Consider the following 72,089-nt stretch of genomic DNA (forward strand, 5'->3'; position numbering starts at 1 on the left):
CATCAGATTTTCACATAAGTCCTAAAAGTAGATAAAGAGAACCCAGTTAAACAAATGAGACAAAAATATTATACTGGTCATTTATTTATTGAGGAAAATGATCCAATATTACATATCTGTGAGTGGCAAAAGTATGTGAACCTTTGCTTTCAGTATCTGGTGTGACCCCCTTGTGCAGCAATAACTGCAACTAAATGTTTCTGGTAACTGTTGATCAGTCCTGCACACAGGCTTGGAGGAATTTAGCCCATTCCTCTGTACAGAACAGCTTCAGCTCTGGGATGTTGGTGGGTTTCCTCACATGAACTGCTCACTTCAGGTTCTTCCACAACATTTCAATTGGATTAAGGTCAGGACTTTGACTTGGCCATTCCAAAACATTAACTTTATTCTTCTTTAACTATTCTTTGGTTGAACGACTTGTGTGCTTAGGGTCGTTGTCTTGCTGCATGACCCACCTTCTCTTGAGATTCAGTTCATGGACAGATGTCCTGACATTTTCCTTTAGAATTCACTGTTATAATTCAGAATTCATTGTTCCATCAATGATGGCAAGCCGTCCTGGCCCAGATGCAGCAAAACAGGCTCAAACCATGATACTACCACCACCATGTTTCACAGTTGGGATAAGGTTCTTATGCTGGAATGCAGTGTTTTCCTTTCTCCAAACATAACACTTCTCATTTAAACCAAAAAGTTCTATTTTGGTCTCATCCGTCCACAAAACATTTTTTCCAATAGCCTTCTGGCTTGTCCATGTGATCTTTAGCAAACTGCAGATGAGCATAAATGCTGTTTTTGGAGAGCAGTGACTTTCTCCTTGCAACCCTGCCATGCACACCATTGTTGTTTGGTGTTCTCCTGATGGTGGACTCATGAACATTAACATTAGCCAATGTAAGAGAGGTCTTCAGTTGTTTAGAAGTTACCCTGGGGTCCTTTGTGATCTCACCGACTATTACACGTCTTGCTCTTGGAGTGATCTTTGTTGGTCAACCACTCCTGGGGAGGGTAACAATGGTCTTGAATTTCCTCCATTTGGACACAATCTGTCTGACTGTGGACTGGTGGAGTCCAAACTCTTTAGAGATGGTTTTGTAACCTTTTCCAGCCTGATGAGCATCAACAACGCTTTTTCTGAGGTCCTCAGAAATCTCCTTTGTTCATGCTATGATACACTTCCACAAACATGTGTTGTGAAGATCAGACTTTGACAGATCACTGTTCTTTAAATAAAACAGGGTGCCTACTCACACCTGATTGTCATCCCATTGATTTAAAACACCTGACTCTAATTTCACCTTCAAATTAACATCTAATCCGAGAGGTTCATATACTTTTGCCACTTACAGATATGTAATATTGGATAATTTTCCTCAATAAATAAATGATCAAGTATAATATTTTTGTCTCATTTGTTTAACTGAGTTCTCTTTGTCTACTTTTAGGACTTGTGTGAAAATCTGATGATGTTTTAGGTCATATTTATGCAGAAATATAGAAAATTCTAAAGGGTTCACAAACTTTCAAGCACCACTGTACGTGCTAACATCAAAATTGGCTTAGCATGGCAAAGGAGTAATTATATATATATATATCTATATATATATCCCTGTGATGACCTGGCGACTTGTCCAGGGTGTACCCCGCCTTTCGCCCGTAGTCAGCTAGGCTCCAGCTTGCCTGCGACCCTGTAGAAGGATAAAGCGGCTAGAGATAATGAGATGAGATATATATATATATATATATATATATATATATATATATATATTTTTTTTTTTTTTTTTCTTCCCCAGACTAAGGTAATTAGCTGATAGGTTAAATCAGGTGCTAACTAAAAAGTAAAACCCTGCTATGCGGTGATCCCCTGGCTTCAAATAATGCTGCTGAGTTTCTCTTGAGCAAGTGTAAGACGCTTCATGCGGTTCTGCATGTCAATGCGACATCTACTGATATCTGACTCTTCACGCAAGGCATCGGTGATGTTGGCACCATCCATTAAACCCAGCATCTCACTGCACAGCAGCTGAGCGGATTCCTTAAGCATGAAGTATCTGATCAGCATGGGCACTTGATCAGCCAAGCGCTGCACCACGATCTGTCAAGAGAGAGAAAAATATCTAACCCAAGCAATTTTTAGGTTTTAAGGTACATGTCTCTTAGATATGTATTTTTTTTATCTCTTGTACTTGCAAAACATTAAATATTTAGTAGATCAATTTTGCCCACAATGATGTACTACTAGCATAGTGCCAAATTCAGGGGCAAAAGCCAACATTTGAAAATAGAAAGCAAGGTAGTACAAAAGCATATTAACACAATAAGTCTTTGTGTGAACTTATTTTAACTACAAACCCCATTTCCAGAAAAGTTGGGCTATTTTCCAAAATGCAATAAAAATAAAAATCTGTGGTTTGTTAATTCACGTGAACTTTTATTTAATTGAAAAAAGCGTAAAAAAATCAACAGTTTTACAGACCAACATCATTGTATTTTGCAAATATAAACGAAGTTAGAATTTGATGTCTGCAATACACTCAAAAAAGGTTGGGACAGAGGCATTCTTCCAATTGTGTTACATCACCTTTCCTTTTAACAACACTTTTTAATTGTATGGGAACTGAGGATGCCGACTGTTGCAGTTTTGCAATTAGAATTTTTGTCCATTCTTGCTTGATACAAGACTTCAGCTGCTCAACAGTCCATGGTCACCGTTGTCTGATTCTTCTCTTCTTGATGTGCCATACATCCTCAATAGGTCACAGATCTGGACTGGTAGCAGATCAGTCAAGCACATGCACTCTGTATCTACGAAACCATGCTGTTGTGGCCTGTGCAGAATGAGACCTGGCCTTCTCATTCTCATCTCATTATCTCTAGCCGCTTTATCCTTCTACAGAGTCGCAGGCAAGCTGGAGCCTATCCCAGCTGACTATGGGCAAAAGGTGGGGTACACCCTGGACAAGTCGCCAGGTCATCACAGGGCTGACACATAGACACAGACAACCATTCACACTCACATTCACACCTACGGTCAATTTAGAGTCACCAGTTAACCTAACCTGCATGTCTTTGGACTGTGGGGGAAACCAGAGCACCCGGAGGAAACCCATGCGGACACGGGGAGAACATGCAAACTCCACACAGAAAGGCCCTCGCCGGCCCCAGGGCTCGAACCCAGGACCTTCTTGCTGTGAGGCGACAGCGCTAACCACTACACCACCGTGCTGCCCAGACCTGGCCTTGTCCTGCTAAAATAAGTATGGCTTCCCTGGGAAGAGACGTCGCCTTGATGGCAAATGTCTCTCTAAAATCCCAATATATGCCTCTGCATCAGTGGTACCTGCACACACATACAATTCACCCATGCCATGGGCACTGATGCACCCCCATACTATCACAGATGCCAGCTTTTGCACCTTTCTCTGATAACAATCTGGATGGTTGTGTTCACCTTTGGCATTGAGAACTTGACATCCAGTTTTCCTGAAAACAAGCTGAAATCCAGACTCATCTAACCATAGCACACGTTTCTACTGTCTTTCAGTCCATCTGAGATGAGTTCAGACCCAGAGGAATCAGCAGTATTTCTGCATAGAATTGATGAATAGCTTCCTCCTTGCATAATACAGTTTCAGGTTGCATTTCTGGATACAGCAATGGACTGTGTTAAGTGACAACAGTTTTCTGAAGTACTCCCGAGCCCATGAGGTTATATTTGTCACATTAGCATGACAATTTCTCAGGCAGTGCCAGCTCAGGGCTCGAAGGTCATGCACATTCAACAGTGGTTTCCAACCTTGCCCTTTGCGCACTGAAATGTCTCAGAATTCCTTAAATCTTTTCACAATATTATGTATTGTAGATTTTCAAAGACCTAAATTCTCTGCAATACTGCACTGAGAAATGTTCATTATGAATTGACTAACAATCCTTTCACAAATTTTGGCACAATCTATCTTTACTTGCAAAGACTGAGCCTTTGGTGTATGCTCCTTTTATACCCAATCATGCTACCAGCAGCTGTTACCAATTAACCTGCTTATTGTGGAATCTTTCAGAATAGTGTTACTTAAAGGTCCCATGGCATGAAATTTTCACTTTCTGAGGTTTTTAACGTTAAAATGAGTTCCTCTGACCTTCTTAAGTCACCCCAGTGGCTAGAAATTTCATAATGTGTAAACCAAACTATGCCCAACATTTGAGAATGGCGCATCAAAACGGCGAGTTGATAAGCTCTTCCCTTTACTACGTCAGCAAGGGAGATGATCCCCACACCCCCCCTCTGGATTCCCACCCACCGTATGGATTGCCCCACCCAGTTGTAGTGAGGAGACCATAGAGGACACAACAACATGGCATCACCTAAGTGAGCGAAACATGGAAATTGCGCTGTACATGGATGTGACAACACAGAAAAGAGTCTGTTTTTACTGCCGACGGGAGAGCCCCTGAAGACACAGTGGCTTAATTTTATTTACCTCAATAATACGCCGTCGAGTCTACCTAAGACGGTGTATGTTTGTCGGAAGCATTTTCCTGAGGAATGTTTCCACAACTTGGGACAGTATAGGGCAGGTTTTGCACATCAACTGTCACTGAAGCCTGGGTCCGTACCAAGCATCCCTGCCGCATCAGCCACAAACACCGAACAAGTAAGTGTATAACTGTTAAGTCGTTTTGCCGTGTTTTAAAATCGGTGCATTTGCAATAGCTACATTAGCTGTGCAGCTAACCGCTTCCTGCAGTTAGCCAGGTACTCTGCACTACCTCTGTTATAATAGCCAATCAAAACAGTTTTTACAAAGACACCCACATTCTTTTTTTAAGTCACTCGTTCATTTTATTTGTTTGTTTGTTCAGTAAAAACCCAAACATTTGTTGAATTTATTTTATTTCTTCGCGTCGCACCTTAATGACGTCAGCGTGCGGTATTTTTCCCTGATTCTGGGCCGGGGTGTCGTGAGTGGCAGAGCAGCTCCATCGCTGCGATCCATTGAAAGTTAGCCCTAGAGCCAATCTTTTGTCGGGAGCTGAGGTCGCGCGGGCGGCCCTCCAGCGGCACCGGCCGCCCGTGGAGGCAGCGGTTCTCCCAGGGGCGAGTTGGGGGGAGGAAACAGCAAAGTCCCCACTCCTCCATGGTAAAACTGCTCAGTTTTACCATGGGCGTCAGGCTGAAAAAACCCCGACAAAGTCTCAGTTTTACCATGGGCTCGAGTTGTACCATTTTTTTAGACAGGGCGGACGGACCAGGGCATTCACCCGTCTGGCCGTGCCCAACGAGGAGCGCTCTCGGCCGGCTTGGGAAGCAGACAGCAGCCCCTCCTGGAAGTGCAGTTTTACCATGGGCCTTAGGCGGAAAAAAATGACAAAGTCCCACTGCTCAGTTTTACCATGGGCCTCAGGCGGGAAAAAATGACAAAGTCCCAGTTTTACCATGGGCTCGAGTTGTACCATTTTTTTAGACAGGGCAGACGGACCAGGGCATTCGCCTGCCTGGCCGTGCCCGACGAGAAGTGCTCTCGGCCGGCTTGGGAGGCAGACGGCAGCCCCTCCCCCCATGACACACCCCCACCCTCTACCCTTCCCCACCTCCATGCTTCTCATTAGCAAAACGACGCACTGGGAAAAGCGCTGAAACGGGGCTTTCTTCCAGGAGGCTATATCTACGTTCCGAGGGTTCATTTCGAGAAAGGCTGCGGATATAACATCCGGAAGCCTCCACGATCCCGTTTAAAGCATCAACAAACCACCATGCCATGGGTCCTTTAAAACATCACATCCTTAGCTCACTTGGCAAGAGATGCCGAGTTGATGCTGAGCACCTGTGGTGGTACATGGTGTGTCTCCTCTCCGTGGTTATTTTTGTCTTTTTCATAAGGAAGGTAGGCTCCATTTCAGTTCTATGGTTTTATTTCGACTGTTACCTTTTGTTAGCTACTGATGCTACCTAAACTTGTCATCGTATCCCTGATTAGCTGGTGGTGTGAGCCTAGCTGGCTGTGTGTGTGTAGTGGCTTCGGTGCCTGGACAAGCAAACGGAAGGTAAAGTTGCGTCTGTTTGCATTCGGTCCATGCATTTGTTTCATGTAAATATTTGTAAGTTTACTGACTTCGCTTAATTTAATCACAGTATTGCCAGTGGCTTACAGTTGGAAGCTTGTGTGGGGGTAACAGCTCATGCAATTTGATGAGCAAATGGAAGGTAACGTCATGTCTGACTTTAGTCAAATTTAAACAATGTTTTCTTGTTGATTTTAATTTATTATTGAATGTATCACAGATTACTGATGGGGTGGACCCAGCTGGAATCTGACCTTCTATGAGTAAAATTTGTTTCTGTGTAGCTGTCCAGGTGGGAGGAATACATTGTCATCACCATTGGTGCTACAGCAACGGTAGATGGGGCACCACTGTTTTTTTTCCCTATTGAGTTTTAGTTAATTTTCTTTTTCTTTTATTTGTGTGTGTGTTTAATACTCTGGGCAATTAGGAAACTGAGCTTCGGTGATTTTGTGTGTCGTGACTAGGTATTAGGTTTGTGCATTTAAAGTGTGCAGCCTATGGGCTGGAGTCTCATCTTTTTAGTAGTATTTAGGTTACCGTTGGGGGAAACCAAATTAAGTATTTTCAGAGTAGTACGTGTGTGCAGGTGAGTGTGTTGTTACCATCTAACAAACTAGACTGTGCCCATGTGGCAGTAACCTTTTTTTTGGGGGGGTTGTGGGGTTTTTTTTGTGCCTTGTTGATTAATACGTTTGCTGTGTATTGTCTTTTGGTTTTCCTCTCATGAGTATTTATATTATTTGTACCATACATTATATTTTTGCTATTTGCACATTCCTGTTGCCAATAGGCACATTGTTACCTTACCATCTGCCTATGTGGCTGAGAGCCTAGTGCCCATGAGTAGTCCTGTTTTAAATTAAAAGAGAGAAATTAAAAGAAAATAACAGCTTTTTATATGACAGTTGTATTTCAGTTATTTATGTTGAACTGTTGTGGGGAAGTAAATCTAGGTGTCTTATTGCAGGGTTCTCTCACCCTTGAAACTGAGAGTAGCGTAGTTACTTTTGTAAATTTCATAGCTGTGGCCACATTTACTTTTTATGTTTGTCAGTTAAATAAAGGTTCATGTGTGTCAGTAAAGGTAGTGGAAGATGAAATCGCTGGAAGAGTTTATTTACAGCAGGCAAAAGTAGAGTAGTAAAACAGGCAAGGGTTATACAAGACACAAAGTGAGTATCGGAGGCAAAAGCAAAAGGCAGAATCCAAATATAGAAGCAGAGTCAAGAACCAGAGTAACTTAGACAGTACAAGGCTAGGTAATGTGAGACACTTGGTACAGCGCATATATTTCACAAAGTCTGTGTTTTTTCATTGTCCTTATATGCGTGGGCCATGATTGTCCTCTCATCCGGAACAGGTGCATAGTGATTAGTCCTTGCAGTGTGCACCACTTACTCAGAGCACAAATGCACGTGAATGTGAGTGACAGTTCAAGGTGCACCAAGTGTGAACATGTGCGGACATGACAGGACCCCCCCCCAAAAAAGAGGGAGCTCCAGGAGCTCAAACCCTCTTTGGTTGGCCCTGGGGATGGATGAAGTCCCCTTGGAGCTCTGGTCTGGCTTGGGAAGGATGTGGCACCAGAACCTAGGCTTAGGAAGAGGCTTGGGTCCTGGTTGGGCCTTGAATGGGAGCGTGGATGCAGTTGGAGGCTTTGGTTCTGGCTTGGACTTGGAAATGGACATGAAGATGGTCAGGGGCTCAGGCATAGACATGGGCTTGAGCATGGGCATAGACATAGGCTCAGTCATAGACATGGAATTGTGTGTGGGCATAGACATTGGTTCAAGCCTAGATATGGGCTTGAGCATGGCCATGGACCCTGGCGTCAGCATGGTCATGGACTCAAACATGGGCATGGACTTAGGAGTGGGCCTGGGCTTGAGCATTGGCATGGACCCTGGCATCAGCATGGGCATGGACTTGAACATGGGCATAGACTCAGGTATTGGCATGGGTATAGACTCATGTGTGGACCTGGGCTTGAGCATGGGCCTGGAACCTAGTGTCAACATAGGTGTGGACCTGGGATTAAGCATGGGCATGGACCCTGGTGTCAGCATGGGCATGGACTTGAACATGGGCATGGGCTCAGGTGTGGACCTGGGCTTGAGCATGGGCATGGACTTGGGCATCATCACAGGCAATGAGTTGAGCATGGGCATGGACTCAGGCATGGATGTGGGTTTGTTCTCTTGCTTAGACTCTGACTTTGGCATGGACTCATGCATGGACATGGGCTTGGACTCAGGTATGGACATAGCTTTGTCCTCAGACATGGGCTCAGAGACAGGCACAGGCTTTGGCATTGGCATTTCTGCTATATCTATTATATCAGCAAAATATTCTGTCAGTATTGGAGGTGGTTGGATGGATGTAATTGCTGGAAGAGTTTATTTCCGGCAGGCATGCAGACAATACAAAAACATGAGGCAAAAGCAGAGTAGCAAAACAGGCAAGGGTTGTACGAGACACAGAGAGTATCGCAGGCAAAAGCAAAAGGCAGAATCCAAATACAGAAGCAGAGTCAAGAACCAGAGTAGCTTAGAAAGTACAAGACTAGGTAACAAGAAATGCTTGGTACAATGCATATACTTTGCAAAGTCTGTGTGTTTTTGGAGTCCTTATATGCATGTGCTGTGATTGCCCTCTAATTCAGAACAAGTGCATAGTGATTAGTCCTTGCGGCGCATGCTGCTCACTCAGACCGCAAATGCACATGGATGTAAGTGACAGTTCAAGGTGCACTGTGCGCAGATGTGACAATGCCCATCCATTATCTGTAGCTGCTTATCCTGTTCTACAGGGTCGCAGGCAAGCTGGAGCTGATCAGATGTGACAATGTGAATTACCAAATCACAGATTTTTGTTTTTATTGCATTTTGGAATAAATCCAAACTTTTCTGGAAATGAGATTTGTAATTAAAAATGTCTTAATGGTAGAATTTTTAGATAACACATTTGATTAATGTATTATACATTTCCTAATGCTCAAGTATATCTACAATGCCTTGCAAAAGTATTCATCCCCCTTGGTGTTTGTCCTGTTTTGTCGCATTACAAGCTGGAATTGAAATGGATTTTTGGAGGGTTAGCACCATTTGATTTACACAACATGCCTACCACTTTAAAGGTTCACATTGTTTTTTATTGTGACACAAACAACAATTAAGATGAAAAAACAGAAATCTGGAGTGTGCATAAGTATTCACCCCTCAGTCAATACTTTGTAGCGCCACCTTTTGCTGCAATTACAGCTGCAAGTCTCTTGAGGTATGTCTTTAGCTTAGTACATCTAGCCACTGGGATTTTTGCCTACTCCTCAAGGTAAAACTGCTCCAACTCCAAGTTAGATGGGTTGCGTTGGTGTACAGCAATCTTTAAGTTATGCCACAGATTCTCAATTGGATTGAGGTCTGGGCTTTGATTAGGTCATTCCAAGACATTTAAATGTTTCCCGTTAAACCACTCTAGTGTAGCTTTAGCAGTCTGTTTAGGGTCATTGTCCTGTTGGACTGTGAACCTTCATCCCAGTCTGAAACCTCTGGCTGACTCAAACAGGTTTTCCTCCAGAATTGCCCTGTATTTAATGCCATCCATCTTTCCTTCAGTTCTGACCATCTTTCCTGTCCCTACATATGAAAAACATCCCCACAGCATGATGCTGCCACCACCATGCTTCATTGTAGGGATGGTGTTCTCAGGGTGTTGGGTTTGCACCACACATGGCATTTCCCATGATGGACAAAAAGTTCAATTTGTCTCATTTGACCAGAGAATGCTTTTCTATGTGTTTGGGGAGTCTGCCACATGCTGTTGGGTGAACTCCAAATGTGTTTTCTTCAGCAATGGCTTTTTTCTGGCCACTCTTCCATCAAGCCCCACTCTGTGGGGTGTACAGCTTAAAGTGGTCCTATGGACAGATACTCCCATATCCGCTGTGGATCTTTGCAGCTCCTTCAGTGTTATCTTTGGTGTCTTTGTTGCATCTCTGATTAATGCCCTCCTTGCCCCGTCTGTGAGTTTTGGTGGGCAGCCTTCTTGTCAGGTTTGTAGTGGTGCCATGTTCTTTCCATTTTGCTATAATGAATTTACTGGCACTCCCTGGGATATTCAAAGTTTGGGATATTTTTTAGAACTCAACCCTGATCTATACTTCTCCACAACTTTGTCTCTGGCCTGTTTGGAGTGCTCCTTGGCGCTCATGTTGCTTGCTTAGTACTGTTGCAGAGTCAGGGTCCTTCCAGAACAGGTTGATTTATACAGACATCATGTGACAGATCATGTGACACTTTGATTGCATGCAGGTGGATCTTAATCAACTAATTATGTGAGTTATGAAGTGAATTGGTTGGACCAGCTTTTATTTAGGGGTTTCATACGAAAGGGGGTGAATACTTATGCACATTCCAGATTTCTGTTTTTTCATCTTAATTATTGTTTGTGTCACAGTAAAAAACAATGTGCACCTTTAAAGTGGTAGGCATGTTGTGTAAATCAAATGGTGCTAAACCTCCAGAAATCTATTTTAATTCCAGCTTGTAATGTGACAAAACAGGACAAACACCAAGGGGGATGAATACTTTTGCAAGGCACTGTATAATAAAAAAATTATGAATGAATTCAGAATCAAATGTACTTTTGCATAGGTGTATATAGTTCATTAAACACTTATCTACTAAAATATACCTCGTAGTAAGCCCCCAGCATTTCAGGATATTTGTTTCTGCTGTCAAACCCAGCAAAGTTGTCTTTTGAAGCCTTTTGTTCCTTAGCAGAGCGAGTCTCATTCAAGGTCTTGAAGTAAATGCCATCTTGAGTGTAAACGAGTTGCTCCATCTCGAACTGCTCCAAGATCCTCTTCTCCACCTTTTCTTCCTGTTTTGACTGAATGTTGTCTATCTTGTTCTGGGATGTTGATTATAATTATGTGATTACAGGGCTTCACAGTGATTAGATTGAACTGTTTCAGAAATATTTCACACTTTCAGCATACAAATACTTTAAAAATATATAAAAATAATATTTACTGTTGCAACACACTGGAGGAAAGGGTAGTTGAGGAAGCAGGTTTTGGACACATCTGAAAACTGTTTCTGAATGGTTTCTGTAACATATAATAGAGTATGCAATCAAAGAAGTACTACATTCACCAATCCCTTGTTTTCTTGTGTCCCTTAAAATGTATGATACAACATACTGCATTTTTTCTTATTCACTTCAAGAGAGAAAAAAAAGAACTGTTGAGGCAACTTGCCATGGTATAAGAGTAATAAAACACTATGGTTTGTACTCTTATTGAAGACTTTTCACTAGCAGTGATAACAGTAGTTCTGCTTTGTGCCAGGCCACATCTCACCATCCCAATGTTGATTATTTCCCAGTGTTTTATTCCTTATGTAACATACAACATTGTGGTGAATTTCTGTAAACAGAACTATCTGATTTGATGTCATCTTCCCAGACAGAGACATTCAAAACTACATTGCATATCCAGTATAATTAATGAATCTTTGTGTACATGCCAAAAATGTTCACATATGTCCTATGAGCAATAGTACAGATACTATTCTAAATGTTATTTGATGTAAATCAGATATTCCTATCCCCAAATTTGTCCTTGAAAGCTTTTGTTGTAGTATTCTGTATATTAGTTATCTAAGCCACTGTATGATAAAACCATAATTTGGAAAAAGGATTTCTGGTTAACGAATTATCAGTTCATTTGTTATAGGTGATACCCTGTATCCATGTATCTTTCAGATAGATGCTGATAAATAAATACATTTAGAGTTGTTTATGCTATTGGTCTACTACACTTTTTGAAAGTTGAGGAATGAAAGTTGTAAAGATTAAGTGGTTAAACCCTACCTCTGATGACTCTGAGTGTGTCAATGGCTGGTCCTATTAGTTGGACCACAAGTTCCTGCACCTCCTTTTCAAACACTTTGTAGTCACTGAATCCAGGTAGCTCTCGTCCTCTGTGCTTCAGGTCATATTCATTTGCTACATCCTGGACCTTTTTGTGGACTGTATTGAATTTATAATTTGAACAAAAATCAACTTCTCTGTCAGTTCCAATAAATAGGCCTCCTTTACTTGGAGTTTCCACAAGGCTTATTTTAGCTGCTCTCAACCAATACTAGCCAATGTTAATATTTGTTCTGCATATAAACTGTGTACTCACATGATTCTTTTGTGTTGTCAAGATGGTCTTTCCATTTTTTGAATTCAGACCGAAGCAGTACAAACAAGTTGTCATTGTTGACCACTTCTCCAGATGCCAAGCGGTTGATCTTATCATTAAATTTTGCCAAAGTCTGAAATAACAAGCAACCATGAAAAGATTTAGGCAGACTGGCATAGTGCTCTGGATTAAAAAAAATAATAATAATTACACACATCAATAAAAAAGGTCTTCCTTTTCTGTGGGTCCAATGGTGGGCCAGCTTCATACTGACTCAGCTCTTTTCTCAAGCTCCACAGCTGCTTCTTTATCTCCTCTGAGATCAGAGGTAATGATTTCTAAAAAAAACCACAAAAATGAAAATGAATAAATAAATAAAATTAGATCAGAAAAACCACAATTAATGAGGTAATATTTTGTCACACAACCTTTAACAAATATACCCTTTGCATTTGCCATGGAGCTTTAGTGATTCCAGGTCTACATTTTTCCACAAAAAAACTGATTTTTATTATAGCTCTGACTGTAGAATCATGCAGTATCACATGTTCATGTATGGACTCCCCCTCCCCCCATATTTGAACTCCATTTGGGCTGATAATTTTATGTCCATAACACATCAGCAGTGATTTAGATGGTACATGTGAACAGTCATGGATGTAATGAACATGAATGAGGTAAATTAGTCACTCTATAATCCTCGCTATAGATATTAGATTTTAGCCCTACCATCTAATATAATGACCAGCTGTCACAGGGATTGCTTTTGTGTCATATAGCATCCCTCTGGAGTACTCAACCTTTCTGTGGCAATTTCACTGACTGCCTTTTCTGATTTTCTGAATATAATGCCAAACTGTTCTTATTTACACTGAAACATAATAAATACTAGTATAAAATGTGTCAAAGAATAGAAACATACTTTGATGTGCTCAACCAGGTCTTGAGTCAGTTTGGTGGCAAGACACTGAATAGTTGCTTTCTCCTCATACAACAGGCAACTGGCAATAAAAAATTACAGTAAATTCCCAGTTATCACAAGTTGGTCAAATGTCATAAATAACAAAGTATTCCTTTATACCTGAAGAATTCATGACGTCTGAAGAATTCCCTCTCTTCTCGAGTGGCTTCCAACAGAGAGATCTTATCATCAATTTGCTTTTGTCCACGGCATTTAACAACGACATATCCTTTGCTTAAAGGAATGACTTGATTTTGGACTATATCCAATACATTCTTCTCTGTTCCCTTGTCTATAAGGTCTGGCTTTGTAAGAATAGCTGTTAGTAAATAAAGAAGCAAGTAAGTAAATAAATAAATAAATAAAAATTTTAGTCTTAGTCATTTCATGAAAATTGTAATTATTACAGAGCTCCCCAAGTAGAGTAAAGCTCCATATTTAAGAGAATATGGTAATGCATCAACCTGATTTTTGATGGCTTTCGCGACCGTACAATGTCCAGTATATACAAACAACATACGTGTACTACCACAGGGTACCTTATCGTAAGTGCAAGGCAATGTATCTCAAACACTTGACCACTAGACAGTTAAATGTGTGCATTTATTTACATCAGATAGATGGATTTTTATCCAGCGCTTATTTTTAATTTGTTTTTAAAAAATTATGTTGGACTCTTTACTAACACATTTTATGGAAAATATGCATGAGTGATAGTTTCAGTTTTTCTTCACAAATTTGAGACCTTGTGGCTTTGGCAGGATTCCCCAACATGCGTGTGCATCCAGGTCACTAACAATATTAGTTTTGAGGGGGTTTTTGCTACTTGTTGTTTTTGTACTTATATGCTTGGTACGAAAATACTTCTAGTGTCTTGCTTTCTTACAATCACAAAGGTACACCAGAATAAAAGTCCATAATCATTGCAGAATTTCTTGAGGAAAAGTCACAATGAAATGGTGAGTTATCACATCTTATCCTTTCAAACTGCAATGCGAGAATTCTCAATACCTGTGAATGAATTAAGCTTGATGAAGCTTAACTTTCACGTCTTGTGGAGAAACTGGATTATTAATCTTATTTGTTGATATTTTTTAAATTATTTTACTCAGGTTGATTTTGTGCCCTTGCAAATATTTTGCTCATACACTTAGAGAGCTCCACTTTTAGGCAGTGCATATATATATATATATATATATATATATATATATATATATATATATATATATATATATATATATATATATATATATATATATATATGCATTGCCTAAAAGTGGAGCTCTCTATATATAATATATATATATTAGTCTATTTGTTTTGTTTTAGTCAATATTTAGTCAGTAGGACTCAAATGCATTCTTATGCATTTCCTGGCACTTACGGTACAGGCCTCCCTGAAAGTTACTCTTTTTTTGGTAATATTAATGATTTTTTTTTTTTTGCCAAAAGTTGCTGTGATGGTTTTTGATTGAAGACTTATTATAATTAATATTCAACTATCTGGGTGACATATTTATGGAATAAGGATAAAACAACCAGTTGATATTCACCAAGTGTCGGCTTTATTTTCAGCTTCAGCCATTCAATTATGCCTATCCAGATCTAACTTGGGGATCGGTACATATTACGTGCACGACATGTAAGTGCCTCATAATACGGATGGCACTTTACAATGAACACAGCATAAGGAAAGAGGTAAACCAGAATAGTATGATCAGTGATAATCTCCACATGGAACTTCTCGGGCAGCTATGCACTGGGCGCTTAGGTGGACAGGGAGTGGAGTATGTCTGAATGTAGAACGTTCACATGGTGGCGCACTGTCACCCTCACATGGGGATAACAAGAAAAATTAAACAAAAGCCCACATTTTCAAGATTGACATTTTTTTTTATTAGTGTAGCGGCAACTTTTATAGGTGTGCCGGCAATATTGTGGGCGTAGTGGTAAGGAAACATTGCATATCAGCCCGATACACCGAAAAGGCCTCGTTAGAACCCTGTATAAACAACTCAATGTGTTCATACTGCCACACACACTGCCACTTTATTATACATATAAACATCTATACATATGGCTTAACTACAGCTAACTGTGCATACATATTCTATAATCCTGTCCACTTCCCCTCTGTAAATATGCATTTAAATATTTGCAAATACATCTGTATATTGTCACTGTCCATCACTGTATATAACTACTGTAACATAGCATCACTATGCTGCAATACTTACTTTTGGCACTTATCTGTAAATAATACTGTATTTTGCACTTCTGGTTAGATGCTAACTGCATTTCATCAGCTTTGTAGGCTACCTGTACTCTGTACAATGACAATAAAGTTGAATCTTATCTAATCTAATCTAATGGTGAACAGAGATTTCACTGTAAATTTTTTGTCAAATATTTTTTTCATTTAGGCGGCACGGTGGTGTAGTGGTTAGCGCTGGCGCCTCACAGCAAGAAGGTCCTGGGTTCTAGCTCCGTGGCTGGCGAGGGCCTTTCTGTGCGGAGTTTGCATGTTCTCCCCATGTCCGCGTGGGTTTCCTCCGGGTGCTCCGGTTTCCCCCACAGTCCAAAGACATGCAGGTTAGGTTAACTGGTGACTCTAAATTGACCGTAGGTGTGAGTGTGAATGGTTGTCTGTGTCTATGTGTCAGCCCTGTGATGACCTGGCGACTTGTCCAGGGTGTACCCCGCCTTTCGCCCATAGTCAGCTGGGATAGGCTCCAGCTTGCCTGCGACCCTGTAGAAGGATAAAGCGGCTAGAGATGATGAGATGAGATTTTTTTCATTTACAGTGTCATTACACTGTAAATGAAAATAAAAGGTTGTCAATGAGTACTTATTGTCAAAATTTTCATTGACAAAATTAATACTGAGATCATGTAGAAGTATAATAATAATGTTTATTAGCTTGGTTGACACTTTACCTAATGTCCTTTTTCCTTCAGGATCCACTTCCTGTGCCATTTTCAGAGCTTCTGTTGTTGCTATATCAACATTACATGGGACCACGACCAAGTTTATAGTTTGAGCCTTCTCTATATATTTCCGTATGAGATTTTTGATCTAGACAACAATAAGACAAGTGATGTTACAATTAAATAAAAAGGCCTTAATATGGTGAGCAAAATTCTCTACTTTCACATACCCATAATGCCTTATGCCTTGGGGGTAATCAGGTGCTATATTTGTTTACTAAGTCAAATAACCTTTGGTGGTGGAGTAATGTCTGATGATCCAAGTCACGAAGCCCACAACCCCTCTGTCTTTGTGTTTAGTAATAAAAAGTGCGAAAACCAAAAAACAAGGGCAAGTCAAAGAACTGAAAAGGACAACTTTATTGAAGGATCAACTCCCAAAACAAAGCACAAACGATGCAGTTTAAGTAAACTTACATGTACTTCCCCTTTCAGTGTTTATGTAGGGAGATTGAATGTACTATTTGACTCTGTATTCCTAACAGGTTCCTCCAACAGCCCAAAGATTGTCATAATCCAGTAGCATATGAGCTCCAGGAAAATCAGAGTGAAGGAAATCATCTCCTCTCATTATCTCTAGCTGCTTTATCCTGTTCTACAGGGTCGCAGGCAAGCTGGAGCCTATCCCAGCTGACTACGGGCGTTTTGTACTTTCTTACAGCTTTTTCGTTGTAACCAGCACCCAGCAAAAACAATTTCACTGTGGATTCTTCTATGATAAGTATCGATCTTTCAAAGCTCTTCTGCCAATCTTTTAACTTTTGCAGGTAATTGTTGGAACACCTGTGTTGACAGATGAAGGCTGCTGACTGTCACCCAAAGTTGAGATGTTCAAAGCATCTGATACGATATTTACAAGAGCTTTTTTACCGATTGATTTCTTGAAGTCCACAGAAAAGGCTTTGCAGATTTCTTTAAGCTTTGGTTTAGTTAGTTGTGACACTTCTTTGAAGGTTTTAGGGAGATTTAAATTCAAAAGATTACTGTCAGTGTTTGACGCCATGTTGTTTTAGTTTGTTTGTATTTTGATTACCCCCCAAGGCACAAAGCATTATGGGTAATGTGAAAGTAGTCAATAAGTCAAGTCACAGTTTATAGACCCCTTCGCAGTAAACGTCATTCATACGTAAGAGGAAATTGCGCACGCAGCCTGGACTCAAAAAAGACTCAGCGACGGTAGAGACGAGAAGAAATATTTGGAAGAAATGCCTAGTTGTTGCGTTGTCAGGTGTCAGAATCGTAGCAGTGATGGGGTTAAAATGTACAGAATTCCAGCAGGATCTCACCCATTCCAAAAAAATCGCCAACGTCTATGGCTACAAGCCATCAAACGTGTAGACTGGGATGAAAGCACTATCAAAAATGCGCGGGTTTGCAGCACCCACTTCATCACAGGTAAGATCAGGCTATTTATTAAATCTTTCTTTTTTATTCTTTCTAGTCTTCGTTTATTGATGTAGCAAAATACTTTGGTAACGTTTGTCTGATTAGCTGGGTCATAGTTACACAATGTAATGAATATTGTTAGCATCATCAATTTCAGTGTAAAGCACGTTCTGTACATGCCCGCACATAACATAATCATATGCGTCTAAAGACTTGTAGGCACGAAGTTTTTCGTGGGTGTACACTGAAGTCTTGTCAATAAGGTACGAGTATATATCTGGCCATTGTATACCAAGGAACTCTTTAATTAAATACGGATCCGGTAGGCAATGTCCACTTGTTAGAGTTAACTTATTTATGTAGCATTCTCGATCTTGTAACGACAATTGTTTTGCATAATCTGACAGCTCATAATGCCGGTCTATGGGCAGCGCCATTGTTTCTGAGTCCAGGCTGCGCACGCATCCTAGCAATGGTCGGTTTGTTTACAAACATGTGAAGGGGTCTATACTAACCTGATGTCCAATGTCTTCAGGTTGTCCTTTTACAGGAACTCGGGCAATCCCAGGGAGATCAATCAGTGTGAGGTCACACACATCAGGAGCCATGATCTCCAGAGTGATGAGTTCATCACAAATTCCAACACCTTCTCCAGCCAGCTCATTCTGGGCTGTTACAAATATGTAATAAGTGTTATAAAAAAATTAAACATATCTTATTGAAGCTTTACAAGGCATTATTAAGGCTGTTAAATGTCTTGTTACACAGTTATAAAGAATTATATACATAGTTCTTATGATTCATGATTATAATGACTTCATAGTAGTGTTAAGGTAAAAATTGTTGGTTGTTGGATTTTTTTTTTCTAATTTAATGGGCAAGCTTTTGTTGAAACACATTACCACTGGATAGAAATTCTAAAGCAGAATGTGACAGCCCAGTTCTTCTTTCAGAACTATAAGAAAGGAATTTTATCTGCTTGTCTTTATCTGTTTATTTTATTATTTTCACTAATTTTACCAACCTGCCTCAACGTAACCCTCAACCAGTGATGGGTCATCAAACTCAATGAACTGCTCTTTGTATGATATTACAGCTTGCCACTGAACACCACATTTAATCTTCCTCAGCTTTAGCTCCAATGGACATCTTGTCACAATACCTAAAGTTGACAAAGCACATTATATATCAGCTTTTCTTCACCTACTTCTCCTAATGTCAGACAAATTTCATCAACAGTTGAAAAAAAAAAGTACGAATATTGTGGCTTGAATTTTTACCTCAAATCTTTAAAGCTAGATGACCTTTCGATTTCATAAAATGGGTAAAATTTTGTTCCCTCTGAAATTTGGTCATTATGATATATGTTTATTTCTGTAATAGCTCAAACAAACAAAACAACAGGCCATTCTGTGGCTGGGGATTCCTTAGCAAATAATGTGCATGAAATCACTTGCTTTGCGCAGTCAAGCAGACAGAGGAAGTCTAGTCTGCACATGCACAGGTTTGCCTTCTTTTTCTTCTTCTTTTGGGTTTTATGGCAGCTGGCATCCAGTGTTGCATGACTGCCATCTACAGGGTCACCTGGACTGTGCACTGACAGTTTACATCATTCTGTTGCTAAACGAACAGCTGATCACACTGAGATGCTCTCTGACCGATGATATTTATTAGTTTGGTCCTGTGTTTCCTTTGCAACATAATGTATTTTCTTCTCGTTTTCCCTTACTGTAGTCGATCTTTCAAGTTTCATTTGCACACTCACATCCTCCATTTTTCTCTCCTATTTCAAATTTGTATCCCACAATGCCTTGCGTGGAAAGCCCACCACGTGATGCATGATGTAGCATCTTGAATTGGGTCATAGTGAAGCAGGAAAAAATAGCAGAGAATGTAGGGCCATGTGGCCCTAAACTCATTAATTGTTTTATTTAAAAAATACCTAATAAAATTGGAAGTACAGTATGTGATTCAAATTCAGTAGTTTTCGGTCCACTAAACAAAAATAATTCCTCAGTTTTAGCTCCAGTGGACATCTTTCCACAATACCTGAAGTTGAAAAAAGCACATTATACATCAGGTTTTGTTTTCCTACTTCCCTTAATGTCAAACAGACAAATTTCATCTACAGTACCTCTGTGTAAAAAAAGAAAGAAGTGAGAATTTTGTCGCTTGAATTTTTAACTCAAATGTTTAACTCAGAACAACTGAAACATAACAATTGGTAATATATGTAATATACTTATTATTCTGTAAGAGAAATGGAAAAAAACAACCCACCACTCCCTCTGGGTAATGCCACTCCAGATAGTGCTTCCAACACAGAGCTTTTCCCAGAACTCTGATCTCCAATTACAGCTATCGTTGGCAAAGCCAAATCTTCTTCAATACCAATTAGTCTCAAGGAGTCAATCAGATCAATTAAAGGACGAACCCTCTCCTCTAAATGGCTATGAAAGATCCCTTCCATTGGCTTACTGTGAATCAGTAAAAGACATTCAGAATATTAGACTGTGAACATGTAAAAGGCAAGTTTATATATGACAATCACACAAGCTGACGACTGCTTGATAACCTTAAGTTTATATTAACATGTTTTCCCCAGCATAAGCAATGTTTTCGTGACTAATTTGTTCACTCTCCATCATCTAAGAAACAAATTCCATATGTGTATCTATTGTTGTTTTCCTCTGATGTTTTTTTTTTCCCCAAGTAGAAATATGAATTCTCAGTCCTTTAAAAATCATAGAAGTTAAGGTATTTTTCTTACCTGGCTGTGTACAGCAACTTGCTATGACAAAGTTTGTGAATAAACTGAAAGTGATACATGTGACTCTATATATGCACACGCACACACACACACACACACACACACACACACACACACACACACACACACACACAAAGAGAGAGATAGAGAGAATATTCATATGTCACACAGTTGAAGAACTATAATAAATGGAGGAATAATGAATAAAAATGCTCATATTTGTGCAATAAATTAACAAACCAAAAGTGAAACATCTGAATGTCTGTTTTTTCATGTGTCCTTTTTGGACTTTCCAAGTTTTAAATAAACCTTTCTAAGTACAGTAAGACTTTAATCTCAGCCCACATCTCAGGGTGTGATACATTCCAATCATTCAAACTGTAAAACATGCAGTAGAGCCCTGCACTCCCGCGGGAGTCCTACGGGACCCGCAGGACCTGACGCAAAGCAGTGCGGCGCGGGACAAATTTTGAAAGCTCATTGCGGGCGCGGGCGGGAGGGGGAGTGCACAATGCGGGCGCGGGCGGGAGAGGTGATAAGCTGCAGTCCCGCTAACTAAAAACGTGTTTAAAATAAAATGTATAAATTATTAATTTATGTCTATCATATATAATTTGTGCTGGATATTTTATTTGGCATTAATAAAAACATTTTAAGATGCCTAAATTTGCGGATGTGGTCTAATCTTGCGTACGTTTCCGATTTCTTTCCGCTCTTCCGTGTTTGAGATCTCCGATCATGGCAGAAGAGCAGAGCTCCTCTAGTGAAGCTCACAGTGCTTCAGAAGTAAGTGCTGCTTTAAAAAGAGGTACATTTACCGTTAAAAAGTCAAGAGTACTGAAATCAGACTGTAGCGCGAACAATGTGTGGGTGGAGCACAGAGGACGGCAGGACAACGTTTTGGAGGTAGAGAAGGCTTATTTATTTTCCCCAACTTTTCAGTCTAGGCAACGTAAGCACACGCACTCTCAGACACACACACACACACACACACACACACACACTCTTCCTCCAAGCCCGGGTCGCGCCCCTCTGCTCTCTCTCAGCCTCCTTAAATAGGGAGCGGTTTACTGGGGAAAACACACACAAAACACAGGTTAATTACCATCAGGTGTAGTGATTCTGCCACTCACCTTCCCTGGCTCCACCCTCCTGTCACAGACCGGCGCTTGACCATGCCCCCGCTGCCACATACCCCCACCGCCCGACTCAGGCCGGGCGCCCATCCGGCCGGCAGCCGACTCCCCCCCTCTTGACGGGAGAGGAAGTCCGCCACGACCATCTGCGCCCCCGGCCTGTGGACCACCTTGAAGTTGAAGGGTTGGAGTGCCAGATACCAACGGGTGATCCGCGTGTTGGCATCCTTCATGCGGTGGAGCCACTGGAGGGGCGCGTGGTCCGAACAGAGGGTGAAAGAGTGCCCCAGCAGGTAGGAACGGAGGGTGAGGACCGCCCACTTGATCGCCAGGCACTCCTTCTCAATTGTGCTGTAGCGCCCCTCACGCACTGACAGCTTCCGGCTGATGTATAGGACTGGGCGATCCTCCCCCTCCACCTGCTGGGACAAAACGGCCCCCAGCCCTCTGTCTGACGCATCCGTCTGCAACAAAAAAGGGAGAGAGAAGTCAGGGGAGTGTAAAAGTGGCCCCCCACACAGTGCAGCCTTTACTTCAGAGAAAGCCCACTGGCACTGCTCCGTCCACTGGACAGAATCTGGCGCCCCCTTTTTAGTGAGGTCAGTCAGCAGGCTGGTGATGTCTGAATAATTAGGTATAAACCTACGATAGTAGCCAGCCAGCCCCAGGAACTGTCTCACCCCCTTTTTGGTCTTGGGCCTCGGGCAGGCCGCAATCGCTGCTGTCTTATTAATTTGGGGACGCACCTGCCCGTTACCCAAGTGGAAGCCCAGATACCGTACTTCCACCCGCCCAATTGCACACTTCTTCGGGTTGGCAGTGAGCCCCGCCCGCCTCAGCGACCTAAGGACGGCCCTCAGGTGTTGCAGGTGCCGCTGCCAGTCATTACTATAAATGATGATGTCGTCTAGGTAAGCGGCCGCATAGGTGGCATGGGGCCGGAGGACCCGGTCCATCAGCCGCTGAAACGTAGCGGGCGCCCCAAACAGCCCAAACAGAAGTGTGACGAACTGGTGTAAGTCGAACGGTGTGGAAAAGGCCGTTTTTTCCCGGGATAATGAAGTCAAAGGGATCTGCCAATATCCCTTCGTCAAATCCAGTGTCGAGTAAAAGCGAGCCGTGCCTAGTCGATCGAGCAGCTCATCAATACGAGGCATTGGGTACGCGTCGAATTTAGACACCGCATTGACTTTTCTATAGTCCACACAGAACCGGACCGAGCCGTCAGCCTTGGGAACCAAGACCACTGGGCTGCTCCAGTCACTGTGGGACTCCTCGACAATGCCCATTTCGAGCATGGCCTGAAGTTCTTCCCGAACCACCTTTTTTTTGTGTTCGGGTAATCTATAAGGACGGCTACGCACTACCACCCCCGGGGGCGTCTCTATGTGGTGTTCTAAGAGGTTAGTGCGACCGGGCAGGGGCGAGAACACATCCGAAAACTCGGCCTGCAACTGGGCGACCTCCGTGAGTTGGGTCAGGGAGAGGTGGTCTCCACAGGGGACCGGAGAGGTATGTGATGCCAATGTCCCTTTTTGGACCTCCGGCCCCAGCTCCGCCTTCTCCGGAACTACCGACACCAACGCCACGGGGACCTCCTCGTTCCAGAGTTTCAGCAGATTGAGGTGGTACATCTGTAGTGCCCCCTCCCTGTCCGTTTGCCTAACCTCATAGTCGACGTCCCCGACTCGCCGTGTGACCTCAAAGGGTCCTTGCCACTTGGCGATTAATTTGGAGCTCGACGTGGGCAACAGGACGAGTACCTTATCTCCCGGAGTGAACTCTCTAAGGCGCATGCCCTTGTTGTACAGGCGGGTTTGCCGTTCCTGGGCCTGCCACAAATTCTCCTGAGTTAGGTGGGTGAGCGTGTGGAGTTTTGCGCGCAGATCCATAACGTACTGAATTTCGTTTTTGCTCTGTGAAGGTCCCTCCTCCCAATTTTCCCGCAGTACATCTAAGATGCCGCGCGGCTTACGCCCATATAATAATTCAAACGGGGAGAACCCCGTGGAGGCTTGGGGGACCTCTCGCACTGCAAGCAGCAAGGGTTCGAGCCACTTATCCCAGTTACGTGCGTCCTCACTTACGAATTTTTTGATAATATTCTTGAGGGTGCGATTGAACCGTTCAACTAAACCGTCTGTCTGTGGGTGATAAACGCTGGTGCGGATCGGCTTAATACCCAGTAGCCCATACAGTTCACTCAGTGTTCGTGACATAAACGAGGTGCCTTGGTCAGTCAGAATCTCTTTCAGGATTCCAACCCGGGAGATGACGTGGAAGAGGGCCTCTGCAATACTGCGTGCTGAGATATTGCGAAGAGGCACCGCTTCCGGGTATCGCGTTGCATAGTCCACCAGAACTAATATAAAGCGGTACCCTCGTGTTGACCGATTTAATGGCCCGACGAGATCCATCCCAATTCTTTCAAACAGGGTCTCGATTAATGGTAGGGGGCGCAAGAGCGCTTTTGGAATGGCTGCTGGATTTACTAACTGGCATTCGCGGCACGCCGTACACCACTTCCGGACGTCGCCGCGAATCCCCGGCCAATAGAATCGGGCCATTATCCGGGCGAGTGTCTTATCCTGCCCGAGGTGTCCAGCCATGGGATTAAAGTGAGCCGCCTGGAATACCAATTCCCGGCGGCTCTTTGGAATTAACAACTGGGTGACTCGCTCTTTCATCTGAGTGTCCTGCGTCACTCGGTATAACCTATCCTTCAAAATGGAAAAATAGGGGAAGGACGGTGTGGCGTTCGGCTGGAGCGTTTGACCATCGATTACTCTCACTTGGTCAAACCCGTGTCACAGAGTCTCGTCTCGTGATTGTTCCAGTGGGAAATCCGCGAGGGATTCCCCAATAGAAAGAGGAGGGGCCTGCGGCTCCTCGCTCTGTCGCGGAGATGACATAGACGGCTCTGCGACCGCAGCTCCAGCCAAAGCGACACCGGGACCTTCCCCTGTCAACCGGCAGGACCCACTCTTTACTAGGCGTGCCATTAAACCCCGAAATCCCGGCCAATCAGTCCCCAAGATCAAAGAGTGGGTAAGGCGAGGATTAACCGCCGCCTTCACTATCGATTTTTCCCCTCTGAAATGTATGTGGACTGACACCAACGGGTAGCTGTGAATATCCCTGTGCACACACAACACCTTCACCCTTTGTGCTCCCCCCAATGCCCCGTCTTGCACCAGGCTTTGGCGGATCGAGGTCTGATTGCAACCTGAATCCACCAACGCCTGATATGTAGCCCCTTGTACACTTACCGGTATGCGATACGCTCCGGCCCGATTGAGGGCAGCTTCTGGCGTGTCGGGGATCCGCACCACCGCCCCCACCTCCATCGCTGCACACTGTTGCTGCAGGTGGCCCGGTTCCCCGCAGCGCCAGCAAACCGGCCCGGGCCTTCCCTCTGCAGCTGTGTTCGGGGGCTCACTCACCTGAGGGGGGGGAGAGACAGACACAGAAGGGAAAAACGGGAGGGCACCACAGGTGCGGCAGGCCGGCTGGGGTGGAGCCGGCCCCCGCCTCCGTGGTGGGGGAATGGGGTGAGGACGGGACACGGGAGGAGGGGGGGAGAAAGAGAGAGAGAAGAGGAGAGAGAAGACGCTGTCGTCCATTGTCCTGCCGCCGGAACAGCCGCCAGATGATCCTCCGCCAGTCCTATGGCCTGATCCAGCGACGCCGGGCGGTGGCACTGGACCCACTCCGCGGTTCCGGCTGGTAAGTGGGCGATGAACTGTTCCAGCGCCACCTGGTCGATGATTCCCTCGGCGTCGCGATCTTCGGCCCTCAGCCACCGCCAGCAGGCGTCCCGGAGCTGCTGGCCAAACGCGAACGGGCTGCCAACTTCCTCCATCCGCAGCGCGCGGAAGCGCTGACGCTGCTGCTCCGGCGTGCGCCCCACGCGCTGGAGGACAGCCCGGCAAAGGTTGGCATAGGCCAGCCGGCGGTCGGCGGGGAGCTGTAGTGCGGCCAGCTGCGCCTCTCCCGTCAGGAGGGGCTCCATCGGCCACCCCGAGGCTTCGGCGACCTGCTCGAACAAGGTGATGAAAGCCTCGGGGTCGTCCTGCGGGCCCATCTTGGTCAAGGTGAGGGGAGACGGGCCCGCGGCCAGGGCGCTGGTGGACCCCGCCGATGTGAGGAGATGCCGGAACGCCTCTTGATCTTCCTGCTGGGCCAGCACCAGGGCTTCGAAGCGGCGCTCCTGCTCCTTTCGGAGCGTGACGAGTGCCTGGTGCTGGATCTGCTGAGCTGTGGCAAGGGCGTGGACCAAGTCCGCAAATGGGGAGGATTCCATGGAGCTGCAGGACTGGTGCTCCACCTTTTCTGGGTTTTGGCACCACTGTAGCACGAACAATATGTGGGTGGAGCACAGAGGACGGCAGGACAACGTTTTGGAGGTAGAGAAGCCTTATTTATTTTCCCCAACTTTTCAGTCTAGGCAATGTAAGCACACGCACTCTCAGACACACACACATACACTCTTCCTCCAAGCCCGGGTCGCGCCCCTCTGCTCTCTCTCAGCCTCCTTAAATAGGGAGCGGTTCACTGGGGAAAACACACACAAAACACAGGTTAATTACCGTCAGGTGTAGCGATTCTGCCACTCACCTTCCCTGGCTCCACCCTCCTGTCACAGACCGGCACTTGGCCACGCCCCCGCTGCCACACAGACATTTGGAAGTCGTTCTCAAATCCACTCAAAGTAGGGGGCGGGGCACCATCACGCTGTGTCTTTAAATTATATTAATTTCTTATAGGCCTACAGTACTTGTATTTCCTAGAATGTAAATGTGAGGAGTGACATATAAGCTATGTGCAATGTACAATATTCTTAATATCCATTGTAGATTTTGGTAGGTGTGTTGGGTATCTCTGTAAAGCCTCAGCTGCACATGCTGCCTGGCAACGCGCACCCTTGCTACATGCGCTAGGTGAAGGATCAGTCAGTGGAGAGCTCAGCTAAGCTCAGCATGTTTAATTCCCCAAGCCAATGACATGAACTTTCGTGAGAAATAACGCAAACGTCTGCATCATGCGAGATTTGTGGGCGGGAGCGGGCGGGAGCGGGACTGAAAGTCATAATTCTTTGCGGGAGCGGGACTGCACAATGCAGGGGCGGGCGGGAGCAGGACTGAAAATTCTGTCCCGCGCAGACCTCTAACATGCAGTTCTCACACTGTTAATTATCATGTCTACCACCTCTAGTAAATAAAAACAAACCCTTCCTTATTTACATAAGTAAATGTCCTGAGAAATATAATTTGGCAAATTTATATGTAAGAAATAAAACAGCACGTTGTGTGCAGTTATAGAAAAATAATTTATGATGAGTGGTTTGATGTTACTGTTACCTCTGCAAAGTTGATTATTTTCCAGTTACAGAATATCCCAAATAATTTATTTATTTTTGCCCACATTAACAATTAATCAATATTATCACATTATAAGAGCTATGACATTCCAAATAGTTGTTCCTGCACCAATTTCTCCTTTTTCTTTCTTTTGAAGGTAATAAGAATTATATTAAGATAATCACAAGTGTCCTGTCACAACCACATTCCTTCTTCTAATTTGTTGTTGTGTATGCAACAGTATAGTTGTCAAAGCAGACACTAAGCCAGATGCATTTGTAGACATCCCAACCTGACAAAATTCATTTCAGGGATGTCGTCCCCCCTTTAGGGATTTTTTTTCTTTTTTTTTTTTGACAAATACATTGCCCGGGAGGTATGGGGATATCTCATCTCATTATCTCTAGCCACTTTATCCTTCTACAGGGTCGCAGGCAAGCTGGAGCCTATCCCAGCTGACTATGGGCGAAAGGCAGGGGGTACACCCTGGACAAGTCGCCAGGTCATCACAGGGCTGACACATAGACACAGACAACCATTCACACTCACATTCACACCTACGGTCAATTTAGAGTCACCAGTTAACCTAACCTGCATGTCTTTGGACTGTGGGGGAAACCGGAGCACCCGGAGGAAACCCACGCGGACACGGGGAAAACATGCAAACTCCACACGGAAAGGCCCTCGCCGGCCACGGGGCTCGAACCCGGACCTTCTTGCTGTGAGGCGACAGCGCTAACCACTACACCACCATGCCGGGTATGGGGATATACCCCCAGAAAATTTTGGATTTGGTTGATGTGATTTCCTGCACTCTGGTGGATTTTGGGGTGGCCTTTTGGAGATGAACAATACTTGAATTCACTCAATTCACTCAGATTCATAGCTGACACCCTGACTTGGGGACTTAGCTTCCCCCAACCCATAAACTATGATAACTACAATGTGCCATATATTAAGTTCTTTACTGATTGAATCTGGACACCCAGAGTATTCCTTACTCTTATCAAACAAGGGTACACTTTTGTGTAGTCTGATGTAAAATGTGTCTTATATTTTCATTTCTTGGGGCACTCTGCCTCTGCCATGATGCTCCTGCTCCTATGCACTGACTGACTGAATCATCATTAGAAGGAGAAGCGCATGGAAGATGGCAGCCAGTTCCTCTCTTCTCCTCTCCACTGCTTTGGCCAAACAGCGCATGCAGAGGCGGGAGAAAACATGCCTCACACGCCATTGCCGCCATATTGAAAGCGCATGCACACACATATGAATTGACATGCACACACATACTTGACTTGATGAAACACCAGAGGGCACGGGCATACACTTTTTTTTTTCTTAAACCTGAAATATGCGTTGTGAAATTGCCCGCATCCCAAACCGCACTCTACCCTACTCAATAGTGTGCCACCACACCACAGGCTGCATGGGCCTGTTATTGTGACATATAAAAGTATGCATCTGGACGGTTCAGGATGAAGCTTGCTCGCTTGCTGTAGATTCCGTGAGATTGTATGTAATTTGCGGGCATCAGGGAGCCGCTATCAATATACGGGAGACTCCCGGAACTTCTGGGAGACTTGGGATGTCTGCATTTGCCATAAAAAACACCTTTTTATTTAGGTAGGCCATCAATTCTGAAACTTGCAGGAGAATCAAGGTTAGTAACCAGGCAGGAACAACTATAATCTGGAAACCAGGAAGTCAAAGTTAGGGTCAAAACCAGAATAGCAACAGGACAATGAAACAAGGCTTGGTAATGAACTGGAACAAATGTATTACAGAGCATATACTTTGCAATGTGGCTGTGAGTGTATTGTGCTTATGTACTGTTTGTGTGACTGTGTAAGTGAATCTAGGTGTGTATAATCAGTATGAGGGTGAACCTGAACATGAGAGAATTTGTGAATGCTGGAAACTGTAGTCCATGATGGCCATGTCTATAGGGTGTGGTGTGCTCTGGGAATCAGAGTTGGACTGGAATGGGAAATGACTCCAATGCTGACATGACAGAGGGCCCCCCATCAGGAGGAGCTCACTCTGGGAGCGACTCTCTTTTGTGGTTGCCCCCTGGGATGGGGACCATTTTTCTCAGGGTGTATGGCATGGAATTCTTTGAGGAGCTGGGGATCAAGGAAACTCACAAAGACCCCCAGCTTCTTTATGAAGCTTATCTAGACCCTGGATGTCAGCTGTGGGCCCTGGTCACTGAGAATGTCTTCAAGGACCTCAGTGTAGCAAAATGCATGAATGAAAAGGGGTTCTGCCTTCTCAAACTGGTCAATGATGACTTGGATGGTAGTATTTCCATGGGACTTGAAAAAGTCAGTGAGGAAATCTATGGTGACATGTGATGGGGCACTGAGGAATGGGCAGTGGCATGAGTTTCTTTGACAGGTAGGGTATGGGGAACCTTGTGAAGACCAAGGACTATCAGGCTTGATGTGAATTTAGGCACTTGGCTATCTTCCAGTATTCAAAGTTTCTATGGTCTGTGAATATCATGAAGGGGTATGCAAATTCCTCAAACCAGTAATGCCACTCTTCCAATGCAAGCTTGACTGCCAGCAGCTTGCAATTCCCAATATCAAAATTCTGTTCTGCAGGTGGAAGCTTTTGTGAACAGAATGCCATGGGATGGATTTTGGGGTTTCCCCCAAAATGCTGTGAAAATACAGCTCCCACACCTGATTTGGAGGCATTCACCTCCAATTGGAAGGGCCTAGATGGGCCAAGATGTTTCAAAATGGAAGTTGTAGTGAAGGCAGTCTTGAGCTTGACAAAGGCTTTGGCAGTTGCAGGGTTCCAAGCCTGACATTTGGGGCCCTTTTTGAGGATGGTCATGAGGGGTTTAGTGGTAGAGCTAAAGCCCTGAATGAACTTCCTGTAAAAAAATTGGTGAAGCCCAGGAAGGTTTGCAGGCCTTTAACTGTTTTTGGAATGGGCAACTCCATCACAGCAGCCACTTTGGCCTCGTCCATAGCAACACCTTCTTGGTTGACCATGTACCCCAGGAATGAGATTTCTGGCACATGAAACTCGCATTTTTCCCCCCGACATAGAGTCAGTTCTCTAGGAGACAGAATAGAACCTTCCTGGAATGAGCAATATGGGTTTGAAGAGAAAGGAAATGAATCAAGATGTCATCAATTTATGCAAGAACAAGTTTGCACAGGAAGTCCTTCAGTATGTTCTTTATCAGGCACTGGAACACCAAGTGGGCCATATGGAGTAAACTGTAGCTTGCAAGCCTGTTCCAACCCCCTTGGGTCTAAGAGAATGCTTTGGTTTAAAATGTGCTGTTTGATAAAAATTTAAATTCTGAAAAGTTCTCCACAAAACTGACTGTCAAATTTGACTGATTTGCAATCAAAATCAGGTCTAAATATTCCAGTGCACATGAACACCGTTTACCATTGTGAGCCAATGAATGTACAAATACATCTGGGTGCAGGCACCACGTGACACAATTTATTCAATCATATTCTACTAGTAGGTCAAAAGTCGATCAGCTGACTAAACAAAATAGTGTCACCCACAATGCCACAGACCGGAGACTCTCCAATAAACCCAAAGTGTTTTGTGCACTTTGAATTCTATTACAGATGAGAAAGCACAAATTGTTATGGATGTGTGATGGGCAAAGATTGTGGAATGTTCAAAAAAGTGGGTCACTCTTCACAGAAGAGACAAAGACATTGCAGAAAATTTGATAACCCAAGGCCTGTTGGAACTTTCATATGCAGAGGTGCAGGAAAGACAGACCAATCTCAGTTTTCACACTACATGTTACCAGCGATTCATTGATATTAGATGTTTAAGGACAGCCAAAAAATTGTTGTTGTACTCAACATGAAGAAACTTTGTCAGAGAACTCACATTCACCTACAAAGAAACCCGAACCTCACTATTGTCAAGTTCTTTGGGCCCTGTTTTGCAGGCCAAATGTATAATTTGTAAGAAGATGGATTTGTTGATGACGGTCAACAGCAAACATGTGAGGGATAGTGGTGTAGTGGGGGCAGCACGGTGGTGTAGTGGTTAACACTGTTGCCTGAGAAGGTTCTGGGTTCAAAGCTCAGCTGATGGGGAGCCTTTCTGTGTAGAGTTTGCATGTTCTCCCCATGTCTGTGTGGGTCTCCTCTGGGTGCTCTGGTTTCCCCCACAGTCCAAAGCAGCTATGTTAACTGGCTACTCTAAATTGCCTGTAGGTGAATTGCTGGGTTTCATGTGATATCACATCCGCCTCGTTAGTTATCCAAAACTTTAGCTGGTGGTCTACCAAAGCTCAGTTGACAAAGCATTTGTATGGAGAAGGTGCATTGCTCGCATGAAAAATGCCTTATGCTTGCGTTGTTCGAATTGATCAAACCGTGAAACTGATAAAAGTTTCTTCAGGGTTCCATGTGAACTAATAAAAAAGGGTGAACGAAGACAGGATTTCACAAAAAGACATCGAGAAAGGTAGCTTTTGAACCTCTCACTGAAATCGAAGGGAGCTGAGTTGAAGCATGCTCGAGTTTGCAGTGATCACTTGGTGAAAGGTTTGTATATCCCTCTCAGCTATGTCGTTAGTGTTTTCCAAGTACTTTTCTTGCTATGTGTTGTTATTTTATGGTACTTTTTTTAGTTATGAAGTGTTAAAGTCTCCAGCTGTTTCTTTGTTTACTCCTCATTCCTCACAAAGTCCATATGCATGAAGGTCGCAACAAAATTCTTACCCAGTCATGCAGTTACAATGCGCCGTGATCACTTTTCCATCTTGTTTAACTAAAATCCAGGTCTTTAAAGGGGTTTCTGATTATCTTTGTGAATGATTTACCTGAGAGATAAGTGTGAACACAAGTGAGAATCAAGTGAACTGTTGTTTGTTTACACTTCAACTTGCAGCGCTTCACTGTAAAGACATGAACGAAAAGCTTAAAAAAAACATACTTACACAGGCAAAAACAATACAGGATTCATTCGGCAGTGACTTGATACTGAGGTCCTTTACCCAGCCACATACAAAAAAGTCGTAAGCCTCCATACTCTTCCACGCTTTCATCTGTTTTGCAGTGTAGAAGGATGTCTGCAACACCAGATAGTTGGAGATGTCAGGGAACGTGACTGAAAGGTATTTTTTGAGATCGTATGACAAATCCTTCTTTCCCAGACTGTAGGAGTCTATTCCATTGCACATAGCAATCTTCTGAATATATCTAAAGCGAGCAGTGGCTTCTAGATTACGAGCATACTCTGATAAGTTATAGCTAGTTGTCTGCACTACGGCAGCTGTTTAGACCACCAGCTTTTTCACTTCCAGTAAAACCGATAAGAAAAGTCACGTGACTGAAACCCAGCAATAGTTGTTTGTCTGGGGAAGCTGTGACAGGCCTCACAAGCTGGCAGTAGATGAAGTGGGCTCAAGATAGATGCAGACAGCCTTGTAAGAGGCAGACAACTGACAGGCCAATTTGCCTACAGAGTGTCAGAGTGAGTGAATGAGAAGAAATTTCCCTTAACAATTCTCACCTATGGTCATGAGCTTTGGGTAATGACCGAAAGAACAAGATCACGGATACAAGTGGCTGAAATGAGTTTCCTTCGCAGGGTGGCTGGGCGCTCCCTTAGAGATAGGGTAAGAAGCACAATCACTCGGGAGGAGCTTGGAGTAGAGCCACTGCTCCTCCACATCGAGAGGAATCAGCTGAGGTGGCTCGGGTATCTCTTTCAGATGCCTCCTGGACGCCTCCCTGGGGAGGTGTTCCAGGCATGTCCCCAAGGGAGGAGGCCCCAGGGAAGACCCAGGACAAGCTGGAGGGACTATGTCTCTTGGCTGGCCTGGGAACGCCTCGGTGTTCTTCCCGAGGAGCTGGCCGAGGTGTCTGGGGAGAGGGAAGTTTGGGCTTCCATGCTCAGACTGCTGCCTCCGCGACCCGGTCCCGGATAAGCGGATGAAGATGAGATGAGATGAAAATTCTCATTAAAATTAATTTGAACTTCAAGTGGTTTAAAAACTATGGTTGTCACATCTGAGCGCGTGTCTCAGACATGCATGCTGTGCAATGTTCAAGCTCATTTGGACTATAATTGCCAGACACCTGTTCCTGATCAGCTCAATCATGGCTTGTGCATATAAGGACTCTCATAATATAGACTTTGTGAAGTACATGCCTAGTACTCCCTGTCTGATGGTAGCAAGCCTTTGTTTATTGTATTGCTTTTCTGGTTTTTACTCTCACTCGTACTATTGGATTTTGCCATTTGTCTCTGCCTTGGTTATACTGTTTGTGCCTCACATTACCATCCATCCATAACCACTTATCCTGTGCAGGGTCATAGGCAAGCCTTAGCCTATGCCAGCTGACTATGGGCAAGAGGCAGGGTACACCCTGGACATCACAGGGCTGACACATAGAGACAAACAACCATTCACACTCACATCTATGGTCAATTTAGAGCCACCAATTAGCCTAACCTGCATGTCTTTGGACTGTGGGGGAAAGCAGAGCACCTGGATGAAACCCACGCAGAAACAGGGAGAACATGTAAACTCCACACAGAAAGGCCCCTGTCAGCTGCTGGGCTCAAACCCAGAACCTTCTTGCTGTGAGGCGACAGGACTAACCACTACACCACTGTGCCACCTCTCACATTACCACTGCTTGTTTTTTGATACTGCTTTTGCCTGACATTTTGGAACTGCTTGCCAGTGTGCTTTTAATAAACTCTTTCAGCACTTACATCCATCCAATGCCCAATTACATGACACTGGTAAACCACAGTATGGTAAATTATCATGTTGCATGATAAATGAAAGTGACATTACACTCATTCATTCTTCTTTTGCATTTGCTTTGTTCTTGTCAGGGTTGCAGTGGATCTGTAAAGCCCGGTAACACTGGGCAATTTAATTTAGCCAATCCAACTCCTGGCCTGTTTTTGGCAGGTGGGAGGAAACTGGAGAACCTGGAAATAATCCTGTGGAATTAGTTAATTTTTCATTACTTCCTCTTATGCTTAAAATGTGTTTCATTCTCATCTCATCTCATCATCTCTCGCCGCTTTATCCTTCTACAGGGTCGCAGGCAAGCTGGAGCCTATCCCAGCTGACTACGGGCGAAAGGCGGGGTACACCCTGGACAAGTCGCCAGGTCATCATAGGGCTGACACATAGACACAAACAACCATTCACACTCACATTCACACCTACAGTCAATTTAGAGTCACCAGTTAACCTAATCTGCATGTCTTTGGACTGTGGGGGAAACCGGAGCACCCGGAGGAAACCCACGCGGACACGGGGAGAACATGCAAACTCCACACAGAAAGGCCCTCACTGGCCACGGGGCTCGAACCCAGGACCTTCTTGCTGTGAGGCAACAGCGCTAACCACTACACCACTGTGCCGCCGTGTTTCATTCTCTTGATACTAATTCGTATTATTTGAGTGTATTCTGTAACAGGGTTTTCTGACTTCCTCTATCTTGCCAGAAGTGGTTGGATTGTATATAAAGAAATAGATAAGTTGTACACATTGTCATGCGAAGACCCCTTTTTATCATACAAAGAGCTAAGCTTCTCTGTATGTTATCGCATACCTAACCTAAAAACTTGTTATATATTGGGTAGGCTCCACACATTTAATTAGACAAGAAGGTAGACAAGTTGCATGACAAGATTGATTGATTGATTGATTGATTGATTGATTGATTCTGAACAGTAAAGAAGGATATAAAAAAATAAAAAATAAAAAATACAATAATCAAAACATCATCATAAACAAACAGAATAGCGTAGCCACAAGGCAGTAACATAATAATGTTCAGAAAGGATTAGGAAGAAGTAAATAACTTATCAAATCCTAACCCTCTATACCACGGCTAATCAAACGTCACTTTCCGCCATAATAAACTATATATACAAAAGAAAACAAAAGCAACAAACTAAAAAGAAAACATGCCAACATACCAAGACATACTAACATAGTATAATATCGACCAAATCAAATCATATATACAAATACTTATGTTATGCATATATACACACATACAATACATATATACAGTACATACATATACACATAACTATAACTATACACCAAATACAAGAAGACCAGTCACAGACTTACTCTCAATTTCATCATCACCTATATAGTCTGCCTGTCCTCATTCTCATATATTTTTAGTAACGTTTTTATATAATTTTTTAAACAGTTTTATGTTGGTGCTATTTTTGAGCTCATTATCCAGACCATTCCACAATTGCACCCCACAGACTGTTATGCACATACTTTTCAGAGTTGTTCTAACATTTACTCTCTTACAATTCATTTCCCCTCTCAAGTTATACCCACCCTGCCTTTCCATAAACATATTTTGTACCTCACCCGGAAGAAGGTTATGTCTTGCTTTATACATAATTTGTGCAGTCTTGTGTTTAACCAGATCAGTGAATTTCAGAGTGTGTGCTTTTATATTTTATATTGAGCATACAAATGAATAATGCGTTTGTATGCTCAAGATATCCCATATTATTGACAATTCTTATTGCACTTTTTTGTAATGTGCATAATGGCTGTAGGTTAGATTTGTAGGTATTACCCCATATCTCCACACAGTAGCTCAGATATGGAAGTATGAGTGCATTATACAGAGTATGTAGTGATTTATAGTCCAGAATGTGTCTTGATTTCCCCAAAATTGCAGTAATCTTTGCTATTTTTGCTTTAACATGATTAATATGTGGTTTCCAGCAGATTTTATGATCAACAATCACACCCAGAAATTTTATTTCATAAACTCTTTCTATGGTTATGTTGTCAATTTTCAATTCAACTTGAGGGTTCGACTTATATTTTCCAAATAACATAATCTTTGTTTTACTCAAATTCAATGACAATTTGTTTACATTAAACCACCTTTTTAATTTATTCATTTTGGTTGTGATTGTCTCCATAAGCTGCTGTGCATTGTCCCCGGTGCAAAAGATGTTTGTATCATCGGCAAATAAAATGCATTTCATTATACATGATACATTACATAAGTCATTAATATACAATATAAACAGTTTAGGACCTAAGACAGACCCTTGCGGTATTCCACATGTTATGGGCAAATAATCAGATGTGTGATCTCCAATTTTTACAAATTGCTGCCTGTTGCTTAAGTAGCTCCTCACCCAGTCCAAACCAACCCCTCTGATACCATACCTCTCTAATTTGTTGAATAGAATGTCGTGATTTATTGTGTCAAATGACAAGGCCAAAACAGAACTCTGGCTATGCTCTCATTTTTCCATCTGAATAAATTTCTGTGAATAAAATTAGTGTACTGTGAAGATCCTGTCTCCAGATTTATACTTCCACCCGTTGCATCTGACTTAAGTGTTATATAAAACAGATATAATCATCGATATGGTGAAGTTTCCTGTGAGGAGACATTTACAGTTTTTAGCATTTTTAGAAGAAGTGGGGTGGCACAGTGGTGTAGTGGTTAGCACTGTCACCTCACAGCAAGAAGGTACTGGGTTCAAGCCCAGCAGCCGACGAGGGCCTTTCTATGTGGAGTTTGAATGTTCTCCCTGTGTCTGCGTGGGTTTCCTCCGGGTGCTCTGCTTTCCCCCACAGTCCAAAGATATGCATGTTAGGCTAATTGGTGGCTCTAAATTGACTATAGGTGTGAATGGTTGTTTGTATCTATGTGTTGGCCCTGCAATGACCTGGCAACTTGTCCAGACTTTACCCCACCTCTTGCCCATAGTCAACTGGGATAGGCTCTAGCTTGCCTGCAACCCTGCACAGGATAAGTGGTTACAGATAATGGATGGATGGATAGAAGAAGTGGATTTAGCACTAGTTGTATGTCAAATAAATTTAAAATCACTACACAAATAAGAGTCATTTAGTCAACTTCAAATCAACTTCATTTTAAGAAATGGCATGTAACAAACATGAGAATAACACAATCATTGTACCCTTCCCCATCCCCTGGACAACTTAAGTATGTTTGCATCTGTACCACAGCCATAGCCCCTTCAATGTCCTTCAATGGCAGAATGTTTGGGGACAGATTCCTATTGTCCAGTTCCAGTAACATTTTTTGGAAAAATTCAAATGTGTATCTCTGGTTTGGGTTAGCTCAGGCCCTGTCCACACGGCAACGGATTCAGGTGACTCCGATACAATTGCTTATCGTTTAGGCCTGGCGTCCACACGGCACCGGCGTTTTGGGTGCCCAAAACGCAATCTTTTTGAGAACGGGTTCCAGAGTGCAAAGATCTGGCAATGTTGCCGTTGTGAAGTCGTCTGGATGAGTAGAACGGATTTGTTTACGATGACGTCACAACCACATGACTGTGAGTGCTTCACGCCGGGTAGAAGTGTAACGAATATCACCAGGATATCACCAGGAAAAAGCCTTACAGAGCACTAGTGAGAGTGAAACACAAGCTTGGATATTATTATTATTATTATTATTATTATTATTATTATTATGTTCAGTGTTAGTTCACAGTAGTAATGCAAGAAGCAGAATAGTGACAGTAATAGTGAAGCAAAAACATGCAATTGTACAAACACTGCAGCTCTACAGCAAAATATTCATTTATGAAATGGTCTGATTCTTAACACCAGTAGTGCCAATGATCTTCTCATTGCGATGCGATGCGAGTTGTCAACAAATCCTATAACTTGGTTCATGAAACGCGCTTACAAAATATTTTTACTGTGAATATTTATTGTGTAATGGTGCAAAGTGAGAGAGAGAGAGAGAGAGAGAGAGAGAGAGAGAGAGAGATAGCCCTTAGGGCAGAGTCAATCCCGCCAGCAAAAATAGGGAAAAAAAAGGAGCGATCTCACCTCTTCAGATGTTGGTTTTAGTCCTACAATACATTCCTCAAAAAGGGCGTAGAGGAGCAAATTAATCCATCAACGTGTAGCATTCAATTTATTCCGGACCATTAAAGACGCCGCCTTCCGCGTAGAATCATACGTCATCCTTGCCGCCATATTGGATAGGTCAAAGCGGAGAATAAAGATTCATGCACTGCCTTTAACTGTACCAACAGGTTTACCGTCCAAACGAGATCACATGGGATTACCTTTCACAGGTGAGAAACAACAAATTAATCCATCAACGTGTAGTATTCAATTTATTCCGGACCATTAAAGACGCCGCCTTCCGCGTAGAATCATACGTCATCCTCGCCGCCATATTGGATAGGTCAAAGCGGAGAATAAAGATTAGCTGCGTTTAACTGTACCAACAGGTTTGCCGTCCAAACGAGATCACATGGGATTACCCTTCACAGGTGAGACTGGAAAAATACTTTTCATTGTATTTGGTCATTATAATGTAATTTTACGAACAGATTTTCCTGACTTTGTGGCTAATATGAAGTCTCGCGCATAATAGTTTATGCGCATGCGTCCTTACTTCTTCTATTGTTCTGGTGTCTCCGAAGGGACCGTCTTACAGCGCCCCTAGAGGTGTGGCATGTGTATTGCATCGTTTTCAGCAAGCGTTGCGTTGCCATATGGACCTGATATTTTACTGATCGTTGCCCATTTGGACACGATATATTTTAAAATAACATCTCGTTGCCGTTGTTGTGTGGATGTAGCCTCAGATTCATCAGGCCAAATAGGATAACACATAGGACACTTGGTAATCCTGCAATCGCCTATACCTCCTCCAAAATGATCCCTACCTGTTGCGTTAGACATTTTCCGCAGCAGTCTATCACGTGTACAGTCACCACAGTGGCTAACTAGCAGCAGCTAATGGCTAATATTCACGGGAGAAAATAACTGACACACCGTTGTCTCTTTGGCCTCTGACACTCACTAACTCACTGGCCTTTTATTCTGTGCATGCTCAATATATACATCCCGGTGCACGCAGGCACTCACGTTCAGCATGACATCACTGTGTAAGCTATTTAACATGACTTTGCCACTATTTATCAAATATGCTTAACACTCCCACTCAAAGACATGTTTATAGCTCCCTCTAGTGGTAAACAAAACCAAAAATACATAACTCCAAAACTCAAAATAAAACCTTTGGCATACAGTACTGGCAGTGTTCTGAAAACTTCAAATAAAACGTATCATTACAAAACTTAACAGTTCACATTTCTCTCCAGAGACATTTGCATCTGTCAGCTCTCATTACTCTCCAAACAAATATCCCTTGAACTTCTCAAATTTAGCCTTTGTCAATGGCTTGGTAAGAACATCAGCTACCATGTTTGCAGTAGGGCAGTATTCTATTAATATCTTCCCTTCTGTGTGTGCAGAACGTACAAAGTGATACTTAATATCCACATGTTTGCTTCTCTGTCTGCATACTGGGTCCTTAGACAACGCTGTTGCCCCCTGATTGTCCTCATATATCTTGACTGGTACATGCTGGTTACTACCATCCATTCCTTTAAGTAGTTGTACTAGGTACATACTCTCTTGAGTAGTGGCTGCTAGCGCTATATACTCCACCTCGCAGGTAGATAGTGCCACTGTTGGCTGCTTTCTACTCTTCCATGATATAACTGGACCACTCTCAGTTAAGCTGAAATAGTATCCAGTTGTGCTCCTCCTATCATTTTTGTCAGTTGCCCAGTCAGCGTCACTATATCCCTCAAGTTGTAGGCTTTCCTCACATTTTCGATAGTGTAATTCTTGATCTATCGTACCCTTTAGGTATCTCAGTAGGTGTTTTGCTGCAACCCAATGCTGTTGCTTTGGTTCAGCTAAGTGTTGTGAAAGCTTACTAACAACCCAGCTTAAGTCAGGTCTGGTACATGTCATAATGTAAATCAAGCTACCTACTATTTCTCTATATCCTGTTGAGTCACTAGCCTCACCCTCATTGTCAAAATTCAACTTTTGCTCAGATGGGGTGGATCTTGGTTTACATTCAGACATTCCAAATTTTGCTAACATTTTCACAATGTGTCTCTTCTGAGTCATTTTGATCTCTCCTTCACTGTGCCTAAAGTCAGTACCCAGAAAGTGCTTAAGTGGACCCATATCCTTCATCTTAAACCTTCTCTTCAGCATCTCCTTTACATCACTGAGTAATGTGTCGTTACTCGCTGCTATGATTAAGTTGTCTACCCACACTAACAGAATCACTTTCTCATTGTCAGATTTTCTGCTGTAGACACAATGATCAGCATCATTTTGCACAAAACCATTCCCCGTAAGGTGATCATGCAGTAACAGGTTCCAGTTACGACCGGACTGTTTTAACCCATACAATGACTTGTTGATTTTGCACACTAAGTGTTCTCCTGTTTCTGACTTAATCTCAAAACCTTCCGGCTGCTCCATATATACCTCGCAGTCCATTGGAGCATGGAGGTAATCAGACTTTACATCCATTTGGTGTAGTGTAAGATCCTCCTGTACAGCAACCTGCATTAATGCTCGGACAGAGGTCATGTTGGCCGTGGGTGAGAAAGTCTCTTTATAGTCAATCCCTTCCACATGACCATACCCCTTTGCCACATATCTGGCTTTACAAGTCTCAGATCCATCTGGGCTCTCTTTCACTGCATATACCCAGCGACCTCCCACTGCTTGTTTGCCCTTCAGCAGTGGAGTCAGAGTGAAAGTCTCATTCTCTGTTAAAGAGTTCATCTCTTCGCTCATTGCATCAGTCCATATTTTTGATTTCTCAGAGTCCATAGCCTCTCTAAATGTTTTAGGTACATCATAGGCCACCCTGTAGAAATAATCCACATTTTCACATTCATCATTATCACACTCAGCTTTACATTGGTACTCCTTTAAGTACTCTGGAGCTTTTCTCTCTCTTGTAAGATATCTCCTTTCTCCCTGTTCTCTCTGAGTGCTATCTGCCTGGGTTGGATCTGCCTCAGTAGTCTCCTCCACACTAGGCTCCCTACTCTCTTCAGGCTGTCCCTGACCCTGGTTGACTATCTTTGGTGGAGTATTTCCATAACTCTCAATGTTGTCCCCCATGTCACAACCTGTCTGAGTTTGGCTATCTGCGCTACCTTTGGTGATAAATTTCACTAGCCTATGTTTTAGGACTTTCCCTGTCTCAGGATAATACACATTGTATGCTGGGCTATACTTATCATAGCCAACAAAGATCCCTTTGTCACATTTAGAATCCAACTTCTTCTTTTCCTGCCTATATACGTAACATTCAGAGCCAAATACCTTCATGTGAGATAGGTTAGGAGTTTTCCCTGTGAAAACACGGTAAGGTGTCTGCTCTAGGCGTTTACTGTAACACCTGTTACGAATTTGGGCTGCTGTCTGTACAGCATAGGTCCATAATTGCTTTGGGAGGTTACTCTCCAACAGCATGCATCGTGACATCTCAAATAGGGTCCTCCATCCTCTTTCGGCAGTTCCGTTCTGATGAGGTGAGTAGGGTGCACTTGTCTCTTACCTTATCCCTTTACTCCTAAGTAAAGACTGGAACTCCTGCCTGGTAAACTCTGTACCGCTGTCTGACCTTATGCACTTTATCTTTCCATATGGAGCTACGTCTGCTATGAATTTCTCCGTAGCTTTTGTCGTGTCACTTTTTGCTTTGATAAAGTATGGAAATCATCAATTTACTGTAATCATCAGTAAATGCTATCACATATCTGTATCCATCCTTATCTGCTGGTTCTATAGGGCCGCATAAGTCAGTGTGTACTAGCTCTAGTACTGCAGTAGCTTTGGCGTCTGCCTGCCTGTTTCTGCTTTGTGTAAACTTGCCCTGTATGCATATTTCACAGTTTTGAGTAGACTTGTCATTTTTCCCTTTTATCGACATTCCTTCAACCACTTTTTCCAATTTTGCAATATCATCAAAATTACAATGACCAAGTATCCTATGCCAGGTTTGAATGTCATGACAACCATACACTTCATCAACATTTTCATCCTCTACTGTGCTAAGGTAATACAGCCTACCATACACCTCCATTTTGAACTTTGTACCGTCCTTGTTGACCAGCCAGTCATCACCGTCCTTGAAGCGAATCTCGGCTCCGTTGGCTGTCGCCGCTTTGACTGAAAAGATGTTCTGTGGAAATGATGGGATGTAGAGTGCTTGCTTGAGCCTTGTTCTCACTCGTCGTCCCTCGCTGTCCAGCAAGTAGATCTCAGCGTCTCCTCTCATTTTCGCCACCCCGCTCATCTTGGTCCCGTCGGCAAGCTCGATCTTGTGGTCCTCAGGTCTGAAGCTCTTGTCCACTGTTTTGAACTTTGTGGCGTCATTGATCATGTGTGAAGTGGCGCCACAGTCGACCATGAGACCCTTCTTGTTTCCTTGCTGTATTGGACAGTCACTTATCTGGAAGAAACAGGAAGTTGTAGACTCTTCTTCAGCCTCTCCATCAGCTTTCTTCACGTAGTCACGGCCTCGTCCTTGACCGTGCCCTCTGCCTCGCCGTGGTGTGTCCCACTTTTGATCTTCTCTTCTCTGTTGGGTGTTGTCCGGACATGCCCTAGCCATGTGTCCCTTTTTACCGCACGTATAACACTCGACATCAGCCAAGTCCATTTTCTTTCCACGTCCTCTACCACGTGCTTTCATTGCCCTGCTAGTCTTCATTACCTTGTCTTCCACATTCACATCACTTCTCCCATATTTCTCTGTAATCTCATAACTTTGCAGTTTCGTTTTAAACTCGCCGAACATTACAACATCATTTGTCTGTGTGATGTGCACTACGAACAGCTTGTATGACTCAGGTAGCCCTTTTACTACCATTGCTATCTGAAGTCCATCACTTATTTGTTCATCTGCTCTTCTTAATGACGTGAATATAGTCTCTGCTCGAATTATATAGTCAGTAACTGTTTCATTGCTAGCTTTATAGAGCGAGGAAAGTTCACAGTACAAACTCACAACGCGGGGTTTGTCCTTTCCTGCATAGTGCTTGCGAAGAATCCCTAGTGCTTTTCTTCCATCATGTTTCGCATCTCTCATTACCAATGACAAACTCTTGTTGTCCAGACATTGCACGAGCTCTGCATAAGCCTCTCTGTTCTTTGCCTCATCTTCTGCGAGAGCTCCTTCGTCGTCTGAATCTATCTCCGGATCCTCCAGGATAACATCTCTGAGACCACGCAGCTCCATGTGCGCGAGGAACCTTGTTTCCCAGAGTTCATAACTTTTCTCGTCACCGTCGAATAAAAGTCTCAGCCACCTGTGGCCTGCCTGACTGGGCCCATAACCTGTTGCGTTAGACATTTTCCGCAGCAGTCTATCGCGTGTACAGTCACCACAGTGGCTAACTAGTAGCAGCTAATGGCTAATATTCACGGGAGAAAATAACTGACACACCGTTGTCTCTTTGGCCTCTGACACTCACTAACTCACTGGCCTTTTATTCTGCGCATGCTCAATATATACATCCCGGTGCACTCAGACACTCACGTTCAGCATGACATCACTGTGTAAGCTATTTAACATGACTTTGCCACTATTTATCAAATATGCTTAACACTACCTCTAAAGCATGGCCATCTGCAATGCCCATATTGGTGACAATCTTCAATATGTAGTGTTTCAGGTCATCACAAACATAGCCAAACATAAAGACCTTATGTCAAAACATGACTGAAAGCTGGTTTATACTTCAGCGTCCTATCTACACTGTAAGTATGGCATAGCTAAAAGCCCTATGCCGTAGCCTGCACACACTGGCCCAGAAATGATATAGACTGCAACAACTGTGATTGGTCTACTTAGTAGAGGGACAAGTATGTTTGCCTCTGGGGGGAACAACCCTCACAACAAGGAGCAGGGATCCAGGTGGGAAAAAAGTGCTCACTTCTTACTTTATGTTTTATACTAACAAAAAAAAAACTGTTGTTCAACATTCATTAGCTCCAACTCCAACATAATTCGTCCAGTTTCAGTTGCCACTGTTTGAAGTACATGAAGAAGCTCAACACAGGGGCATAGAAACCCCACCGCCAACTAGCATTTTGGCAGTGTAATTGCAGAGCAATGCAGACACAGCAGTGCACAAGTATAAATGTTCATAATGGCATAATCCATTTGTATAGCCCATGGTGTAGGCTCTGCGTAAAGTCTAAGTGCAACTACATTGCCTGGCCAAAAAAAAAGTCACTATTTAGATTTAAATAAACAAATACTTATGAGCCTTTGATTAGATAATTACTGCAGTAATTAAGATGCTTCAGCTGACAACGATTATTTTAACCCTGACTGATGCAGTGAGTAGCTTCTCATTTTTTTAACAGCCATGTTGTTAGATGCATCCCGTGGTCATGGAAAAGATGTTACTGTGTTTCAGAAGGGTCCTGTATCAAGCAAAGAAAACAAATAAGAAGATTGATGAAATGACTGGAATTGGGTTAAGAACTGTCCAACGCATTATTAAAACCTGGAAGGGTAGTGGTGAACCATCAACTTTGTAGAAGAAATGTGGTTGGAATAAAATCTTGACTGACCATGATCAGAGATTACTTAAACTCATGTCTATGTTTAGTAGTGAAAGTAAGATTATTTTCACCTGCACAATGAGACAAGAACTCATAGGATTGGGACTAAATAGTTTTGTGGCCATATGGAAACCACTTGTTAGTGAGGCCAATCAGAAGAAAAGGCTTCATTTTGCTAGGCAGCATAAGGATCGGACTCTGGAGCAATGGAAAATGGTCATGTGGTCTGATGAGTCCAGATTTACCCTATTCCAGTGGTATCAGGTCATTTAGCACAAAAGTCTTTTTGCACAAATCTAAAGTCATTTAGCACAACTCTCATTTCAGTGTGGAATGGTCACAATAATCAAAATAAAATAGAAAGGGGTTTATTATAATTGTTTAGGAATGAGAAGCCAGAATTACCATCAAATATTAAACTTTCGTTTTCTGCTGCTCGTTGCATTATAGATCAGTTGTTGACAAGTTATTCCTGAACCAGGGACTGAGAATACGATTCTTTGGTGTGTTCAGATATTTGTAGGTAAGTCATCAGAGCGTGATATTTGAACCTCGGAGAGAGTAAGATGGCAGTGCCCAGGGACATTGTTTTTCTTTTAAAATAAAATCTGTACATAGTATACAGATACAAATATGAACAAGTAAACACTCAAACATATTTTGTATGGATATTATGTCAGTATCAAGGAGTTTCAAGGAGTCATTAGCCAAGTGTTGCTAATGAAATACATAAGATTAGAATACATAAGATCAGGAAGTGTGACTACTTCTATAAAAAACAGAACCTTTGATGATTTGGTGTTCTGGAACATCTCATCTCATTATCTCTAGCCGCTTTATCCTGTTCTACAGGGTCGCAGGCAAGCTGGAGCCTATCCCAGCTGACTACAGGCGAAAGGCGGGGTACACCCTGGACAAGTCGCCAGGTCATCACAGGGCTGACACACAGACAACCATTGTTCTGGAACATTCAGGTGTGTATCTGCATCATGTCAAGAAGAGGACTGACATCAGCCATGACCCCAGTGAAGCAATTGTTTTTGATCATCAATCTGGGAAGGGTTATAAAGCCATCTCCAAACACACAATTGTTATTTAAGCTCTGATAAATAAAACAAATATAATTGAAGGAGGGTGTACTTTCTTTCCCATGACTGTATATCCAGATATCTGTAAAGTTGCTTTGTGACCATGTCCATTTTTAAACGTGCTATATTAAAAAAATATCTAATTGAATTAAAGTGCAATGATGAAACAAAACAAAACCATTTCAAATTGATGACTTATTTATAGCCATAAACTACCATGGTTAAGCATTAAAAGGTGACTGCTGCTGACACTCAATCATCCTAGCTGCTTATTCAGACCTTGGAATTTTGTTCAGCTGGACATTTAGAAATTTTTGTTAAATATATGGTAATCATTTACGAATTGATCTTGTAGACATGATTGCAATCATTCTTTGTCCAGTTCAGTTTTATTCAGATTTTATTCAATTTTATTCAGACATGTCAATTGTCAAGATTGTTCATATAAAAAGAGCATTCCACACAATATCATAAATCTGAACTGAAAACTAGGCTATTTTGTGACACATATTAATATGTATGTATGCTTTTAGATAAGATGAAAAAATGCAACATTTCAGATGTTAATGCTGATTCTCTCCTGGGCCATCCGTAGTCGTTCCATGCGCTGATGTAACTCTATTCTCTTTCGTCCTGACTCTGAGTCTTCATTGAGCAGTTTAGACACATCATGCCCATTTCTTAGGTCCATGGATTCTGCCCGCAACAGCACGACAGCTTCTTTCAGCATAAACAGCAAGATCAACATGGGAATATAATCTGCCAAACGCTGGTAGACAATCTGTAAGGAATAGGAAGAAGAGTTAGGTTTAGAAGTAATGGCATTCATTCGGTGCTGTGAGGATGCAACTGAAAGTAAAATAAACTAGACAGGGACACTCTAACGAGTGCAAACCCCGCCTTTTCCCTATTAAAATACATTGGGCGAAAATTTCGAAGTTCTGCCATGACCTTGACCTTTGACCTTTGACCTCCAAAATTTACTGGTTTCCTTCCTGGGTGATTGGCAACACATGTACAAAATTTGGTCCAAATCGATCCATTGGTTCTTGAGATATCTTGCAGACACACAGACAGACAGACAGACAGATACACACACACACACAGACTGACGCAGGTGAAAATAATAACCCCTCCGACTACTGTCGGCGGGGTTAATTAACTAAGGGAGGTTTGAAAGTGTTTGACCTGACAGTGACACAGTTAAACCAAAAATAAATAATTATCATTCTAATTTTTAGCTTCAAGTTACATAAAAATTAGGAAAACATGATCTAAGAATGGGCGGCACGGTGGTGTAGTGGTTAGTGCTGTTGCCTCACAGCAAAAAGGTCCGGGTTCGAGCCCCGTGGCCGGCGAGGGCCTTTCTGTGCGGAGTTTGCATGTTCTCCCCGTGTCCGCGTGGGTTTCCTCCGGGCGCTCCGGTTTCCCCCACAGTCCAAAGACATGCAGGTTAGGTTAACTGGTGACTCTAAATTGACCGTAGGTGTGAGTGTGAATGGTTGTCTGTGTCAGCCCTGTGATGACCTGGCGACTTGTCCAGGGTGTACCCCGCCTTTCGCCCGTAGTCAGCTGGGATAGGCTCCAGCTGCCTGCGACCCTGTAGAACAGGATAAAGCGGCTAGAGATAATGAGATGAGATGAGATGATCTAAGAATTTAATAGTGTGTCTAAGTAAGACCATTAGCTTTTTGTCACCTACCTCAAAGTAGATTATCCATTTCTCAGGTGTGAGCTTTCTGGTGTCAAAGGCAGCACAGTTTTTGGGAGAGGTCGCATTCTCTCCAGTATCTAAACACACAGACTCATACTCCTGTCTCTGCTCAACAAATTTGAAGTCGACCATCTTCTGGGTGAAAATGGGGTCCTGGGTATACACAAGTTTCTCCATATTGATGTACTCCATGATCCTCTTCTCCACTTTTGCCTCCTGTTGTGATTGAATGTCATCAATCTGATTCTGAAAACAAGTACAGTGTTAAATTTTATGTTGCCATAGCATGACTCAAAGAAATATTTTTAATTACATAGTCAGAATATTTTATTGTTTTCTATGCCATGTTCAAATGTATTTCATATGTTACTTTATTTAGATTCATTTCAGATATATACTGTATACAACAGATGTTAGGGCATGTTTTATGATAAACAAGTCCAGATCATTTTACTTACTATTATCATATATCTCAGATGAGGGTAATTTGGAAAGCAGAGCTCACACTGAGCTCTGAACTCATTTTGCACAATGCCTGTAAAAGATGTTATTAACAAGAATATTTGTTTAAAAAATATGAAATTATAATTACATATCCATCCATTACCTGTAACCACTTATCCTGTGCAGGGTTGCAGGCAAGCTAGAGCCTATCCCAGCTGACCATGGGCAAGAGGCAGGGTACACCCTGGACAAGTCACCAGGTCATTGCAGGGCTGACACATAGAGACAAATAACCATTCCCACTCACACCTATGGTCAATTTAGAGCCTCCAATTAACCTAACCTGCATGTCTTTGGACTGTGGGGGAAACCAGAGCACCAGGAGGAAACACACACACAGACACAGGGAGAACATGCAAACACCACACAGAAAGGCCCCCGTTGGCCACTGGGCTCAAACCCAGAAACTTCTTGCTGTGAGGCAACAGTACTAACCATTACACCATCTAGTGTTCTCTTTGCTGTTGAAGTGTGTGGTGTCATCATACCAAGATCCAAAGAACTCTCTAAGGACCTCAGAATAAAAGGATGCCTATGAATCTGGCAAGGGGTTTAACAAGATCTCTGAATTATTAGAAATAAATCATTCTACTGTAAGGAAAATCATCTACAAGTTGCATAGATTTCAAGGAACTGCCAATTTGTCCAGGACTAGCCGCCCCAGCAAATTCAGCCCAAGAGCAGACTGTTTGATCCTTAAATAAGTCTCCAAGAACCCCCAAATTTCATAACTGGATCTGCAGATAACTTTTGCAACAGTTGGTGTGAAAGTACATCCATCTACAATCAGAAAGAGATTGGACCAATTTGACCTGCATGGCAGGCGTGCCAGGGAAAAGCCTTTGCTGGCCAAAAGAAACAGTAAAGCAAGACTACAGTTTGTTAATGAACATATAGGCAAAGACCAGGCCTTTTGGAATAACGTGCTCTGGACAGATTAATCAAAGGTAGAGTTGTTTGGCCACAGTAAGAGTACATGTGTGGTGCAGACCAAAGACGGCTTTTCAGGAGAAGAACCTCATACCAGCTGTGAAGCATATGTGATTATACTTATAATACTTATGTAATGACATACGTATTGTTGTTGATTTCAGTTGTCACACACACACACAGAGACAGGGATACACAACAGTGCACAAACGTGCAAAAGATTGTACATCAAGATATATGCATCAAGGGAGCTTTGATGGAATTCTGCTGCTTTTGTAGATCTGTTTCCTCTGCAGACAGAATCCTGCTTAATATCTGGCAAATCCACAGAAGTGCAAGTGCACCTGTCTTTTAAAGGGAATGGGAGATGAGACTCTGATTGATTTATTGCATGTTATGCCTAAAACACATCCATGATTAATTGAGAGACTAAGTACTAATGATTTGGCATTAAACTAGAAAAAGGGGAATTTGGACATGCCCTAAATGCATTTGTGGTATGCGGTCCAGATTATGTGCTTAGATTGCTAAAATATAGTCTGTTGTCTTGACATACTGTTAATAATATTCTTCAAAATAAGAAAATGCTGAGAGGTGAGTGAATATTTATGTTAGGCAAAGTGTATATGTATGTAAGACTTGACATTACCTCTAACAGTCTTCAGGGTCTCTATAGCTGGTAGTTGCAGGTTGTTTACATGCTTCTGAATCAGTGATTCATACACACAGTAGTCACTGAATGTTATCAGCTCTCTCCCACGATGTGCCTCATAGTTTTCCGTCATCTCCCGCACTTCATCCATAACTTAATTTAGATCAAAGACAGAATATGATAGGGTGAAACCTTTTTCTTCTTCAACATTAAACTTTGGCTTAATTTCTCAAAGACATTAATCTTTTCAAAATTATGTACAGTATTCAAGATCAGTTAGGAATATTTTAACTCATAGAGAAAGTGCTCTTTTTCAAAGAGATGCTCACACTAACATTTAACAATGATCAACTCCAGCTAAGAACAACAAGCTGAAATCAGAATGAATTCTGAATCATATGAAATTAATTTGTGTGTGTTTCTGTAAATATTGTTTATGTTCCTAGTAATTGAGATGACAGCCAGATATACTGAATATTTTAAAGCACATTTCAAGTCAAAAGAGATGGCCTCAGGCAATGGGACACACATTGCTTTGTACTGAATGAGAATTTACCCCTCAAAATGTAATAATCTCCACCCTATTTATTCTAATTATCCTTGTTTCTATGGCTCAAGCGTATTTCTGTGGAAAAGATGGATCGCTCTTCAATAGAGTATCTGATGATGTAATATCGTTCTACTAAGACATAAAGAAGGAACTAAAATAATCCTCTCTCTCTCCACTGACTTGACCATTTAACAGAGAACTCATCAACTTGTAGCAGCAATTTAAACGAAAGTATATCATATCTAGACACAAGCTCCCCCATTGTGACATATTTATTATGTTACTATAAGCCTAAAAGACACTATAGGGTATTAGTGTATAAACCTCTGTTAAATTTTATTCTTTCTTGATGTTTCCTTACCACATATTTTCTATTACTATTATATTCCTTATTGTTGTGTTCAGTACTCACCTTATTCTGTATTACATATAATCTTGTTCTTTGCTACATGTTTATGCATTTATGAAAAAGAAAAAAAGGGGAAAAAATCATGGTGTACATGATGTTTTGGAGTCTCTCAGGTGACTTTCCCATTGTTTGAACACAGGTCGCAGGAGGGAATAGATGTTTCCTATTCCCGAAGCCCCATTCCGACAGAGCTCACTGATTTGATCGCTGAACTCCAGGATTCCCTGCTCAAATGGAATAAGAAATGTTACAATTCCTCATAAGATTAGTGTTTGTCATATCCTCTCCTAAATACCTGAAGGACTTACCTTACTCAGAAAAGCCCCCATCTTCTCTGGCTCTAATGGAGGCCCTTGGCCATAGCTCCTGAGTTCCAGCCTAACAGCAGATAAACGGATTTGAATCTGCTCTGTGAGGGATGGCAGTGATGCCTGTGAATAAGGAAGAACATCTGATAAGAATTGGGTCACATTTTCATGTGGCTGTGTATAAATCTTTTCATAGTGTTTTAAAACTTGCCTTGATATGCTCAACCAGCTCTTTAGTGAGCCTAGTAGCAAGGCAGCGTGTTGTGACTTTCTGTTCTTCCAAAAGATAGCTGGGGGAGATAGAATGATGTCATCAAATGTGCATTATATTGTATATTGTTTTTGTTTTGTATGAAGGAAATCAGCTACCTAAATTGAGCGTGGCTCCTGAAGAACTCTGTCTCCAGTCTTGTGGCCTCAGCCAAGGAGAGGTTTTCATTAATGTCACTCTGACCTCTACACCGTACCATTATGTAACCTTTTTTCAGAGGAACAACTTTACCCTGCATAACCTGTAAAATGTCAGCTTCTGCCCCTTTATCTACCAAATCTGGCTTTGTAAGAATTGCTGTGGAAATGAAATGAAAAGAGCATTAAAGAAATGCAACTTAAAATCGTTCAACTAAAAATATTCAGGTCTGGTCATTTGCACAGTTATCAATGTGAGTTAAAAATTGCAAACTGCCTTTGAAAATAGGGCTTTTAATGTTCATCTGAACTTGTACCTAAAGTTCTTGTTCCATTAGGATCCACACCCTGTGCCATCCGCAGTGCCTCAGTTGTTGCTATGTCCACATTGCAGGGTACAACAACCAAATTAATGGTTTCTCTCTTCTCAATAAATTTCAATATAAGCCGTCTAATCTGAAAATCAAAACGTCAACAATTTTTAAAAACATTTCCAAAATCCTGCATGGATGCTTTGTTATTCATATAAATTGTCTGTACCTGATCACCAATATCCTCAGGTTGGCCTTTCACAGGTACTCTAGTTATACCAGGCAAATCAATCAGGGTAAGGTCACAAACATCAGGAGACGTGATCTCTAAACTGATGAGTTCATCACAGATCCCAACACCATCTCCAGCAAGAACATTCTGGGCTACACACACACACAAACAAATAAAAACATCTAAAAAAATAACTTTAAATAAAATTTAAAGCTATTAATAAATATTCAAATTAATATTTTCTGAGTTATTCATACCTTTTCTGACATATCCTTCAACTTTTGAAGGTTCCGTGAATGTCTCTTGCACATCTCGGTAAGATATGACAGCCGTCCAATTTGAGTCTGTGCTCAGTTTCCGCAGTTTTAGCTCCAGTGGACAACGGGTGACAATGCCTGATATGGAACCAAATCTTTAATTCTTCATTTAACATCCATGAAATATTATTGATTAGTCATATAATTTGTTTATTGACTATGAAACAAATTAGTTCCAGTACAAGCTATAAACAATGGTTCCCTCTCTTTTTCTTGCTCTTGAATTTATTTAAAATACAAAATTCTCAAAGTACTCTGTTCTAAAACTTTCCTGTGTGGAAAATATAAAGAAATAGCTTAACCTATGATTGTTACAAAACACTGACACTGAAAGCTCCTTAAAATGCTAAATAAATGGCTGTTCCCAGAAAACTTGACTATGACAATAATTACACCTGTTTTTTTTTTAATCCATTTATGCTGAGTGTTTGCCATCCATGTCTCTGTACAAGTTGTTACAACAGAAAAAATAAAGTATTAGAATCTGTATAAACCTTGTAGCTAGAACTACAGTCAGAGCTGCTGTGATAGAAAAATGATCAACGGTCATTAAAACTCACTCATCATTGTGTTTTTATATATAAATGGAAGGGCCTACACTTTCACTGATACAATTGTTTATTTTTTTTTATTATAAAACCATTATTCATACATACATATGTAAGTCTACACACTTTGTTAAAATTGCAGGGTGTGCTGATGTAAGAAATGAAACCAAGATAAATTATATCAGATCTTTTTCCACCTCTAATGTGATATAGAAACAAATAAAATTCAAGTGGAAAACAAACAGAAATATTTTAAAGAAAGAAAAGGAAAAACGTACAATAACCTGGATGCATACCTTTTCATAATGGGGTATGTGGCTGCGCTCAAAATAACTCATCACTTTTGGAGTCGTGTTCTAAAGTAATTATTATACAACTGTCATTAATAAAATGATTCTGATTAATCCACAAATAAACAGTTGTTTCTGTATAATTTCCTTGACATCTTGGTTTCATCTGACTGCTGAGGGCATGGTCTGCAAAGAGGTTATAAAATATGGAAAAGATCTTACATTACAAAATTCTAACAGAGGTTTTGAGACTTTTTTTATCCACTATCACCTCTCTGGGGCGGCATGGTGGTGTAGTGGTTAGCGCTGTCGCCTCACAGCAAGAAGGTCCGGGTTCGAGCCCTGTGACTGACGAGGGCCTTTCTGTGTGGAGTTTGCATGTTCTCCCTGTGTCTGTGTGGGTTTCCTCTGGGTGCTCCGGTTTCCCCCACAGTCCAAAGACATGCAGGTTAGGTTAACTGGTGACTCTAAATTGACTGTAGGTGTGAATGTGAGTGTGAATGGTTGTCTGTGTCTATGTGTCAGCCCTGTGATGACCTGGCGACTTGTCCAGGGTGTACCCCGCCTTTTGCCCGTAGTCAGCTGGGATAGGCTCCAGCTTGCCTGTGACCCTGTAGAACAGGATAAAGCAGCTAGAGATGATGAGATGAGATGAGATGAGATGAGATGAGATGAGATGAGATGAGATGAGATGAGATGAGATGAGATGAGATGAGATGAGATGAGATGAGATGAGATGAGATGAGATGAGATGACCTCTCTGGTGCATTAGATGGTAAATTATGCCCATAAATTAAAACTTTATCAGTGGAGTCACTTGTGCACTTACAGTATGTAGCTCCATTTCCATTCAACTTGGAAATGACCGTTTGAAATAAACTTCCTAGGAGCCTGGACCTAGATTTTCTTATTACACTTGGACATTTTTAACACTGAATAAGTAAACCAATTGTTTGTGATTGCTTTGAGTGTTTTTTTCTTCTCTTTGATGCTGTGTCAATAGGTTTAATTTCTCCTTAGTAAACTAAGATCTTTGTCATACCACTGAACACTCAGCATGTACAAATGAACAGACTGATCACTTACCACTGCCTCTGGGTAAAGCCACGCCAGAGAGTGCTTCTAAAACAGAGCTTTTCCCGGAACTTTGGTCTCCAACAACTGCAATGGAGGGCAGCGCAAGATCCTTCTCAATGCCGATATGTCGTAGGTAGTCAATCATTTCAATGTAAGGGCGCACTTGGGATTCCCATTGTTTGAGGAACACTCCAGTCCTGTCTTCAACTGGCTGATTTTCCACTCTTAAAAAAAAAAAAAAGGATTGTAATGGAATATTATGATTAAATTAAAATCAGAGAACATGTATTTTACAGGTTATCAATGATTCATAATTGTGTACTTACCTATTACTGACTTCAGCCTCATAATCCAATATTTCCAGTGAAGCATCCATGGAGACTAATGTAATAATAATAATAATAATAATAATAATAATAATAATAATAATAATAATAATAACATATTTCACCTGTTGTGCTTAGTATCTTAAAGGCAGATAAGGCAATTTCATTCATAATATGAATTTTTAATAATCCACAATTAAAGGCATGCCCAACCCATATTTACAAGTAACACAACACAAATTTACTCAAGAAAATGGATAAAATAAGAACTCAGAATGCAATCAATCAAAGAGAAATAAATAGGATAAAAGGAATGGAAAATGTAATTAGGGTAAAAAAGAAACAAAAAGAAAAATATTACAAGACCATCAAACTGAAAACAATATTGAATATTTTGGACCTTTATCTCTGGTGTAGTAAAAGGCAAGTTTTATGGTACTTACCTCTGGTGTATAATTTGCCAGCAGAACACCACACACCCTGTTCTAGTTGTTAGCTATGTTCATTTATGAACAGACTCATACAATAAGGTGAAGCTTTAAACATTTGAGTGTCTTTATAGCATTTAATGTGGTTCGTATAACCCAGGGGATTTCCACTTATTAAAATAATAGGCGTGTAAAAGCATTGTGTTTTTTATTCATGTAACACAAGTATAAATAGAAGCACACATGACCTTGATTTGAATAAAACTGAAGGAAGTCTAGGATGACAGTGGAGAAAATGCTTGCATGTAAATTTGTTCTAGTTGTTTTTAGCATAAAGTGGTTTGGGAAACTAAATGGAAGCGTTCTACCATATGTGCACATCTGTTTTAAGCCTCAAGATCCGGTTTACTCTGTGTGTGTGTGTGTGTGTGTGTGTGTGTGTGTGTGTGTGTGTGTGTGTGTGTGTGTGTGTGTGTGTGTGTGTGTGTGTTTTTAAACCTCAAACCACAATCATCTAAACTCCATTCTAACTCAGCATTGTGCAATAATGTTCAGTTTTACATTATTTGCCATTTAAAAAGAAAATTATTTCATCAAGCACAATTTATTAATGCAGTGTTGGATTGATGAAATGGTTCTTGAAAATGGAATGATCGCACTTGGGAGACAAGGCAACTAGGAGACAAGATGGTTCAGGATTTTCTTTAAGCAGACATAAGTTGAGGCAGGTTACAGCAGATGTTGTCTTGTGTGAGCTAACAGTGATTTGAATCCTACCTTAAAAACCAAGATTTATGGCACCTACACTATATGGCCAAAGTGTATAGTTGCCTCTAAATGTACTGGAATGACAATGCCAATTATTTTGTTTTTGCTCTACATTTGGATTTGAGTTCTAAAGGTCAATATGAAATGATAACCCAGAATTTCAGCTTTCCTTTCCTGACTTTTAAACATTTCAGTGGTTTGACATGATGTTATTATGTTCTAAGTTCTGAAAATTTCAGCCACTTGAAAAATGGGTGGGTTCAAACAAAAGATCCCATGTTCTAAGTTTCTAAACAAATCTAGATGCCAATATTACAACCTCGATTCCACACAAAAAAAAATAAAAATAAAACTTCGGACGCTGTGTAAAAGCTAAATAAAATCAGAAAGCTACGATTTGCAAATCATGGAAACCATATGTTTCATTCAAAATAGTATAAAGACGATATATCAAATGTTGAAACTGAGAAATTTTATTGTTTTTTGAGAACTATATCCTCATTTTGAATTTGATGCCAGTAACACGTTTTAAATAGTTGGAAAAGGGGCATGTTAATATTGTGTTGCATCACCTCTTCTTTTAGCAACACTCTGTAAACATTTGGGAACTGAGGAGACCAATTGCTGTAGTTTTCAGATTTAAATGTTCCCCATTCTTGCCTAATGCAGAATTTCAGTTGCTAAACAGTTCAGGGTCTCCTTTGTCATATTTTGCACTTCATAATGCACCAAATGTTTTCAATGGGAGACAAGTCTGGACTGCTGACAGGCCAGTTTAGCACCCAGACTCTTTTATTATGGAGCCATGTATTAACCCCGTGTCCAGAAAAGTTGGGATATTTTCCAAAATGCAATAAAACAAAAATCTGTGATTTGTTAATTCATGTGAACCTTTATTTAACTGACAAAAGTACAACCCCGATTCCAAAAAAGTTGGGACAAAGTACAAATTGTAAATAAAAACGGAATGCAATGATGTAGAAGTTTCAAAATTCCATATTTTATTCAGAATAGAACATAGATGACATAACAAATGTTTAAACTGAGAAAATGTATCATTTAAAGAGAAAAATTAGGTGATTTTAAATTTCATGACAACACATCTCAAAAAAGTTGGGACAAGGCCATGTTTACCACTGTGAGACATCCCCTTTTCTCTTTACAACAGTCTGTAAACGTCTGGGGACTGAGGAGACAAGTTGCTCAAGTTTAGGGATAGGAATGTTAACCCATTCTTGTCTAATGTAGGATTCTAGTTGTTCAACTGTCTTAGGTCTTTTTTGTCATATCTTCCATTTTATGATGCGCCAAATGTTTTCTATGGGTGAAAGATCTGGACTGCAGACTGGCCAGTTCAGTACCCGGACCCTTCTTCTACGCAGCCATGATGCTGTAATTGATCCAGTATGTGGTTTGGCATTGTCATGTTGGAAAATGCAAGGTCTTCCCTGATAGAGACGTCGTGTGGATGGGAGCATATGTTGCTCTAGAACCTGGATATACCTTTCAGCATTGATGGTGTCTTTCCAGATGTGTAAGCTGCCCATGCCACACGCACTAATGCAACCCCATACCATCAGAGATGCAGGCTTCTGAACTGAGCACTGATAACAACTTGGGTCGTCCTTCTCCTCTTTAGTCCGAATGACACGGCGTCCCTGATTTCCATAAAGAACTTCAAATTTTGATTCGTCTGACCACAGAACAGTTTCCCACTTTGCCACAGTCCATTTTAAATGAGCCTTGGCCCAGAGAAGATGTCTGTGCTTCTGGATCATGTTTAGATATGGCTTCTTCTTTGAACTATAGAGTTTTAGCTGGCAACGGCGGATGGCACGGTGAATTGTGTTCACAGATAATGTTCTCTGGAAATATTCCTGAGCCCATTTTGTGACTTCCAATACAGAAGCATGCCTGTATGTGATGCAGTGCCGTCTAAGGGCCCAAAGATCACGGGTACCCAGTATGGTTTTCCGGCCTTGACCCTTACGCACAGAGATTCTTCCAGATTCTCTGAATCTTTTGATGATATTATGCACTGTAGATGATGATATGTTCAAACTCTTTGCAATTTTACACTGTCAAACTCCTTTCTGATATTGCTGCACTATTTGTCGGCGCAGAATTAGGGGGATTGGTGATCCTCTTCCCATCTTTACTTCTGAGAGCCGCTGCCACTCCAAAGATGCTCTTTTTATACCCAATCATGTTAATGACCAATAGACCCTTCCCACTGACGTCACCGGAAACCGGAAGTAAACAGACCCTGCGCCATATTGGAAGACCAACAAACTCGTGATCAGGGGGAAATAACGGCAGCGCGCGGAATTTAAACCCACGAGGCACTTGATTCATCATAAACCTACAATGGTAAACTTTTGTGCTGTGTTAGGGTGTTCCAACAAAGCTGATGGGAAAGGTGAAAAGAAGTCGTTCTTCAGAATACCAGCTGTGATTGAGACACAAGGGGAGCAAACTAAGGAGCTTTCTGCCAGGAGACAGAGAATAAGTGCATTACTGAGTGTCTGTGAGCAAAGGAGAGCCTGAACGTTGCAACCTCCCTATTGGCTGTTTATTGGCTGTTTGTAAACATGTATCAATTGTTGCCCTTCATCGCGGACTCGAGAGACGAGACCTGACGAGTTAGTTCGTTGGTAGCAGAACAAAATATCTGGACACAAATAGGGTTTTCAGAAAAGGAAAGAAAATAAACACAGGGTAGAAAATACAAAAAAGGAGGCAGAAAATGCAAAACGAGTTTTAAGGTAGGACAAATGGTTACTTTTCTGAGGCAGCCCACCGTGGCTGCCTGCAGGCTTATTTAGTATAGCCCATTTAGTTAAAATAGTTGATCTAAAATGTTTATAGTTATAGTTATGTGATGGTTGTCCTCAGTGTTCGAACTATGCTGATATTTTCGGGGGGTCCCTTTTTTTCCCTGGGGGGTGCTTGCGCTTATCTCGGAGAGTGGATCTCCAAACACATGAGAAGCCTATCTTACGCACATATCACACGGACTCCACACCTCCACACACGCATCGCGTCTGAAGTCATAACTCATCAGGGGAAATCGTGTCCACATTGGCATGTTCAAAAAACAACCTCACGTCAACAATGATACCACATGCAAGAAAAAAAACAGTCAGGCTACTCAACAACCTACCTGGCAGCAGCAGTCGTTGTCATATCGGTTTATTTTATCTTTGATGTAAACACAACACTTCGGATATGCAAATGCTTCCCGTTACACACGATTGCTATGTCAATAAACATCATTTTGCCAATATTTTAGAGACCCCCCAACATTTCCCAAATCATGTTTTCAAGAGATCTCATGTCTGTTTCAGGGGATCTCGGATCCCCCGAGTACCCCCGTAGTTCGAACACTGGTTGTCCTGATTTAGACTGGTGTTTTGTTTTTTTTTTGGGGGGGGAGGGGTTGCGCGATGTTGCACCCAGGTCCAGATTAGGGCAGAACCGGCCCTGGCTACATTTCAGGTGTAGTTTGTTTTATGTATGTATGTACTTGCATAGATGTGTACTTGGTCTTCCAATATGGCGACTACCGAAATCTCGCGGCGTGGTGACGTCATGCGGGATCCCTCTATTGCCAATTGACCTAATGAGTTGCAATTTGGTCCTCCAGCTGTTCCCTTTTTGTACCTTTAACTTTTCCAGCCTCTTATTGCCCCTGTCCCAACTTTTTTGAGATGTGTTGCTGTCATGAAATTTCAAATGAGCCAATATTTGGCATGAAATTTCAAAATGTCTCACTTTCGACATTTGATATGTTGTCTATGTTCTATTGTGAATACAATATCAGTTTTTGAGATTTGTAAATTATTGCATTCCGTTTTTATTTACAATTTGTACTTTGTCCCAACTTTTTTGGAATCGGGGTTGTACAAATAAAAAGATCTTCAATAGTTTTACTGACCAACTCAATTGTATTTTGTAAATTTGAAATTTTTTCTTTTCTTTTCATATCCCAACTTGTTAGGAAGCTGAGGTTAGAGTACAGGGTCAGCCATGACACAGTGCACCTGGAGCAGATAGGGTTAAAGTGCATATCACAGGTAAATTCAGGAGTAAGATCAATGTAATTCTCCTATTTTATATTAAACTTTGGTCAAATATCTGTCACATTTTGCATTTTGTGCAATTTTTTTACCTTGCACAATACCAGAAAAATTCAGTTGAAATCAAGCCATTTGAGGCGAATTGGTCCACCTCTGAAAAAACTTGGCATTTGGATTTCCCGGCAAACATTGATTTTCGTGACGTTGCGTGCGGGACACCTCCCGCTGGTTTGTTTATGAGAAAACGACCTGGTGGTTTTCTGCAAATTTCTTCAACGTCATCACGTAATTATTAAAATGGTTAACAGATGTATCGTAGGAGGGTGTAGCAACACCAATCTTGATGGGATTAGTACTCATTGTTTCCCAAAAGACCGGACAATGAGAGAGAAATGGGAGCGCTTGGTCTACACAGGCTGTGCACTGAAACTGTGCAAAGCTCGCGCAGCCTGCTGGCGCTTCCGCAGGTGACATCACGAATCTGGCTCCAGACTCCCTTGGGATTTTTCCAGATGCGTTTTGTTATTTTATTTTTTTTCTGCTGTAGACAGATGGCCTTGGGCAAAATTACCCTTCTTGATGAGTGTGTAAAGGGACATACTTTCATATAAAAAAAAACGAAATTGGTCCAGGATATGCACTTTAAGGGCCTTACTCAGTGGTCCAAGAGTGGCAGCTAGGGCGTGCTGGGGCTTGAATCTCCAAGTTCTGATCAGTAACCCATAGCCTGAACCACTGCACAACCACTTCCCTCTGCCTGAAACATGACAAAACCATCAAAGTGAAAAAATATTGATTAGAACTTGGAGAGTGCCGATCTCTGCCAAGGACAACTGTCTACTTTTCTATGTTCAAATCTGCAACTGCAACCACTTTATATATCTGTATATATTTCCAAAATTTACTAGAATTACATGCCTACATATGCATGTACGGGCGGCACGGTGGTGTAGTGGTTAGCGCTGTCACCTCACAGCAAGAAGGTCCGGGTTCGAGCCCAGTGGCCGGCAAGGGCCTTTCTGTGCGGAGTTTGCATGTTCTCCCCATGTCCGCATGGGTTTCCTCTGGGTGCTCCGGTTTCCCCCCACAGTCCAAAGACATGCAGGTTAGGTTAACTGGTGACTCTAAATTGAGCGTAGGTGTGAATGTGAGTGTGAATGGTTGTCTGTGTCTATGTGTCAGCCCTGTGATGACCTGGAGACTTGTCCAGGGTGTACTCCGCCTTTTGCCCGTAGTCAGCTGGGACAGGCTCCAGCTTGCCTGCGACCCTGTAGAACAGGATAAAGCGGCTAGAGATAATGAGATGAGATGAGATGAGATGAGATATGCATGTACCTGTGAATGTGGATTGTGACATGGAGTCATCATATTTCTGTACTGGCTATGTTTTGTCACTACTAAACTTTATTGCCATCTTCTGGATTTTAAGATTTATAGCATTTTTGAACATAGACTTCTACCAACACCAAATGCCACATCTTGTAACATTAGCAAAAAAGAAAATAAATTTGTGGATCCACTCTGTGACTCAGATCCACTCCAAAATGTAATGGGCTCTCCACTGGCCTATGCTACACCCTTCAAAAAGTTTCATGGACATCAGGTCAGTAGATTTTGCAAAATCCTGCTTAAAGCCAGACAAACAAACAGACAAACAAACTATACTGAAACCATAACCTTCTTGGAGGAGGTAAATATTTTTTTTACCTTTACACCTGGATTTAATAAACCCAAGTTTTATGGCACCTACCTTTGGTGTATGATTTTCCAACAGAACACTAGTTGTTACATGTAATGATTTATGAACAAGCTGGGACAGGCTCCAGCTTGCTCGTGACCCTGCACAGGATAAGCAGTTGATTACAGAGTGATAAAACGAGGTGAAGCTTTAAACGTTTAAAGGGTTTTTTGTTTGCTTGTTTGTTTGTTTGTTTGTTTGTTTGTTTGTTTGTTTGTTTGCTTGTTTGTTTGTTTGTTTGTTTGTTTGTTTGTTTTAATAGCATCTAATGTGGTTCATATAACCTGGGGATTTCCACTTTTAACAATAATAGTCTTTGAAAAGCATTATGTTCTGTATTCATGCAACACAAATATACAGTCATGAAAAAAATAAGTAAATCCCATGGAAACTGTAAACTTTTCTCAACATATTTAAACAAGCAAACATTTTACTCTGTTTGATACAATGCCTACAGATAAAGATGATATCTCATCTCATCTCATTATCTCTAGCCGCTTTATCCTGTTCTACAGGGTCGCAGGCAAGCTGGAGCCTATCCCAGCTGACTACGGGCTAAAGGCGGGGTACACCCTGGACAAGTTTCCAGGTCATCACAGGGCTGACACATAGGCCAAGTTTACATTAGACCGTATCTGTCTCGTTTTCTTCGCGGATGCACTGTCCGTTTACATTAAAACGCCTGGAAACGCCGGGAAACGGGAATCCGCCAGGGTCCACGTATTCAATCCAGATCGTGTCTGGTCCGGCGCTGTGTAAACATTGAGAATACGCGGATACGCGGATATGCTTTGCTGAGCTCTAGCTGGCGTCGTCATTGGACAACGTCACTGTGACATCCACCTTCCTGATTTGCTGGCGTTGGTCATGTGACGCGACTGCTGAAAAACGGCACGGACTTCCGCCTTGTATCACCTTTCATTAAAGAGTATAAAAGTATGAAAATACTGCAAATACTGATGCAAATACTGCCCATTGTGTAGTTATGATTGTCTTTAGGCTTGCCATCCTTCCACTTGGAAGTGGTAAGTGACGCGCATGCCCAACATGCACTGAGATCACACACACAGCGGCTCAGTCCCAAATCACTGCTCGTGCGCTCCACTCGCGCGCTCTATGAGCTGCGCAGGGCCGGAGTGCACACCCTCCAGAGGGCACTCGCTGTTCAGGGCGGAGTGATTTGGAGCGCAGGATGCCTGCGGAGCCGAGCGTATCCGTGTATTGGCGTTGCTGTGTGCACGCGAATCGTGTATTGGCGTTGCTGTGTGCACACTAATTGTTTTAAAAACGTTAATCTGATGATCCGCTGATACGGTCTAATGTAAACCCCACCATAGACACAGACAACCATTCACACTCACATTCACACCTACGGTCAATTTAGAGTCACCAGTTAACTTAACCTGCATGTCTTTGGACTGTGGGGGAAACCGGAGCACCCGGAGGAAACCCACACAGACACGGGGAGAACATGCAAACTCCGCACAGAAAGGCCCTCGCCGGCCACAGGGCTCGAACCTGGACCTTCTTGCCATGAGGCGACAGTGCTATACTTGAAAAAAACAACAAGGAAAATGAGCTCTTTCAACCATTCATTCAACAAAAATATCAATAGATGTAATATATATTTTTATATATGTAATATAATAATTCTTATATAGAGAAAGTAAGTATATGGCTTCAGAAGCTAGTATTGCCCCCTTTAACAGAAATAACTTCTTGTAGGTGTTTTGCATAATTGTCCAGCAGCCTCTAACAACAGCTTGCTGAAATTGTTTTACCACTCTTCTATGCAAAAATCCTTCAGCTGCAAAATATTTGAGGGTTTTCTTGCATGTACTGCCCTTTTCAAATCTCTTCACAACATTTTAGTGGGGTTCAAATCTGGGCTTTTTACATGGGAAGTACTTGTTTTTTCACATGACTGTAGAGAGTGTCACATATATCCTTGATTTGAATAAAATTTAAGGAAGTCTACGATGATAATTTCATGGTTTAGGAGAAAATGTTTGCATGTAAAAATTGTCCTAGTTGTTTCTTGTAAGCATTTTTGAGAAATTAAATTTAAGTATTGTATGTTCACATCAGTTTTAAGCCTCAACATCCCATATATTACATAATTTTCTTTTAACCCCAAATAATCTAAATAATTGCATTCTAAATCAAGACAAGACAAGACAAGATGCTTTACTGTCATTGTATACGTACAAAAAAATTCTGGTTAACAGCTTTCATTTGCACGGCAGCATATGAAACAGCATATAATAACAACATAAACCTATGTGTGCATAAAGCAACATAACATAACATAACATAAAACTCATGTCAAACAAGGAGAGAGAATGGAAGTCAAGAAGAAAGAGAAGAATACAGTAGAAAAAACGTGGGTTAGATTTTGATTGCACAATGAATTGAAATCACAAATTCTTCCTTACATTGATACAGTGTGGTATGATATATCAATTTTACAGACAATGTGCAAAAAATACACAGCAAAATCCCCAGTGTTGAATTAACATCCAGAGTGTTGATTTAACACCCTACTGTGTTTATATGTGTCCAGTTGGACACAAATGAACTCTGAAAATGTTAATTCAACACTGAGGATTTTGCTGTGTAGGTAGTTACAATGCATTAGAAGCAGTGGGGGTGGAAATGCAGTTCCCCATTTTCAACAGTTATTGGAGGTTTGGGGGAAGGGGGAGTGATGGAAGCTACAGCTCTGAGATGTAAGCTGATATTCTGTCTGTTGGTGTGGGCTTTTATGGCCCTATATCTTTTCCTCAATGACTGGGGACAAACAGACTGTGTCCTGAGTTGGTTGGGTCCTTGCTAATGTTGTTAGCCTTCTTGTGTAGATGACTAGCATATACAATATGCAGACTTGGGAGCTCAGTTCCTGCAATCATCTGTGCCATTTTGACTACTCATGCCAGGTCTTTTCAGTTCTCAGCAGTGCAGCTGACATACCACACTATGGCACAGTGGCACTGGATGCTCTCTATCATACGCTGATAGAAGCCTCCTCACCAGGTGATCAGGAGGCTCAACTCCCTCCCTGTTCTGCCCCTTCTCCCCCCCGCCACAGATTCTGCTCGCACACCCCCCTGCCCCCCCTTCAGCATCTGACATCATGTCACCCTCACAGTATCCCCCCCCCCCAACACACACACACACACACACACACACACACTCTCAACATTCATTCGCACACTGAACTCAGGGTCTGCACATTTCACTTTACCTCGCTCATTTGCACTATTCCGCACTACCTCACCTTAACAGCTATTAGTTTATTGTTTATACTGCTTATTTATTGTTTACCTGCTATACCTCAAGTGCCCTTGACTGTTTATTTTATGTCCTTTGCTCTAATATATACAGTATGTTAATATGTGTATGTATGTATGTATGTATGTATGTATGTATATGTATGTGTGTGTGTGTGTGTGTGTGTGTGTGTGTGTGTGTGTATACCTGTGAGTGTTTAGTCTATGTATATTTCTTATCTAGAGTGTTTATACTGTTTATATTGTTTATTTCAGTTATTCTATTTTATTTATTGCATTGCCTGTTTGCACTGTGGGTCAGAGAGGACTGAAATTTCATCTGTGCTGTATGTCGAGCATGTATAGCATATTTGACAATAAAGTTGACTTGACTTGACTAGGAGCTGAGGAGGGAGTTTGGCCTGTTTGAGTTTCCTTAGGAAGAAAAGTCTCTGTTAAGCTTTCTTCACCAGGTGGGAGGAATTAAAGGGCCACAAGAGCCCCTTTGCTATTTTGACTGCCAGGAATTCTTTTTACCTTCTCACCATTTATGTGGAGAGGATGATGAGTGGTCTTCCTGGACCTCCTTAAGTCCACTGTGATCTCCTTGATTTCTGTGGTGTTCAGGATCAAATTGTTGTCTGTCTGCCACTCAACCACATGTTGGACCTCCTCCCTGTAATGTGTCTCCTCGTTGTCAGATATGAGTCCTACTATAGTGGTGAAAGTGAGTGTGGCTTCACAGACTCCCACTCAAAGGAAGGTTCTGGGAGAAGTGGGCCACCCACCCCTGATTAGAGGGTGTTAACTTTTTTTTCCAAGACGCAGAGAAGCACCAAATGGGTGGCTTTCTATCAGCAGTGGTCTTGAAAGATTCAAGATGATTTTAACCAATAGATGGCATTTTGAGCCATTTTCAAAACATAAAAAAATGATGATTTTTAGAATTAGACAAAAATATTTTGTCTTTATGAAATAAGTGGTCAAAAAATACCAGACAAATTGTCTATTTTAAAAATAGATGTATGTGGCCATTTTTAACTGTAGACAATTGTTGTGGACATTACATGAGGCTAAAAGGCTTTAACCTGTCTCTTTGGCTTTGTAACCTTTGCAACCTTTGATCCTGAATTAAGATGGTGCTACAGATGGCAGCCTTGGCACTCCGCTCTCTAGCATTTTGTTTGTTTTTGTTTATTCTCTGTATGTCTGGCAATTCAAACCTAATCATGTACACCAGAGAAGAACTGCTTAACATCAGGCAGTTCATTCCAGATAACTTTTTACCTAACTTCACGAACATGGGAAATTTTAGTTGGAGGAGCAGCTCTCTATGGGACATGGAGGAGACGCAGAAGGGGTAAGCAGGCCAGCACACTTGTGAAACTCTGTATGCAGGGTTTTAGAACTCCACTTTTATTGACCCACCTGGCAAATCTTTGCTCCCTGCCCAACAAAATGGATAAGCTGCTTTTTCGCAACGGAACAAACAAGGACTTTACATGTTCTGCTGCCCTCTGTTTCACTGAGACTTGGCTTAATGATTCAACCCTCGACAGTGGTCTACTTCTCCCGGGTTTTCACTTATACCAAACGGATTGTGTAGTGCAGCTATCGGGGAAAAAGAGAGGCAGCAGAATTTGCTTCTACATAAATGAAGGTTGGTGTACAGATGTCATAGTGCTTAGTAAATACTGCAGCCCAAATTTGGAGTTACTTTTCCTAAATTGCAAGCCATTTTATTCACCATGGGAGTTTTCTACTTTCATTCTGGTTGGTATTTACATCCCATCCCTGGCCAGCATGGATGATGCTCTGCAAACCCTGGCTGACCAGCTAGCCAGCTGGGAACAAAAAACATAAATGCACTTTTCATAATTCTTGGGGACTTTAACAGGGCAAAATTAAACCTGGAACTACCAAAATATACACAGCATATTAATTGTCCCACCAGATATAATAGCATCCTGGATCACTGCTACACAACTCTAAAGAATGCATATTGCTCTGTTCCCCATGCAGCTTTGGGGCTCTCTGATCACTGCTTAGTCCATCTCATCCCAACCTACAGGCAGAAATTAAAATCTGCAAAATCTGTGGTGAAAACTGTGAAGAAACGGACCAGCGAAGCAAAACACTAACTGCAAGACTGTTTTGACTGTACTGACTGGAGTGTTTTTGAAGCTGTAACTGACAACTTGGACGAACTGACAGACACTGTGACATCCTATATCAGCTTTTGTGAAGACGTGTGTACCAACCAAAACCTACTGCACTTACAACAATAATAAACCATGATTCACATCCAGACTAAGGCAAGTCCGACAGACCAAGGAGAATGCCTACAGAAGTGGGGGCAGGGCCCTCTACAAGCAGGCCACAAACACACTCAGTGCGTTTACATGCACATAGAGAAAATCGAATTTCTGCCGTTGCTCGACTGAAATCGAAGTTCTAAATGCCATGGAAACACCTTAGCTAGGCTGAAATTGAACCGAACTTGATTTCTCGTAATCGAGCTACATGACCTAGATTATGCGATTTTTGCCAAGCTACTTAGTGCATGTAAACCCTATCGAGCTACGTAGTCGAGCTACTTACTTCAGCACTGCCCCTTCCGGAAGTGACTACTGACGAGACCACAAGCGGGAAACACGACAGCCTCGGTCGGCATGACAACAATAGTAGCAAGCAGCAGAAGAGGTCAGGAGGAACAAATGAAGAAGAGAAAATGGCGAGCAGAAACATGCACTTCTGGAGCAATGAGGAGACAGAGTTCATGCTCATTCCGCTTAAGGAGTTGAATATATTAAAATTCATGGACGGGAGAAAAACGCGCAATGGAGAACACGGAACTGATAACTTTGTTTACACTCTTGAATAGCTCTTCTTCATGACGACAACCGGAAGTGTACCAACACGATGGGGCATGTAGCGCCACCTGTGGCTCGGGTGCACAATGTACCTCACACAATAGCTCGATTTCCTTGTGTGCATGTAGGATTGGATTTCTCTGGCACCCCTGCTGGGACCCTTTGCTCGATTACCGACAGCAGCTCGATTTGGATGTGCATGTAAACGTACTGACTGACTAAGGAAATCAGAGTAGCTAAGAGAAGCTACACTGAAAAACTGAGGCTACATCCACACGACAACGGCAATGAGATGTTATTTAAAAATATATTGCGTCCAAATGGGCAACGATCAGTAAAATATCAGGTCCATATGGCAACGCAACGCTTGCTGAAAACGATGCAATACACATGCCACACCTCTAGGGGCGCTGTAAGACGGTCCCTTCGGAGACACCAGAACAATAGAAGAAGTAAGGACGCATGCACATAAACTATTATGTGCGAGACTTCATATTAGCCACAAAGTCAGGAAAATCTGTTCGTAAAATTACATTATAATGACCAAATACAATGAAAAGTATTTTTCCAGTCTCACCTGTGAAAGGTAATCCCATGTGATCTCGTTTGGACGGTAAACCTGTTGGTACAGTTAAACGCAGCACATGAATCTTTATTCTCCGCTTTGACCTATCCAATATGGCGGCGAGGATGACGTATGATTCTACGCGGAAAGCGGCGTCTTTAATGGTCCGGAATAAATTGAATGCTACACGTTGATGGATTAATTTGTTGTTTCTCACCTGTGAAAGGTAATCCCATGTGACCTCGTTTGGACGGTAAACCTGTTGGTACAGTTAAACGCAGCACATGAATCTTTATTCTCCGCTTTGACCTATCCAATATGGCGGCGAGGATGACGTATGATTCTACGCGGAAAGCGGCGTCTTTAATGGTCCGGAATAAATTGAATGCTACACGTTGATGGATTAATTTGCTCTTCTATGCCCTTTTTGAGGAATGTATTGTAGGACTTAAACCAATATCTGAAGAGGTGAGATCGCTCCTTTTTTTCCCTATTTTTGCTGGCGGGATTGACTCTGCCCTAAGGACAGAGTCTCTCTCTCTCTCTCTCTCTCTCTCTCACTTTGCACCTTTACACAATAAATATTCACAGTGAAAATATTTTGTAAGCGCGTTTCATGAACCAAGTTATAGGATTTGTTGACAACTCGCATCGAGTTCGTTACACTTCTACCTGGCGTGAAGCACTCACAGTCATGTGGTTGTGACGTCATCGTAAACAAATCCGTTCTACTCATCCAGACGACTTCACAACGGCAACGTTGCCAGATCTTTCCACTCTGGAACCCGTTCTCAAAAAGATTGCGTTTTGGGCACCTAAAACGCCGGTGCCGTGTGGACGCCAGGCCTAAACGATAAGCAATTGTATCGGAGTCACCTGAATCCATTGCCGTGTGGACAGGGCCTGAAAAAGAGGTTTTCAGCCAATGACCCTGCATCAGTATGGAGTGGCCTACAAGACATCACCAACTACAGGAGACCATCCCCCCCCCAAAGACCTAGCTGACAACCTGAATGCCTTCTACTGCAGGTTTGAGGAGAACACATTAACACCTCCACCCATCCCAGCCCATCAACAACAGCCTTTATCACACCCTTGGTAACCCCCCTCCCCTGATGCTAAGGCTGCACTTGAGGTGTGTGAAGAGGATGTGAGATGTCTCTGCCAGAGTCAGAAAATCAGGAAAGCACTTTGCCCAGATGGAGTCTCCTCCTCCTGTCTTAAAGCCTGTGCTGACCAACTGGCTCCAATCTTTACACAGATCTTCAACAAATCCCTCAAGCTGTGTCAAGTCCCCTCCTGCTTCAAGTGCTCCACCATCATTCCAGTCCCCAAGAAACCCTCCATCACAGGACTAAATGACTACAGGCCTGTTGCTCTGATGTCTGTGGTCATGAAGTCCTTTGAATGACTAGTATTGGCCCACCTGAAGAGTATTACAGGTCACCTGCTAGACCCCCTGCAGTTTGCTTACAGGGCAAACAGGTCAGTGTATGATGCAGTCAACATGGGACTGCACTACATCCTGCAACATCTTGACTGCACAGGGACCCATGCAAGAATCCTATTCGTAGACTTCAGCTTAGCGTTCAACACCATAATTCTAGGAATCCTCTCCTCAAACTGTCCCAGCTCAATGTGTCACCTGCCATGTGTCAGTGAATCACCAGCTTCTTGACAGGCAGGGAACAGCAAGTAAGGCTGGGGGCAGTTACTTCTGACATGCAGTCAATCAGCACTGGTGCTCCTCAGGCATGTGTCTTCTCCTCACTTCTCTTCACCCTTTACACCAATGACTGCACCTCCATGGACCCAACTGTAAAACTCCTGAAATTTGCACATGACACTACGGTCATAGGCCTCAACCAAGATGGCAACGGGTCTGCATACAGGCTGGTGGTCAAACGGCTGGTGCTCTGGTGCAGTCAGAATAACTTGGCGCTAAACATGCTCAAGACAGTGAAGATGATAGTGGACTTCAGGAGACACCCCTCCGCAATGCTCCCCCTCACAATATCCAGCAGCCCTGTGTCAACTGTGGAGACCTTCAGGTTTCTGGTAACTACCATCTCACAAGACTCAAAATGGGACACCAACATCAACTCCATCCTTAAAAAAGCCCAGCAGAGGATGTACTTTCTGTGGCAACTCAGGAAGTATGGTCTGTCACAGGAGCTGCTGACACAGTTCTACACCGCTGTCATTGAATCTGTCCCTGTCCTGTGCACATCCATTACAGTCTGGTTTGGAGCAACCACAAAACAGGACAGGAACAGACTGCAGCAAACAGTAAGGTCAGCAGAAAGGATCATCGGTGCTCCCCTCCCCAGCAGTGTTGTATAAAGTACTGGGAAATCACACTCAAGTAAAAGTATTGGTACCCTTCCAAAAAATGACTTTGGTAAAAGTCAAAGTCACTGACTGAAATGTTACTTGAGTTAAAGTCTTAAAGTATCTGACATTTCTTACACTTAAGTATGACAAGTAATGCAAAAATAAATGTACTCAAGTAATGTAATTAAAAATATACGTAAAAGTAAACAAGCAAAGGCAATCTGAATTTGTAATATTTTTAATATTTTGGTAAACTGAAGGTAATTTGTCACCAATGGTTCATGACAAGCAATTACACTGCTGAAAATAGAGGTGCACACAACCATTATAAACAAGAAAAAAATAAATTGGGAGAAAAATGAAGCTGCCTATCTGGCATCTGAAGATGGAGACCACAGTTTTGACCCTTTTTTCTCATTTTTTTCCCTTTGTTTTTTAAACTAAGAGAAAGTACTGAAAATTAGGCATACATCACACCATTAAGAAAAAAAAACAAAAGCTGCTACTGTTATTGCACTTTATAAACTATGGAGGTGCATACACAACCAATTGCTGTCATAATAATCAAAAGAAAAAAGTAATTTGGAGAAAACTGAAGCTTATCTGGCATCTGAAGAGGGTGACCACAGTTTGAAACCTTTTTTTGAAAAATAAAATAGTACTGAAAATGAGGCGTACATCACACCATCAACACAAAATATAAAACAAAAAAGAGCTGCTACCGTTATTGCACTTTATAAACTAAATCTTAACATTTAACATAGCACCAACAGATTTTCTTTTTGCACATTCAAGCCCCACTTCCCCATCCCCAATACACACTTTTGCCCTTGACTTTTTTATTCTTCCCCTCTAACTTAAACCTCCTTTGAGGTTATCCTTGCACATAACCCCCGCCATCACTTGAAACTGTAAAACTTTCTGTTCATCTTCAAAAGCAGCTGGCTTTCAAAATGCCTAGAATTTAGCCGTACTCTTTGTGGGCTGAAAACAAGCCCTGCTATGCTGAACAGCCTTTCGCATGCTGCTGATGCTGGCAGTGGCGTGTTGAGCTTGACAGACAGCTTGCAAACAGAAGGGAAGGACTTCAGCAAGTCCATGTGGTCAGCTGAGCAGGACAGGTAGGCATCCAACTGTTTGGCACCATCTTGGGTATTCAACACCTGCAGGGACGAGAAGAAGTCATCCTCATCTGATGAACTCAACCTGGTCGCACCCGGCTGGAGGGAGGGATCCTCTATATGCTGCTTGATGTAATCGATTCCTGAAACATAGAAAGTTACAGTACTTAAATGATGCAATGCAACCTTCTACCATGTTGTGATATCAGCCTAAGGAAGTAAAACATTAAAGTATTATTTGAATTTATTTTTTTGCACTCATTCATTGTCCAATTTCATGCACCTACAACAAACATGCAAAACTGTTAATATTACAAAGTGTCGAGACACAAACACACTTAACTATATGCATGCCTTACCCATTTTGATGGTAGCGTCGTCCTTCGTCCATGTCGTTTGGAATTTGGGAAGAATTGCAGCTGCAACCAGCTCAGCATCCCTGAACATGTGCCCAAAACGGTTCTGAATTCCAGACTGTAGAGCATCAACAAGAGGCCTGCAGTACTTCAGCTGCAACTTGACCTTGTCGAGTTTGACTGTCAGCAGGTGGATTGTAGGAAGTAGCCACCCCATTTGTGCGTTGGTCTCTGCTTGCAGTATGTTGGTTGCTTGGGCGACAGGGCTCATTACAGCAGCATATTCAGTGAGAAATGCAAGTTCCGCTGGGTTGAACCTGTGTTGACAAAAAAAAAGAACACACACGACACCCGGATATTTGTTAGATGGAACCAAGAATTATACATGAACACTAAACAGAAATTTCACAGTTCTGACACAATGTGAAAAAAAATAGCACCTATGATGAAAAACAAAAAACACTGGAAATCTGTTTTGTTTATCTGTATCTGTTATTCCATATTTACTTTAATAAAAAAAAATACAATTCTTAGGTCTACTTACATTGGGACCTTCAGGTCGGTCGCAATAGCTCTTAGGGCCCCCTCTCGCTTCTCTTTATTAATC

The 72,089-nt window shown here is 42.1% G+C and overlaps 2 protein-coding genes across 2 annotated transcripts; both read right to left on the minus strand.

The window, feature by feature from the left end:
* Nucleotides 1–1,864: 1,864 nt before the first annotated feature.
* On the minus strand, nt 1,865–20,409 carry LOC132866123 (interferon-induced GTP-binding protein Mx3-like). The gene is made up of 13 exons (XM_060898709.1): nt 20,361–20,409; nt 19,871–20,067; nt 18,615–18,752; nt 18,106–18,260; nt 16,154–16,292; nt 13,338–13,536; nt 13,179–13,257; nt 12,472–12,594; nt 12,257–12,389; nt 11,941–12,099; nt 11,100–11,176; nt 10,759–10,977; nt 1,865–2,098 (listed from the first exon to the last, which is right to left on the minus strand). The coding sequence occupies exons 2-13, from the start codon at nt 20,058–20,060 to the stop codon at nt 1,874–1,876; spliced, it is 1,836 nt and encodes a 611-aa protein (XP_060754692.1). The 5' UTR covers nt 20,061–20,067; nt 20,361–20,409; the 3' UTR covers nt 1,865–1,873.
* Nucleotides 20,410–45,822: 25,413 nt separating this feature from the next.
* On the minus strand, nt 45,823–54,474 carry LOC132866122 (interferon-induced GTP-binding protein MxB-like). Its single transcript, XM_060898708.1, has 14 exons — nt 54,395–54,474; nt 53,952–54,006; nt 53,635–53,849; nt 51,651–51,788; nt 51,391–51,545; nt 51,168–51,306; nt 50,812–51,010; nt 50,654–50,732; nt 50,443–50,565; nt 50,226–50,358; nt 49,173–49,328; nt 47,548–47,624; nt 47,078–47,335; nt 45,823–46,156 (listed from the first exon to the last, which is right to left on the minus strand). The coding sequence occupies exons 2-14, from the start codon at nt 53,999–54,001 to the stop codon at nt 45,932–45,934; spliced, it is 1,947 nt and encodes a 648-aa protein (XP_060754691.1). The 5' UTR covers nt 54,002–54,006; nt 54,395–54,474; the 3' UTR covers nt 45,823–45,931.
* Between the last annotated feature and the right edge of the window lie 17,615 nt (nt 54,475–72,089).

The sequence above is a fragment of the Neoarius graeffei genome, chromosome 18 (assembly GCF_027579695.1).
Source record: "Neoarius graeffei isolate fNeoGra1 chromosome 18, fNeoGra1.pri, whole genome shotgun sequence".
Lineage (NCBI taxonomy): Eukaryota > Metazoa > Chordata > Actinopteri > Siluriformes > Ariidae > Neoarius > Neoarius graeffei.

Bases quoted from the DNA above. Each gene is read 5' to 3' on its own strand.
- LOC132866123 (XM_060898709.1), bottom strand. From the start codon at position 20,060: ATGGAAGGGATCTTTCATAGCCATTTAGAGGAGAGGGTTCGTCCTTTA. The intron at 18,261-18,614 runs GTTGGTAAAATT...TATTTGTAACAG, and splicing joins TGAGGGTTACGTTGAGGCAG to CCCAGAATGAGCTGGCTGGA. The intron at 12,390-12,471 runs GTGTGTAATTAT...TTGTTATTTCAG, and splicing joins GGAAGACCTTTTTTATTGAT to ACTTTGGCAAAATTTAATGA.
- LOC132866122 (XM_060898708.1), bottom strand. From the start codon at position 54,001: ATGGATGCTTCACTGGAAATATTGGATTATGAGGCTGAAGTCAGTAAT. The intron at 51,546-51,650 runs GTATGAATAACT...GTGTGTGTGTAG, and splicing joins TGAAGGATATGTCAGAAAAG to CCCAGAATGTTCTTGCTGGA. The intron at 46,157-47,077 runs GTAGGTGACAAA...TATTCCTTACAG, and splicing joins AATGGATAATCTACTTTGAG to ATTGTCTACCAGCGTTTGGC.